This window comes from Nomascus leucogenys, chromosome 9 (genome assembly GCF_006542625.1).
Source record: "Nomascus leucogenys isolate Asia chromosome 9, Asia_NLE_v1, whole genome shotgun sequence".
In the NCBI taxonomy this organism is placed as follows: Eukaryota; Metazoa; Chordata; class Mammalia; order Primates; family Hylobatidae; genus Nomascus; species Nomascus leucogenys.
Genome location: NC_044389.1, coordinates 110,796,128 through 110,868,216, shown reverse-complemented (window position 1 = coordinate 110,868,216; position 72,089 = coordinate 110,796,128). Strand labels below are relative to the sequence as shown.

The following is a 72,089-nucleotide window of genomic DNA, read 5'->3' as shown; positions in this document are numbered from 1 at the left end:
ACTGACAAAAATAAGTGAAATGATCATCTTATTAATGCAGAAAAATAGGGGATAGAATTGAACACGTTAGAAATGTTTACAAATTGAGAATGGAAGAGAGCTTCTTTAATCCAATGAATACTGTTTACAAAACAAAATTTATAGCAACCTTCATGCTTGATGGTGAAAATGTAAATGTTTCCTTTAAATCAAGAACAAGACAAGGGTGTTTGCTTTTGCATGCAACATTTTCCTGGATATCTTAACTAGTATAAGATTATTATAAAAAATCAAAATTATAAGGTTTAAAGAGGAAAATACAAATAGATCATTACTTGTGGATAAAATGATAGTTTTAACCTAAAATGAAAACATAGAATTAGTAAATCACAGGAACAGTGTTTTAAGTCGTAGAAATTAACAATTAACATTGTTGACAACAAAAAATACAAAATAAAAATTTTAAGAATATATTTTTAGTAAAGTCTAAATATATTGATATTTAAAAGTAAATTATTTAAAAAGAAGTGTGAGGTATTTATGGAGGATACTATAAAATTATTTTAAATAAAAAATAATCCTTGAAAATGCCTAGTCTATGGATAAATTTTTCCTGGTCTTATATAAATTTAATTCTCTATAAATTTCAGTTATTTCCAAATTGTCCCATAAAGTCAATGTAATTTCAAGTAAAATTCTAGCTATTTAAAAATGAATTTTATAATCTGTTTATCAATTTGTGTGGGAAACAGAAGTCAAAGTAGCCTTTAAGAAGAATGGAGTATGGGGAGGGGGTACTTCATCAAATCAGGTATGGAGAATTTTAAGAAAGCTGTCAATATTAGAAAAATGAAAGGATGAAAGGATAGAAAAATACACCATGATAAATAACAGAGAGGCCAGAAATAGACCAATGTATAAAGGGAGGCCTGGGCCTGTTGGCCTTGCAGATCACCAGGCAAACATGAGCTACTCAACAATAGCTGGTGATTGCTTACCTGAACGTGGAGAGTATCAGACATCTATTTTACACCATGCCAAAAAAGTCAATTCTAGATATACTAAAGACATGACTACGAAGAACACGTTTTTACACTTTTAGAACACAAAAACAGAATAATCTAGTAGAAAAGGATGCAGAAGGCCAGAAGAGAAATTTTATAGAAAAACAAAAATGGGTTAAAAAACCAGTGGACCTCTTACTAAGAGTCTTGGGATAATTAATAGTCAATGAAATTCAAATATAATGCCCCCAAAATACAATACTATTACAAGCTCTAGCTTGGGACTTAAAAAAAATCAAGCAATACCAAGCTTCCTCACTGGTGGCTAATGTTGTTTAGTTTTTTATGGAGATGGGGTCTGTATTGCTCAAGCTGGTCTCAAACTCCTGGACTTAAGCAAATATCCCACCTTGGTCTCCCAAAGTGCTGGGATTACAGGCATGAGCCACCATGCCCAGCCTCTAATATATTTTGAGGATGAGAACTTAGGCCAATTTTAAGCGACAAAGACCAATTACGAAAACAGCCTGGACTTGTATAAATGGCAGAAGGCTGCATACCTAAAAAATGTGTATTGTGTGCATCTGTGCCCTAACTCAGAAACTCATCCTACGGTCTCCTGCTAAATCTTCTGCTCATTCAGATATCTCGTTAACAAGATGGGCATGTGTATTATTATACCATGGGCTCTGTGTCATCCAGACATCTTAAAGGGAGCTGCATGTGAACATCTTCAGCTCTTTGCCAGAAATACTTCAAATACAGATTTTAAACTCCATTCACCCACTGGGGCAAGGCTAGCTCTCCCTGCAGCTTTCAGAAGGCACCAGAGCTTTATGGATGATATTAATCCACAGAATTAGAGATGACATTAGAAACCATAATAAATTATGATGTAAGAAAATAAATCATTTTTTAAATAAAATTTAACGATTTGTGTGTGTGTGTGTGTGTGTTTTCAACCTCCTCCATGTAGCTCAAACCACCTTTATCTTATCCCTAATGAGAGTTACATTTTGAAGTCATAGGGAGAACAGATCTTTGAGGTTAAAGGTCTAAAATAGATGTCTGATACTCTCCACATTCAGGTAAGCAATCACCAGCTATTGTTTGAGGTTACACTGCCTGGGCTCTTCAGAACTACTGCAGTCTTTTGAAAATAAAACAAACTGAATGCAGTTTTAGCTATACAACGCAAAGCGGATAAAATTTTTAATAATTTGGGAACAAGATTATTCTAGAAACTTATTGAAAATATTTTATAAGTTCAATTTTTAAACATGGGCATGATAGGTTATTCAGATACAAGAAAGATTCACAAACTGTGAATAAAGAGAACACTATTTCATGTACTGCTATTTAATAACAGCATGAATATTTTTATATAACTCATGCTTTTTTAAAAAACAGACTTTATTTTTAGAGAAGTTTGAAGTTCATAGCAAAATTGAGCAGAAGTTAAAGAGAGTTTTCATATACCTCTTGACCCTGAATATATATATAACCTCTTCCACTATCAAAATCCTGAACCAGAATAGTACATTTGTTGCAATCAGTGACTTTACATTGACCTGCCATTGCCACCCAAGGACTATCGCTTACATGAGGGTACACTGTTGGTGTTATATATTCTATGGGTTTTAACAAATGTATAATGACTTCTTGCCATCATTGCAGTATCATACAGAGTATTTTTCACTGTCCTAAAACTCCTCTGTGGCTTCTCCTTTTCATGCTTTTCTTCCCCCAACCCTTTGAACCACTTAACGTTTTTACTGTCTTCAAGTTTTGCCTTCCCCAGAATATCATATAGTCAGAACTATAAAGTATGTAGCCTTTCCAGATGAGCTTTTTTTTTCACTCAGTAGTATGCATTTAAGTCTTCTCCATGTATTTTCATGGCTTGATAGCTCATTTATATTTAGGGCTAAATACTATTCCATTGTCTGGATGTAGCAAGGTTTATTCACCTACTGAAGAATAGCTGGGTTGTTTCCAAGTTCTAGCAATTACGAAAAAAAAAACTGCTATAAACATTCATGTTCAAGGTTTTGTATGAACTTAAGTTTTTAACTTATTTGGGTAAATACCAAGGAGTGCAATTGTTGGATCATATACTAAGGGTATGTTTAGTTTTGTAAGAAACTGCCAAGCTGTCTTCCACAGTGGCTGCAACATTTTGCATTCCCACCTGCAATGGATGAGAGTTCCTGTTGCTCCACATCCTTACCAGCATTTCGTGTTGTCAGTGTTCTGGACTTTGCCATTTTAATAGGTGTGTAGTGGTATCTCATAGTCGTTTTGATTGTAGTTTCCTAATTACATACAATGGTAGTATATTTTCATGTTTTTATCTGCCATCTGTATATTTTCATGAGGTAGCTGTTACTACTTTCTTAACCACTAATGATGCTGAAACTTTCATGTTTCCTTTCTACAAGCAATAATTCTTTACCACTTTACTGAAAGTCATGGATACAAGTTAAAAAAAAAACCTAGTCCTCCACTTTAATAAACCATGTGCTAAAATCACAAAATTGTGACTCTCAAAATGTTTATTTGATGCTCAAACTATCCCACCCAAAAGGTGTCTGCAAAGACAAGCATCTTCACACAATGACATCTTCTTTACTTGACATTTTAATACTCATGGCACTGATGGTGAAATGTAGGTTATAATTCAACATCAAGTTGACCATTCAAGAAAGAGATTAGTTACCATTCTCTAAAGCATGGTGCCCAATCAATTTCAAACTTTTCTTTGTTTTTCAATCTAAATATTTCTTAACTCCATCATCCTCCTTCATTTCTACTGCCTTTGTCTTAATTAGACTTGGCTATATATTTTTCTAGAATGCTTTGGGCCCTTCACTCCCTCCAAGGTTATACATTCTAATATGAAATATTCATCATAATTGGGCTTATGGTGTCCTACCCAGGCAGCCAACTTTTATTTCAAGAATACGTGATTTTTTCTGTATGTTTCAGATACAGCTTTGTCTTACTTAGCATCTATTCATGCTCTGATCAATCAATGGGCTTCTGTTTTATTCTAGATATTCATCCCCCATCTTGTATTCCATTTGACACTGTCTGGTTCCCTGAATGAAAGTCCTTATGTCAGAAACTTGGCTAAAACTGCAGGAACCATAGGACTATGGCTCTCTATCAATTTTGTCAGTTCTCCCTTTCAGAAAGAAGAGTCCTACGAATTATTGCCGATGTGCACTGATGGTAGAGCTCAGAGAAAGACATCTCAGACACTAAGTTCCATTCTCCTTGCTCCAGTTAGTCTGAAGCTTGCCCAGACCACCATTCATCATTTAGTCCACCCCCCAGAAAAATATTCCTCACGGAATGCTACATTCATCCTTTTGCCAGCGCTAACATGGAGCCTGTTGCTAGGATCCCGGTGCCCTTTCAGGGAGCAAGTGCACTTTCTGCTGCTGGTGGAGATTCACTCCTCAGGAGAACTGCAGTGATATCCCAAGATATTACAGTGCCGTTGACAGAAATGCAAATAATCCAAGGAAAAGCTCTTTTGGAACAGAAGGTGACTCATTCAGTACTAGGCATTTTGGGTTTGATGTATCATGAATATTCATCTTAACACCTATGAAAATATACCATTAGCCAAGTGTCCAAGAACTCAAAAATCTTTTTACACTATAACATCATATGCCTGGGAGAAACTGAAATAATTCTGTTTATTTTTCTTATGTCAGTTTCCTTGGAGGTTGCATTTGTGGGAACATACAGAATATGTTTTCCCCACCTTAAAATATTATTCTAAGTTTTGCAAATTTCAGAACTGTCTGAGTCAATTAGATAATCTATGCAGGAGAGTAATTGAGCAATAAATACTACAGTTTACTAGATTATGCTGTGGTTGTACTCATCATAAATGGTGCTGGTAATTAACTTTAAAGCATTCAGTGGTCTGAGACCTGGCTACCTTAAACAAAATATCTAGATGAAAGATTTAAATTTGCTTTTATTTCATATAAAAATATTGCATTTGATTGAGCTAATAAATATTAAACAATTGATTTTTTAAAAAATATATTATTTATAAAATAGCCAGGATACAAAACAATGGATTGCACTTCCAGTGTTTCCTCTTTCTGCCCTCTATCCGCTGCCAACAAAAGAGAAGTGGATAAGTGACTGGGTTAAAACAATTCAAAGAGTTTTCACAAAAAGCACAGTGAACAATAACTAGATGTAAAAGATTATTACCATCAAGAATCTTCTGGAATAGGGTAGTGGTTTTTTAATCCCCCAAGATGAGTGAAAAATTAGATCTAGCCTCTTCTCTGAGTCAAGTGAATACCAAAGGGAAGGCAGGCAACTGGAACTAATTCTGCAACACCCAGAGTTGGGAACAGAACCTGAGATCAAGTTCACTCAGTCATAACTCTGCAGAAGGGATGAAATAAAATACAACTCAAAGGTAGCCAGGTCCCAGACCACTGAAGGCTTTAAAGTTAATTACCAGCACCTTTTATGATGAGCAGAACCACAGCATAAGCTAGTAAACTGTAGTATTTATTGCTCAGTTACTCTCCTGCACAGATTATGTAATTGAATAAGACTGTTTTGAAATTTTCAAGCTAATAAAAATGTATATTTATATCTACAACTTTGCCCAGAAGAAAGATATGAAGAAATATATCCTTGCAGATTAGAGTCAATTTTTCTATATTTCTCTTTGTATTCTCTTTAATATGTAAGAGCTATTTAGCAAGAGAGAAAATGTGTTATATGTGAATAAAAACAAAACCACACAAAAGAAGCAAAAAGGAGAAATCTCTAAGCTAGCAAAAAATAAACATCAAAAGAAGGAAGTTAAAACATTAGCAATACAATGTTGCCTGCATAATATAAATGATATAAATATAATTTTAATATAGTATATTGAAGATGAATTTTAGTTGCTGGCAAGTTTTACATGAAGAAATACTTAAAATTTGCATGACAGAATACTAATTCTAGACTCAAATCATTAATGCTCCCACAGCACTAGAGTTAAAAAGAAAATAAAATGAACCAAAAAATAATTACAAATGTTTTTCTTGAAGGAGCTTATGTTACATTTTTATAACCTTATATACTTTATGATATGAATCATGAAATTCTAATTCGAGTACAGTTTTGTCATTATTTTGAAAATTGTTTGGTAAGTAAAGTTCCTCTCACCCCCAAATCATGGTAATTGTTTTGATAAAATCAGTTTTTTCACAGAATACACACGTTATTTTTAACACACACACACACGCACACACACACAAACTGTGGTATTAAATGCAACTTTAGAATTTCGTAATATGTTATCGTTTTATGCAGGTTTTGTGAACCTTTTCTAGGGGCTGTTCTTGTTTTTGCAGAAAATCAATCTTGTAGTGATTATAACTGCAGGTCAGAACTAGGATTTCATGGGGATAATGTAATGTTAACTGTACAGCATAAGATACACAATTCTACATTCAATATGTTGTTATTTTAGCTTGAATTATATGTTACTACCAAACTGACTAAAATTAAAAGGACACACAGTAACCAGTGTCAGTGAGCACAAGAAACAATTGGAGAGCCCATAAATTAGCAGCATCAACTAGAACCCAACATATGCATACTGTCATCTTGGGCAGTAATCTCACCTCCAGATATGTACCCTGTAGATGTGCATGCCTATGGCTGCCAAAATACATAACATTTAAAGCAGCGCTGTTCATAATAGTCCCACGGTAGAAATAATCTAAATATCCATGACCAGTAGAAGAATAAATAAACTGCTGTGGAATATACCACAGTGGGGGAGAAGAACAGACTGCTGTTACATGCAACTGAATGAGCCTCACTAACTTAATCTTGTGATAATACAGCCAAACACAAAAGCATACATTTCAGTTATTTGAAATTCCAAAACAGGAAGCTCTTCTAGTGTCTTGAGGTCAGAATAGCAGTCACCTGAGTTGAGGGTCTTCATTAGCTGGGAGGTGGTATGAGGAAGGCTGGAGGTGTCTTGTGTCATGATGTGGGTCATGGATGTAAATGTCCACAAAAGTTCATCAAGCGTGACATTATGATTCATGTCCTACATGTAGGTGCACCTCAATTAAATGCATACATATCTGAATAAAATCAATGCTTCAAGGAACTAAAACACAATAAAGGTAGAGGTTAGTTTTGTGTAATAGAACTGTGATTGCGTTTTATTTTCTTTTCTGCACTTTTTTCTTCTCTAAATTTAATTGAATGCACACTTTTATAAGAAAAAAATCAATATTTATATAACACATAAGTAACCATAATGACAGAAATAAAGGCAAGGATAACACTTACTTTTATATATGTTATAAAATTGATTGGTCCAGTTCAAAGTGTAGTGTGTTTTGCTCATTTTGTACTTACTGTTCTTGGGCTTTATTTTATAAGAAGTGTATTCAAAATGAGTGGCTTACTATTTAGTCTGTAGGATAAAATAGTTTTTTTTAGTGCAATATGTTATCCTTTTGTTAGGGGTGTTTTCTATTCAGAATGCATTCATAAAAACTGTCCAAAGATTTAACTCTTGTGGCTTAGGGGAGAGATGTAGTCACTGAAGATGAGAAGGACTGTTTTGTTGCTCTGTACGTCACTGTGGTCTGTTGAAATTGAAAACATCTGTGCAAAGGAAATGACCCTCTAATTAGAACAATGTGTACGGCATAGCAACTGAGGTTGGGAGGCTGATTGAATAGTGCTTGAATAAAGCTCTTAGCCTTTCAGGTTAGATTTTGTGTTTATAGGCTGATGTTGGGTACACATCTGTTTCCACCTCCTGTACATTTCTTGGGTTCAGAACAATTGAGTTCCCAGTGCAGAAATGCCTCCTGAAAAATACTTTTGACTTAGTCTGTCATGTTTTTGGCATTTTTTAATGGAAATTTTTTACTGAGATCATTATAGATTCACCTACAGTTGTAAGAAATACCTTCTCCATTGTTAACATTTTACAAAATGATGGTGCAATATTACAACTAGGATAATGACATCAATAGAATCCATCCATCTTATTCAGAGTATCCAAGCTTAACTTGAACTCATTTGCATGTGTGGTGTGTGTGTTTAGTTCTATACAATTTTATCACATTGTAGATTTTGTCATCCGCCACCACAGTCGAGATACTGAATGGTTCCATCAACACAACCATCCTCATATTGCCTTTTAGCCACACCCTCCTGTATCTTCCCACGGATTCCAACCCATTAGCAACCACTAGTCTCTTCTTCATTTCTAAAATTTTGTCATTTCGAAGATGTTACAATAATATAGTGTGTAACATTTCGGAACTGGCTTTTTCCACTTATTCCACATAATTTCCCAGAGACATACCCAGGTTGTTGCTTTGCACTGCTCAGCGGTATCCAATAGTATGTGTGTGGGAGTTTATTCATGTCTTGAACTACATCTGAGAGGTTTCCAGTTTATGGCTATTATAAATAAAGTTTCTGGGTACATATGTATGCTGTTTTATCTGTGAAAATAAGTTTTCATTTTTCTGGGATATCTACCCAAGAGTAAATTTACTGGGTCCTATGGTAATTGCTTGTTTAGTTTTATAAAAAAAAAAGTGCAAAACAATTTCAGAGTGTTTGGGCCACTTCACAGGGCTCACCATAATGTATGAGTGATTCAGTTTCTGCACTTCCTCATCAGCATTTGGTATTGTCATTATTTTTAATTTTAGCTAGTCTAATAGATGTGTAGTGACATCTTATGTGGTCTTAACTGGCATTTTTCTAATGGCTAGTGATGTTGAAAATCTTTCCATGTGTTTATTTGCCATATGTATGTCTTTGTTAGTGGAATTTCTCTTCCTGTCTTTGCCCATTTTCAAACTGGATTATTCATTACTGTTGAATTTTGAGAGTTCTTTACATATTCTAGTTACTAGCCTTTGCCCTTTGCTAGCTATGTGGTTTGAAAATACTTTCTCTAGGCTGTAGCTTGTCTTTTCATTCTCTTCACATGGACTTTCACAGACAAAAAAAAAAGTTTTTAATTGTGTTGAACTCCAAGTTATCAATTTTTTCTTTATGGTTCATGCTTTTGCTTTCAGTTAAAAGAACTCTTTGTCTAGCTTTTGCTCCTGAAAATTGTCCTCTATCTCTATGTATTTTTCTGAAAGTTTTATGGTTTTATACTAACGTATGCAATACATTTTGAGTTATTTTTTTTAAGATGTGAAGTTCGGGTTGAGGTTCATTACTTTTGGCTTATGGATGTCCAATTGTTCCAGCATCATCTATTGAAAATGCTACCATTCTACCATTGAATAGCTTTTGCACTTTTTCCAAAAATCATTTGATCACATTTGTGTGGGGATATTTGGGTTCTCTATTCTATTCCTTCCCAACTTATGGGAAGCAAAGATCCATAGGTCTTTGCTTTGCTTTGTCAAAACCACACTGTTTGGATTACTGTAGCTTTATAATAAACCTTAATATAAGATAGAGTGATTCTTCTTACATTATTCTTTTTTTTTGTAAGGTTGCTTTAGTTATTCTAGGACCTGTGCCTTTCCATACAAATTTTAGAATAAACTTGTTTATTTCTACCAAAAACCCTGGTGAGATTTGGTAGGAATTGCACTGAACCTGTAGATCAATTTAGGAAGAAATGGCATCTTTACTGTTGACTTTTCAAGCCCATGAACATGGTATTTCTTCCATTTATTTATGTCTCCTTTTATTTCTTTCATCAGCTTTTGGTAATGTTCAGTGTGTAGACTCAGTATATGTTTTGTTAAGTATTTTATTTCCTTTGGATGATTGTAAATGATACTCTGTTTTTAATTGTTATATTCTCATGTTTACTACTAATATAAAGAAATGTTAGTGATTTACTTGTGTTGACCTCGTATCTTGAAATTTACCAAACTCAATTAGTCTAGGATTTTTCTTTTGGTAGATATCTTGGGATTTTCCATACAGAAATCACAGCATCTGAAAATTGGAAGTGTTTGATATCTTCCTTTTCAATTTGTATTTTTTCTTTATCTTATGTTATTATTTACCTATTTTAGTGCCATACATCCCCATTACTGTGTCAGGTAAGAGTCATGAGAAGACATCCTTGCTTTGTACCCAGTTCTAGGGAGAAACATTCAGCCTTTCATCATTAGTATAACGTTATCTGTAAATCTGTTGTTGTTGTTTTTTGTTTTGTAAATGTGCATTATCAAGTTGAAGAAATCCCTCTGTATTCTCTAATATGCTGAGAGTTTGATCAAGAAAAGGTGTAGAATTATAGTAATTTTTACTGAATCCATTGATACCATCATCTGATTTTCTTCTTCTTCCTGTTGATATGATAAACTGCATTGTAGAATCTTGAATAAGCCTTGCATACCTGGAATAAATCCCATTTGATTATAATATATAATCTTTTCTACACATTGTTGGATTTAATTTCCCACTAATGGGTGAAAATGTTCAACTCAAAGTTCATAAAAATTGTTGGTCTGTAATTTTATTTTTTTTTACTACATGTTGTTTTGACATAAAAATTTATTAGCTTTATAAAGTAGGTTAGGAATTAATCTCTTTTTAATTTATTTAGAAAAATATGTAAAACTGGTATTAATCATTCTTCAAATATTAGATAGAATGCTCCACTGAAAGAATATGTGCTTGGAAATTTCTTTCTTGAGAGTATATACATTTTAAATTCAATTTCTTTGATAGTGCCAGGCCAATTCAGATTGTCTACATCAGTGTGATTGTTTTAGTAGCTTTGGTTTTAAAGAATTGGTACATTTCTTTTAAGCTGCTGAATTTCTGAGCAGAAACTTGTTTGTACTATTCACTTATTATCCTTTTAATGGCTGTTGGATCTGCCATGATAGCCCATATTGTATTCCTAATATTGGTGATTTGTGCTTTGTTTCTTTTTATTTCTTTAGTGTTTATGAAGGCTTTATTCAGCTCCTTATATTTTTATTTCCTTTGAGACTTCCTCCTTGACCTATGATTATTTATAAATGTGTTTTTAAAATTTTCATGCCTCTAGAGATTTTCCTGTTGTATTCCATTTAATGACTTCTGGTTTCATTCTGTTATGGTCAGAGTATATATTCTGTATGACTTCAATTATTTAAATAGGTGAAGATTTCTTTATGGCCTAGGTTATAGTCTATTTTGGCTAATGCTCCATAAGCCCTTAAAAAAGTGTATATTCTGCTGTTGTTTTGTGGATGTTCAATATACTTCAGTTAGACACTGTTGGTTGTTGGTGGTGTAGAGTTTGTCGGTATCAATGCTGATTTCTTCTCTAGAAGTTCTATCAGTTACTTACATAGAGGTTTTTACATCCCAGCTATGATTGTGGAATTGTCTATTTCTTGTTTCAGCTCTATCAGGCTTTGCTTCATACATTTTGTGGTTCTACTGTTTGGTGTGCGCACATTTGGAATTCCTATGTCTTCATTGTGGACTGATTCTTTTACAGTTATGTAACATCTCTCTATGCATCTAGTGATTTTCCTTGCTTTGAAGTCTAACTTTCAGATACTAATATAGTAAATTCTATTCTGTAATGATTAACATTTAGATGAGGTATCTACTCCTATTCTTTACTTTTAACCTCCTTATGTCATTAAATTTGAAGTGAGTTTCTTATGCACAGAAAAATGACTAGAAGGATTGTAATGTAAAGAGTTGGTCATTCACCTCATAAATGATTGAATTAATAAGAGGACTCCAAAGCATTGAAATAAATAGAAAGGAATGAATCCATGATAATAACAATGACTGAGAACTCAGTAAATCTCTGTGGGAGGAGGTTTCTCAGACCTAGTGAGGAAGGGGTGTTTTTTTTCCCTATCCACTTACTATTAGAAAGGCTCTCAATCAGTCCTTTTTGCCAGTTATGCCAGCTCCCCTGCTGTTGCAGGACAAGCTCCCTTTAGATCCTGCCAAGGAATGAACCCACCTGGGCTACCTTTCATTGCTAGGTTGGGGTCAACAACATCCAGGTTGGTTCCCCTTGTTCTACTGCGAGGAGGGGAGATGAAATATCTTCCCACTGTATTGGTCCATCAGTCCTGGGGTCCTACATCAATTTGCTTCCCTCTTGCCACCTCCCAAATGTCCCCTGTGGTTGCCTGTTGCATAATTTTCAGGAATTGTAACTGCACTTAGTTAGGAGGAATAGGGGGTGGAGGAAGACAGGGGAGTCTGTATTATCTGGTCCAGACTGGAATTCCTAGTTGTTTGTTTTTAAATGACAACTGATACTATTCATAGTTTGACACAAATATCCAGTTGACATAATTTCATTTGATACCAGAAAAATGTTGAAGGATTATGGTTTTAGCACTTAATGTGCATCACAAATGAACAATAATGTTTATTTTCAAAATCCCCAAATCTTGACGTTTAAAGCTTTTTTTCCTATTCTACACAGCAAAACTATACAATTGTTTTTCTCTTATTTGAGTTCTGTGTTTGATAACACATAACATGCGAAACAGATAGAAATGGGCTTACTTTGCCGCAGTGGATCTTTTTCCATGTCCTCTCTCATGTATCACATACACTACTAGCCCCATGGAAATAACAATGCCGGCAGCCGTGGTTCCCACATTCTTCCTGAATCAGCAACGCGAGTATCACCTGAGCATTTGTTAGAAATTCGCATTCTTAGGTCCTATTCCAGATTTTCTGAATAAGGAATTCTGAGATGCACGGCCCTGCCGTGATGCATGGCCTCATCCCCCGCCCCCCACCTTTTATTTTTGTTTAGACGGAGTCTCGCTCTGTCACCCCGGCTGGAGTGCAGTGGCGCGATCTTGGCTCACTGCAAGCTCCGCCTCCCGGGTTCCCGCCATTCTCCTGCCTCAGCCTCCGGAGCAGCTGGGACTACAGGCGCCCGCCACCACGCCCGGCTAACTTTTGTTGTATTTTTAGTAGAGACGGGGTTTCACTGTGTTAGCCAGGATGGTCTCGATCTCCTGACCTTGTGATCCGCCCACCTCGGCCTCCCAAAGTGCTGGGATTACAGGCGTGAGCCACCGCGCCCAGCCCATCCCCCTTTTTTTAAAGACTCAAATGACAGGGGCCAGATTACAGTAGATTCAACTTGACTGGAAAGAGGGGAAATAGAAATAATGAGAATAAACAACTAATAACACTCTTCTTCCTTAGTACCTGGTTTGTATTCACACAGAATGACTTTCACTGATGCACATCAACATACTCATCTATGTGATAAAACTTAAAGTGGTTTTATTTTTTCTACTTATACAGATCTTTACATATTATGAATAAGCATGTACTACATTTCACCAAGGCAAAGAAACAGGAAAAATACTCTCTTGAGTAACTAGTTTCTGAAAGTTAGATTGACTACATTATCTGTAAAGTAATTGACTGTAATATTCTAGCTATGTATTTTTTACCTTATGGTACTCATTCAACTCTAATTCAGGAGGGTAAGGTTCCAACAAGCTGCAACCTTCCCCTTATTGGTTACAAGAAACCATGGTTCCTATTTTAGAAAGGCTATTTTTTTTCTTTACTGACCTGAGATGTAATTTAATCAATCAGATCTCCCTTTTATGCCTGCTGCTGTGAAGCATTAAGCAGATTACAGGTGGTTGTTGAACAATATAGGTTTGAACTGTACAGGTCACTGATAGGATTTGCTTCCACCTCTGCCACACCTGAGGCAGCATGACCAGTCCCTCCTCTTCCTCCTCCTCCTCAGCCTGCTCAATGAGAGGGTGATGAGGATGAGCCCTTTGTGATGACCCACTTCCATTGAATGAATTGTAAATATAGTTTTTCCTCCTCATTACTGTCTTAATAACCTTTCTTCTCTCAAGCTTACTTTATTGTAAGAATGTAGTATATATACATAAATATCTGTTAATTGATTATTTATGTTATCAGTAAGGCTTCTGGCCAAGAGTAGGCTATTGTGTTTTTGAGGAATCACAACTTTCACGTGGATTTCTGACTGCGACGGTGCTCAGTGCTCCGGTCCCCACATTGTTCAAGGGTTAGCTCTGGTTAATATCCATAATATTATAAAGCACCATGTACCACAGTGGGTCAGAAAACTAATCCTGGGGCATAATTCTTAGGTATTACTCAAGAGAACAATTCTCTGAAGTGTAATAAGTTTGGGAAATTGCAGATCAAATGGAATTGAACGTCAACTTTGGTCTTTCTGTCATTTTATTTTTACTGCTGCAAGAGGTTTCGGCACATTTAAAGGCTTCTCTAAGCACACAAATTGAAATATTTCCCAGGTTTACTTGTCTCAGAGAGTGCACTCCTGTGTGAGTGGGACTGGGGTATAGTGTGGTGTGTGTGCATGCATGTGTGTGTGCATAGCGTGTGTATGAGATAGTCTTGCAGAAGCAGCACCTCATGGAACATACTCTGCAAACTGAGAAATGCTGCTTGATGGTGCCTTGGTTTATGCCTTTTCCTAAATGTTAAATTCCATTATTTCTTTTCATAAAATTAAAACAAAATTAAACATAATAGAGATGAGGTCTCACTATGTTGCCCCGTCTGGTCTTGAACTCCTAAGCTCAAGTGATCCTCCTGCCTCGGCCTCCCAAAGTGCTAGGATTACAGGCATGAGCCACCATGCCAGGCCTAAATTCTCTCTCAGATGTTCTAAATGTACATTATTGTCTTTCCTTTGCTGTAAGATGGAATTTTTTTTTTTAAATAAAGGAGAGTAAACAACTTGTTGGGTCATCATAGATTAGCACAAATATTTTCTTATTAATTGTAAAGATTATTGTAAGCATAAGGCCCCCCAAAATGACATTTTGTTTTAGATTATTTTAACCTGCATGCCAAAATTAAATTAAATTATAACGTCTTAATTACTAGGTATGTCAAAAAGCAAAATTTTCCAATTAACTAGAAAATACTGGTCCACCTGACTTCCCAGAGATGTGCAATTCAAAGATTTCCCTATCATTTTAAATTTATGACAATCTTAGTTATTTAAGGAAATAAATTAATAAGCATTAACATATTGTAAGTTTTAGTTCATGTTTTATCCATTTAAATTAAGTTTGTAATATTGGCTAATCAAATGATTGAATTAATAAGAGGACACCAAAGCATTAAAATAAATGGGAAGGAATAGATCCAGGATTGTAACAATGCCTGAAAACTAATAACACTATTCTTTCTTAACCATTTATTTTCTTTAGCCATTTATTTTCTATATATGTATATGTATTATATTATATATATATACATATATGTATATATACACACACACTCACATACATGCATGCATGATATCTAAGTGGAGCTCAACACTCTGTGTCTGAAAAATATTTCAAATACTTTCCGAACACTCTGGATTAGACAAAGAAAATAAGCGTCATCAAATATATTTTCCTTGAATTTGTCACCCCTCGTATTTAGAGGAAAACTTAGTCCATGTGTTTCTGCTTATTTAACATTTAACCCATAAAATCATTTGTTTTGAAAATAATACTTATGTCCAAAACTTTCTGAGTCTTTATAATGAATTCTCCTTTCAAGAATTTGGCATAAATTGAGGAGATTTTAAAAAAGTAGTTTAAGGTATAGTAGTTCTTTCAAACCAATAACTTTTAAATAATGAACTATTCTGGATAAATATTTCTCCAATATTTGTAATTCTAAATTATAATGTATGTTAAGATAAAATATATATGTGTTTTTGTTACCTGAAGATAATCTTTCTATTTTATGTATTGTATCTAAGAATATACTTTAAAAAATACTTACAGAACTTAATATCAGATAGAACTATAAGCAAAATTATACTTTAAAGGAAGAAAGAAATGCAGAATAGTGGAAATCATACGTAAAAATATATACAAGATATTTAGTGCAGAGATATATTATTAATAAATCCAAGATAGTTCTTAACAGAAGTGGTGTTTCTTAACACTTCTTATAATCAGATTGGTTTAACCTTTATTTACAACTAAAATTATAAGATAAAAATTGATTTTTAAGTGTTTTTAACGTAAAATAACCATACATTAATACTTTATATGCTAGAAGATATAGTTGCTTAATATTATCTAAGCAATGTTTCAGGCAAAAGAATTGTACTGGACTTAGGAAATTTAGAGATGTTAGTATGAGTGCAAAACCATTTATTACTAGGCACTAATTAATTCAAAGAAAATTAGGATTTGTTAAAATAGAGATCATTAATAGTTTGATATAATATATTATGCGTTTAATATATAATTATATCTTTATATGTAGTTCTATGTATTTTTAAATTGCCCTTTTTCTTTTACCTCATCATTTATCTATGTTTTATGGGAATTATCTCCATCTATGTTGATATCTATATCCACATCTATGAATCATTTATCAACATTTGTATAATCTAGATATATGATCACTTTAAATGGTTTCATAATATTCTATAATGTATGGATATATCAAAATTGTTCCACTATTTTTTCCTTTAAAAATATATCATGCTTTAATCCACTACCCTATAAAGAATGTTTAGAACTTTTGCGATGTACAGTATGAATGTTTTTGCGAATTCCATCTCTTTACACATACAGTGGTTCTAGGTGGGAAGACTGCACAAGACTCGCAGGTGATCTTAAATATGTTGTTCTGTATTTAAAAAAAATTTTTGTTGTTGTTGTTGTTGGTTTGTTTTTGAGATGAAGTCTTTCACTCTGTCACCCAGGCTGGAGTGCAATGGCGAGATCTCAGCTCACTGCAACCTCTACCTTCTGGTTCAAGCAGTTCTCATGTCTCAGCCTCCCGAGTAGCTGAGATTACAGGTGCTACCATGCCCAGCTTTTGTGTGTGTGTGTGTGTGTGTGTGTGTGTGTGTGTGTGTGTGTGTGTGTATTTTTCGTAGAGACGGGGTTTCACCATGTTGGTCAGGCTGGTCTTGAACTCCTGACCTCAGGTGATTCACCCACCTCAGCCTCTCAAAGTGCTGGGATTACAGGTGTGAGCCACCACACCCGGCCTATTGGTGTCTATTCCAAGTTCAATGGGACACCAATGGAGTCTTTGAAGCAAGCATTTGACATCAGATTTGTGTTGAGAAAAGACTACGATGATTGCAGAGTAGAGAATGGGTTGGAAAACGGTGCTGCTTGCAGAGAGACTCTGGAGAGACTGCTTAGAAAGATTTTTTTTTAAAAGAATTTAGCAAGAAATGTTTGCAGGCTGAACAATAATTTATTCATAGAGAGCAAGAGAAATAAATGCATTGGAGAAAAATTATACAATGAAATCATTGGCACTTGGTTTAGCAGAAGGTAAGTTTGACAAAAGAATGAGATTGAAATAGGAGGCTGCAACTAATTATGAAGAAACCTATTACTCTGAGTACTTAAAAGGAGAATTTGAACAGAAATTTCTTTATTAAATCATTATTTTTCTTATTATGAGACTGATGATTAATGAAAATATTTGGTGCTTAAGACACAGGCACTGGGTTAAGGATGTCTTAGTTTGAGTCATAGATTCGCCTACACATCTTGTGATAAGTGATGTAACCTCTCTAAAAACTTGTAGAATTTTTGCTTATTTGTTTTGTTTTTGTTTGTAAAATGGGGCTACCAACCCCATGTGATTGCTGAGAATTAAATAATGAAAAATAGTGCTTAATATGACATGTGACACAAGTCAAAGAACTAAATAAATATTCATTATTACTGATGGGTTTTATCATTATCGTTATTAATTGGGGACAATATTCTGAGAAGAGTTCATTTTAAAACTACAAATAGAGGCAAGAATCACAGTTTCTATTGATTCAACTGCTATTACTGGGGTGGGGAATTCCCTCTCTGTAAACATGAACTTTCAACGTAAAAGGAGATCAGTGCTAATGTTTGGGAAGATCTGTTTATTTTTGACATTCCCCAGGGAGCATTGGGAACCCTGGGCATCTCAGCCATGCATTTGTTTACCTTTGGTTTACCGAGGGAACAAAAAATCATGAAGAAATGGTGGACCAATTGTCATGGATTAATAGTTCATTAGTTACATAATTATTCGAGAAATAATCATAACATAGTAGATTTATTTCTAGAATAAATAAAAGAACATGCATTTTATATTAATTGATAGACAATATCATAGATAACACACATTAATACTCACTTCAGGTTTTATCCTGTTATTTCATTAATCTAGAAAACAAACTTTTTTTTTGCTGGCTTAAAGTATCAGCTCAGTTGTTCTACTAATTTAAAATTGTACAATATCAGTACACGTATTATAATTGGTTGCCACAGGGTACAGATCAGTATTTCTATGTGCAAAGTGGAAACTATAGCAAATACTAAATGCTAATATATGTGCTAAGTCTTAATTCATCATTTTATTTTGGAACAAAGGAAATCAAGGGAAATGAATTTGCCAATAAACTTTAATATATGTCTCCCTAGAGCAATGATTATAAGATTAAATTGCAGAGAAATACAATAGTATGTACACTAAGCGATTCAAAATATGTCATTCCCTACTAATTTGGTCAAAGCCAGGAATTTAAAAAAAGGAAAGATTAGTTTCTGTTGAATTTCATTTTATGCCTTATGTTAGAAATTTGTAAAACTGTCTCTTGCTGGCTCTCAGATTGTGAAATAACAATGAATGCAGCTCCAGGCAAGCTGCCTTTCAGGCAGACCTGTCAGGAGAGAGACAGACAGTTCAGGGTAATTCATTCTTGCTACCGAGTCTCAAGTGACTTGTGAAGGAATCTGGCATTTCTAAAATATAAATAGCATTAACTCACAGCAAGAAAGAGAAAGTGTTCTTCATGCTTACTGAGAGGCAAAAGATCAGCAGTGAGCAACGGAAAGTCATCATGGGGTTTAATGACAGGATTTTTAGAAAAGGGGAATTTCATAGTAACTAACTGTAAAGGACACACCTCACCAAGTCGACGGATTTCCTGAGGGTAATTGATTCCCAGTGTTTTACAAGTCCATGTTCTTCAGGATGATCTTAGTGTGCACAAAAATCACATGCAAATGAATTTTGGATCAAGATACAAAAATAAAATAAACCACTGAAAATAAAATGAAGGGAACTAGGAAAGCGCAGAACAGGCTCAAAGCCCTAATGCTTTTGCTCATTAATTCAGCAAGTAACTCACATTCCAATGGAAGCAGAAGAGGTTGAGCCCACAATCAAACTGTCACTGAATTCTAAACCAAAACTGAAGTATGGACTTCTTCTCATTAGGGTCACGTTGCCAGAACTATACAATGAAATGCCTGGCCGTGAGAGTCCAGCAATTTTCTTTCCTCTCAGAGTTCCTGTGTGGAAAAGAAATCTGAGAACTTCATGGTGGTAAGTGTTATTACTTCAAGAATTCACCCCATGGAATTCATAAATCATTGTATTTCTACTGCTACTCTATTGAAGTACTAAGGGAAAATATGAGGAAAAATGAATGAAAGGAGGTGTTAAGGAGGGTTTATTTCTTTTCTTTCCTTCCTTTTTGCTGCTGTTAATTTACATAGGATCATATGCTAGAACTGTTTCCCATTTGGGTTTTATTTTGCAGAGCCTATTGAGGAAAACATTAAAACATCCTTTAAACAGGTATTTGTCAACAGGAAAGACCAACAAGATAGGAAAGGAATTATGGCCACTTAGCACCTATTTGTCACTGTGTTAGGGTAGGAATTGTCTTGGTCTTGTCCCTGGATATCTGTGGGTTGGTCATTTTATTCAAATCTTTTTCCTACTGATTTTGCACTGTTTTTGGGTGTCATCACATTTTTAGTATCACCAGGGTCCATGGCTTGGGAAGCTTGACCACCATCAAAAGCTCAATATATATGCATGAAGCCAGTCTTGTTAGACTGTAGCCTGCCAGGCTATGAGACTCATGATTTCCCATCTCCTAGAGGTTAGGAGCTTTGGTGATCTTAGCATGGGCATAAACCTAGCCACTTAGAATCTGTCCCCTGTTCATTTTTTAGGACTCTTCATTTAAATGAAGAGCATATATTTATTCTATGATAATATGTTCTGTTAGACCAATATGCTTTATTATATCTCTTTGATGTCAAGACAGCCTATAATCATATAGAGGCAAAGAAACTCTGCTAGATGATGTTCTATTCAGATGTAATGTGGATCAGATGGTGACATTTTAATTCTTACTACATTTGCTACCAACATGACACATGGTAGAAGTACATCCCCCATCTTCCTTGGATCTTATCACCTGCCTTCCTACCTAACTGTGACTCTCTTACCTTCCTCACCTGCCTTCCTCTAGAGATGAGTGAGATGGCCAAATGGCCAGCAGCCCTGTTCCCATGGCAACACCTTTCCCAGTGCAAAAGAAGTTTGTGATTTGTGGTTCTCCCTGCTGTTGATGAGGCCTGAAACTGAATGAGATTTCATTTCTTAGACTTGAATAAATTGTATTTGAGGCGTCTTTTCTATCACAGTCAATCTACCTGTTATATTGGTCTCAGTGTCCTCGACCCTGTAAACACCCAGGGTATAGCCCTGGCAGGCATGACGTGGAAACTCTTGACTGATATTCTTCATTCTTGCTGAAACACGCAAAGGCATGAGCTACAGGCTCAGAAGGGAGGTTTACTGCCATGTCTTTTTACAAAGCTCCTTTTCCTCCTCTGTATAAGGGGAGTTGATGTGTGTGTCCTCTCATTTAAGCAGCCGTGCACTGAGTACATGCATCACGCTGCACACTGCTCCAGCTTACAGAGGAAAAAAAGAGAACAAAGCTGCTGTTTATGAAACATACATTCTGGTTGGGGAAGCAATAAACACACAGACAACTATTTGGGGGGATGACAGGAAACACCATCAAGTAAAGTAAAGTGTTAGAGCTTGGGGGGTGCACAGCTTTCAACAGAGAAGATGAAGACAAGAACACCTGCCGCCCACACTGTCAACTAACATGAGAAGCCCCTGCAGAGGTGAAGGGCTGGGAAAAAGGTAACTATTATCACGCTGTTGTGCCGGTTAATGTGGATTTGTGCTCAAAGTAAAAGCAAACATCACCATCAGATATAGTAACAGAGGTAGTATGAAAACCAAATGATCACATCATGAGTAAAACCCATTCATTCTAATCATTTCTTTAATTTATTGGGCAGCTACCATGTACACCACACCGTAATAGATCCTTCATATATAGTATTTTATTTTATGGTACCTCCAATCCTCTTTTACATGGTCCCTCCACTTTATGGTTGAGTGGGCTAAGGTAAGAGAGATTAAATGACTTCCCTGGTGGACTGTGGTGTGTGAACTCTGGGATTGGGAATCCACCCAGGCCTCCAATCTCCTAGCTCTGTGCTAGGGAACTAGTATTTCTTCTTCATTAAATATTTCATGGAATTCACCAGTGAAACCTTTTAGGACTGATTGTTTTAATGTTATTAACCATTAATTCCACCTCTTTAACACATATAGCACTATTCAAGTTATATAGGTCTCCTTTTGTGGGTTTTGGTAGTTTGTGCCTTTTAAGGAATAGATCCATTTCATCTATATTATCAAATGTATGACATAGAGTTGTACATAGTATTCCTTTAATATCATTTTAATCTCCATAGAATCAGTAGTAAGTCTTACTTGATTTCTGGTATTTGTAAATTTTGCCTTCTCACTCTCTCTCCTTTTTAAAAAACTTCTTCTCATTTAACCTGGCTTGAGGTGTTGCAATTTTACTGATCTTTTCAAAGAACCAGGCAGCTTTTTGTGTTGCCAATTTTTTTCCATCATTTGTTTTCAGCTTCATTGACTTGTGCTCTAGTGTGTGTTATGTGTTTTCTATGGCTGGCTATAGGCTTACATTGTTCTTTCTTCATTTCTTAGGTGGAAGCTTATGTTACAGATTGTAGATTTTTTTTCTAAGTATGCATCCAATCCTATAAAATCCCTCTAAGAACCACTTCTACCATACTCCATCCATTATATAAGATGCATTTTCCTTTAGTTAAAAATATTTTTTAACTTTTCTTGAGACTTCTTCTTTGACTTGTAAATTATTTAGAAATATATTGTTTAACTGTCATATATTTGGAGGGTTTTCCAGCTATATTTTGGCTATTGATTTCTAGTTTAATTCTGCTGTGTTCTAAACACATACCTTGTTTGATTTCTATTGTTTTAAATTTGTTAAGGAGTGCGTTTTAGACTAGAACGTGGTCTATATTGGTGAATGTTTCCTGTGAACTTGAAAAGACTGTGTATTCCACTGTTACAAATGTATTCTATATATGTCAATTTGTACGTGTTGATTGATAGTGCTCTTCAGTTCAACCATATCTTTACTGATTTTCTGTCTGCTTAATCTATCAGTTAAAAAAAGTGGGGTGTTGAAGTCTCCAACTGTAGCAGTACATTTGTGTGTTTCTTTCTTCAGTTCCATCAGGTTTTGTCACATGTATTTTTACCCTCAATGGATGCACCTTGAGGATTGTTATGCCACATGGAAAATTCAACCCTTCATCTCTCAGATAGAGCCTGTGCCTTGCAGTGCATCTGTCCGTAATTCACTGTTATTATATTACGGGCGTGGTGGGGAGGTGAGGAGGAGGGGAGTGTTGTACCATCTTCCCTTTACAAATCAATGTTTCAGGAGACAGTGTCTTGGAAATGTAGTTTTCACAAGTGTCTCTCCAGTGGTGTAGCTTTTTTCTCTCCACTATCCTTTCTTCCTTCTATGGCCTCAATATTCTCCATCTATTTCCTTGAAGTCCTCACTGCTATTGCTTGTGGGTTTTGGAGGAATACCCTTCCCTCATGGGGATATGGCTTTGGCAGCATCTTTTTCCCTAGTGTGTAGGTCTTTTTTATGGAAAAAGTTATGTGTTTTACAATGATTACTTTTATCTCCCCGCTGAAATGACCAAGAGGGGATGTTTCTCTGATTTTCACTGTGAGAAGTGTGGGTTCCTGGAGGTAAAGCCCAGGAAAGTGTGAGCTCCCCTAAGACTGCAGCACCACGCTGGACACTAGCCTCCCGCAGGTCATCCGATGACCGTGCCAGTTTTCCTACCCCTCAGGGCTCCGGCAGCTTCTGTTCCAGGTGAGCACCTCTGGGCTGTGTCTCTCCAGATGAACCTGTCTCTCCAGATATTGGTACTGTAGTTTTCTTTGCAACCTCAGTTCTCTGATGGGTCTTATGAAGTTGTTTGTTTTCAGTTTTTCCAGATTTTTCTTATTGTAAGGACAGAGTGACAGCTTCCAAGTTCTTTCGTGTTAAAACTGAAAATCTAAGCCCATACATATGGTATTTTAACAATTGTAGACATATGATTAAACTTGGACATTTTAAGATTATATGTTCCCTTAACTAGAGAGCTTACTTGCCAAGATGATGGAATTATTAAGTGGTATAGAAAATATCTTTAAAATTACACCCAAGCTCATACCTATAGCTGATAGTGAGTCAAAACTCCAGAGATTTTCCAAGTCAAGTCAGTAGGTTAGCTAGAGGCTGGGAAGAACACAACATCAAATCCTGTCATCAAATTAAAAAGAACATGACATAAGTATTGAAGAGCCGGGGCTGGAATCTGAAGAATATTAAAATACCCTGGTGTTAATATGAGTAGGATATAGTGAAAAAGTTAAATAGACAAAAGGTGAGTCCAGGAAATCACAAGATACCAGGGATCCTGTCTTCATCCAGAGTTTATGAGCTCCTCCTTTTATGACATACAGGACAAGTGAGTCTGTGGGGGCAGAGCTGATACACATGTTCAGTAGGGGAAGAACTCGCCTCATTTAAGGACACAGCTCTCAACTAATGACGCCATGCAGTATGTTGAGTAATGCATTGAACATTATCAACTATTCCAATTAGATAAATTTTAGCCAAGAGGATTTAAATACATGTGGAAATGCTTGCATAGACAAGCATTCTCATAGATAAAAATTCTACAATTTACTAAAAAGGGGAACTTTTTGAAGCCAAGTTTTAGCCATGCAATGGTAAAAACAAACCAAGAAATTAAAAACTCATAATGGTTTACTGGTGTAGTGGGGGAAGTTGTCTTTCTAATCAAACTCACTTGGATTCAAATCCAGTTTTGATTTTTACTCATCATACTCCTTAAGTTGCTTAATCAATCTGCTTTCTACCTTCAGCTATGAAATAACGTCTCCTGTGTATACAGCATAAGAGTGCTATGAATTATCCTACATCCATTGAAAATTATTAAAAAGTTACTGTGATTCCCCCATGATGCTGTAGTATGTTTGACATCTGGAGTCATAGTTTAACCACCTCTGCATCACCAATGCACAGCCTAGTCCACGGCCCTGGACAGCGTCCAATGAATATTTGATGAACTAAATGTCCTCCCTCCTCTGACCATTTTAAACATTGCAAATTAATGTTCTTACACCCATTCTTCTTTAATCACTATAAAATAACTTGTTCACTACTCTGTACTCTACAAAGCATCATAACAGTTACCAAAAATAAATAAATAAATAAAAAGGTAGAAGGTAGTATCATCCTCTCAAGGAACTTACAGTCTATCTGCAGAGATAAAAACACCTACACAGGTGTTTATTAACAGCCCTGGGTGAGAGCTAATAAAGCACCCAATGAGTAGAGCAGATGTTGTACTGGTATCTATGTCTTACTGCATGTGACCCAGAAACAAAAACATGACTCAACCTGCATTCAGTAAAAAAGGAAAATGATTGACTCACAAAACTAAAAAGTTAAAAGAAAAACCTGGCACCAGGCAAAGGTGCTGCAGGGCCTGTCTTTGTCTCGGGCTCCATATCACCTGACTGGCTCCATCCCCTGCTCTATATGGTGGAGTCTGGCATCTTTAGTCTCATGTCACGGTGGCATCCAGTCTAGAGTAACAGGAAAACTCTCTCCTCCAAAAACACGCACAAAAAATCATGCCCCTCAAGTTTCACTCACCTTATTGCCTTGCTTTGCATTATGTTATTACCAGGCACCAGTTCCTGTGGCTAGAGGGATTGATTATTGCTGATCAAATTCCCCCAGATCAACTCATTTCTGCATCCTGCAGATGGACTTGTCCCTGGAATAATGTTAAGAAGACTGTGGTAGGGCAGTGCATTTGCTTCTCTTGAGGATCTTGTTAAATGAGATTCAGATTCAGCAGCTCCAAGGTAGAGCCTGAAGTTCTGCCTTTCTAACACCTCTGGGGGGCACTGCCGCTGCTGGGCTGATGCCACACTTCATTTTAGTTAGCAAGGGATTAGAGGAAGTGTTCCCCAGGGACTGCTGGAAAGTTCTTGCTGCAAGAATGAAGGTGGATGATGAATGGTAGAAATAACAAATGCATATTCAAAGTGAGGGTTGAGAAGGGTAGCCTAGAGTGAGCTGAGGGCTGGTCATGAGTGGTCTTATTAGTATCCTGTGTGAGCGGGTGGCTCGGGAGCCGGGCTTCCCAACATGGGACTCACATCTTCCACCAGCTACTCTGTGCTTGTTTCCTCCATTGCAAGATTGAAATGATATAGCTATTATGTCATAGGGCTGTTAGAAGATTAAATTAGTTACTATTTCTAAAATACTTAGAATAATACTGTACATATACAATGTACTCTAAGTTTGCTCAGATGAAAATAACTAAAATCAGCTACATATAAAATAAGTAATTATTGGGGGTAGTGTTTATTTTTTAATTTCTTTTTTTGTGAGATGGTCTTGCTCTGTTGCCCAGGCTCAAGCCACTGCAGTGGCTCAAACACAGCTCATTGCAGGCTCGACCTCCCAGGCTCAAGCAATCCTCCTACCTCAGTCTCCCGAGGAGCTGGTACCCGCCCACCATGCCTGGCTATTTCTCTGTTTTTTGTATTTTGTTAGTAGAAACAGGGTTTCACCCATTGCCCAGGCTGATCTCAAACTCCTGGGGTCAAGTGATTCGCCCACCTTGGCTCCCAAAGTGCTGGGATTACAGGCGTAGGCCACCGCACCTGGCTGGGGATAGTATTTAAAAAGGCAGTATCAATAGGCTAGAGTTAGTGGTTCTCACACTTTAACATGTATCAAAATTACCTGGAAGGCCTTGTTAAAAAAAAGACTGTTGGGCTTCATTCCCAGTGTTTCTGATTCCACAGTTCTCAGGAAGTACCTTAAGCATGACACTTCTAACAAGTTCTGCATGGATGTTGATGCGGCTGGTGTGGGGACCTAAGTTTGTGAGCCATCAGGCTCGACTGCATGTCTCAAACAGGAGGGCACATCGAACGGGAACTAGGAACCCAATCTGACGCAGGGTGAAAAGGATCTTAAATGCTGCATGATGAGATAAAGTCTGCAGCTGAGAAAATGATGCTACATGATCATTTATATTCTCCTAACAATTTTTATTCCTACGGCTTGCCGCTGCGTAGCAGTGGCATAGGGACATGCAACGAAGCAGTGGAAGTGCCTCATTGGTGTTCTCCATGCTTGAATTACCTTCTCAGATTATAAGTTCAAGACATAGCATTCTTCCCTGTTTCCTTGAAGACCTGGTGATTTAATATCCATTCAATCTTCCAGTCTTCGTAATCTAACTTCCACCATTCATCTCCAGGTAAATTAAACACAGTAAAGAAGTGGGAATTAGGAGACCTCTCTTTTAGCTAAAGTGAAGCCTCCAGCAAAGTCTTGGGCACAGCCCTCAACTCTCCACAGGCTCAGGATCCTTGTCAGGTGAAGACAAAAATAAACCACCTCTACGTTCTCTTTCTCCACGCAAGGTTCCCTATGCAGAACTGTGGAATTTGAGTAGCCCATTCTGTTCGCCTGCCTACCTGCCTGCCTGCCTGTTTATAAAACAAGAAAGACGTTTCTAGTTATAGAACCTTTATTCCAATGTGAGCCATTCATGTTCCATCCAGAAATGTGGAATTTGACATTGAAAATTAACAAGTATAGGTTCCTTTGGCAGCAGAACCATGTCAGTGGCGACGCTCTGAAGTGCAGATTTATGAGGTGGCCCAGCGCCCCTATGTCTTAGGGACTGGCCTTTTAAATTTCACAAATCCTATCAGAAACACTTCCCACACCCTTAATATTTTTTGGTTTATGTTAATTTTGTTTAGGGTCTGTGAAATGCAATGACAAAAGGCAGCAAATTGTATTTCTGCAACTTCATTTTTCCCTGATATATTTTTGTATCCTTAAATACAAATGATTCACTGAAGCTGACATCTGTAAATACACTGAATAAAGGGAGTTATAAGTATACCGGACAAGTACCGTAGCCTTCACTACAGCAATCTCATTAGACTCCACCCCAATTTTCCAGAGAATTCTTGTAAATGTGGGAGAATGTTTTATTTTCCACTAAATATTGGATTAAGATTTAAGCAATTTTATAAAAACCTTCAAGGGCAGACTGTCTTGTCAGATAAAGGATTTGAGGGTGATCTAGTGAAGGGATATCTTGATAATGTAATAAACTAGACAATCTCCTGAATACACCTGAATTTTAAAAATACGCTGCCTTGAGTGATAGTGCTTCTAACCCCAGTAACTTGTGGTAATCATTTTTTTCCACTCCTCATGACTTTGGCTATATTTTTTTTCCTAGGAGAGATCAGCCTAGTCATCCTTGTTGCCTTTGCTTATTTTTAAGTATGAATGTCCCTTTAGAAATGAAAATACATCCTTCAGATATATTGTTTTAAATGGATTGTTCAGGGCCAGGTGTGGTGGCTCATGCCTGTAATCCTAGCAATTTGGGAGGCCGAGGTGGGCGGCTCACTTGAGGCCAAGAGTTCTAGGCCAGCCTGGCCAACATGGTGAAACCCTGTCTCTACTAAAAATACAAAAATTAGTCAAGAAGTCCGGGCGTGGCGGCTCACGCTTGTAATCCCAGCACTTTGGGAGGCCGAGGCAGGTGGATCACGAGGTCAGGAGATCGAGACCACGGTGAAACCCCATCTCTACTAAAAATACAAAAAATTAGCCGGGCGCGGTGGCAGGCGCCTGTAGTCCCAGCTACTCGGGAGGCTGAGACAGGAGAATGGCGTGAACCCAGGAGGCGGAGCTTGCAGTGAGCCGAGATCGCGCCACTGCACTCCAGCCTGGGTGACAGAGCGAGACTCCGTCTCAAAAAAAAAAAAAAAAAAAAATTAGTCAAGCATGGTGGCGCATGCCTGTGATCCCAGCTACTTGGGAGGCTGAGGCATGAGAATCGATTGAACTTGGGAAGTGGAGGTTACTGTGAGCCAAGATCAAGCTACTGCACTACAGCCTGGGCGACAGAGCAAGACTCTGTCTCAGTAAATAAATAAATAAATAAAATGGACTGTTCAGGAAAATATCTGATATTATTGGTATGTTGGTTTAATTTTAAATAGTCAGCAAGAGAACACGTTTGTCTAAAGACCTAGATAAACATCATCTGATGTGTTAGAAACTTCTTTAGAAAATTTAAAATTCTAACAAGAAATGGGGAAAGGATTCCCTATTTAATAAATGGTGCTGGGAAAACTGGCTAGCCATATGTAGAAAGCTGAAACTGGATCCCTTCCTTACACCTTATACAAAAATTAATTCAAGATGGATTAAAGACTTAAATGTTAGACCTAAAACCATTAAAATCCTACAAGAAAACCTAGGCAATACCATTCAGGACATAGGCACGGGCAAGGACTTCATGTCTAAAACACCAAAAGCAATGGCAACAAAAGCCAAAATTGACAAATGGGATCTAATTAAACTAAAGAGCTTTTGCACAGCAAAAGAAACTACCATCAGAGTGAACAGACAACCTACAGGATGGGAGAAAATTTTTGCAACCTACTCATCTGACAAAGGGCTAATATCCAGAATCTACAAAGAACTTAAACAAATTTACAAGAAAAAAACAAACAACCCTATCAAAAAGTGGGCAAAGGACATGAATAGACACTTCTCAAAAGAAGACATCTGTGCAGCCAAAAAACATATGAAAAACTGCTCATCATCACTGGCCATCAGAGAAATGCAAATCAAAACCACAATGAGATACCATCTCACACCAGTTAGAATGGCCATCATTAAAAAGTCAGGAAACAACAGGTGCTGGAAAGGATGTGGAGAAATAGGAACACTTTTACACTGTTGGTGGGACTGTAAACTAGTTCAACCATTGTGGAAGTCAGTGTGGCGATTCCTCAGGGATCTAGAACTAGAAATACCATTTGACCCAGCCATCCCATTACTGGGTATATACCCAAAGGACTATAAATCATGCTGCTATAAAGACACAAGCACACGTATGTTTATTGTGGCACTATTCACAATAGCAAAGAGTTGGAACCAACCCAAATGTCCAACAATGATTGACTGGATTAAGAAAATGTGGCACATATACACCATGGAATACTATGCAGCCATAAAAAATGATGAGTTCATGTCCTTTGTAGGGACATGGATGAAGCTGGAAACCATCATTCTCAGTAAACTATCACAAGGACAAAAAACCAAACACTGCATGTTCTCACTCATAGGTGGGAACTGAACAATGAGAACTCATGGACACAGGAAGGGGAACATCACACACCGGGGGCTGTTGTGGGTTGGGGGGAGGGGGGAGGGACAGCATTAGGAGATACACCTAATGCTAAATGATGAGTTAATGGGTGCAGCACACCAACATGGCACATGGATACATATGTAACAAACCTGCACATTGTGCACATGTACCCTAAAACCTAAAGTATAATTTAAAAAAATTTAAAAAAAAGAATCTAATAGACTTGTCACTTTCTCTGTTTTTCTAATTATTTCTTTTTAACTGTTGACAGAAAATTGAATGGAATGCAAATAGGACTTACCCCTCCAGTACGTAAATAGGCAACTACCCACATAACATGGTTTGCAGAGGGCTCAGAATTTCCCTCATGCCCTTCCTCTGGGTAGGAAATATTTAGGATTCAGCCCTTAGAGATGGAGGCATTGGTATCTGTGAGAGGCTAAGACACTGGTAGGACATATTTTATCTGATTAAACTTTACGGTCAAGTAGGACAAATATGGCTGGAGGAGGCGGAGGTGTGTTGCACTGCTCTGTGTACCGCCATGTACTGCATAACAACATTCTGTTCAATGACTGAATGTATATACAATGGTGGTCCCATAAGATTGTAATACCATATTTTTACCCATAGCCTTTTCTGTGTTTAGATACACAAATGTGTACTGTTATGTTATAATTGCCTATGGTATTTAGTCACATGCTGTACAAAATGCCACCTAGGTGTGTAATAGGCTGTACTGTCTACGTTTGTGTAAGTTCATTCTCTGATGTTTGCACAAGAGGGAAATTGCCTAATGACACATTTCTCAGAACGTTTTCCCATCATTAAGTGATGCCTGACTGTACTCGTGTTTGTATTAGCCAGGCACATCTACCTCCTATGGCAAATGACCCCTAAAGCACAGAAGCTTCACCCAATAGAAGCTCACATCCTACTCACATAGCACTTCATGCACCTGCTCCCAGAAAGCCTTCTGCGTAATGTTTCAGGGACCCAGGACCCTTCTACTATGTAGCTTTATTTTCCTTTATGACCTCTTCCGTGGGCTCTGAGGTCTTCCTTCAGCCTCCCAATAGGGGAAGAGGGAGAATGTGGTGAAAAAGGCTTTAGTGGCCGGACCAGAAAGGGATGGCATATTCCACTGGCAGGAGCTTGCCTACATGAGCACCTCTAACTGTCAGGGAGACTGGAAAACGCATCTTGCTGTGTCCAAAAAGAAAAGGAAATCACATCAGCATCTGCCACAGGGCCCTGAGTACGCGGTGAGTGTTTTCAAGCCATAGGTTTTAGTGCCAAAAAAGCCACATATTTATTCTGGCAATGCTACTAGCCATGTGACCCTAGGTGAGTTGTTTAATTAGTTAAATGTGCACTTGTAGGCTCTTGAGCCAGTTTTCCTCTCTTCTCTCCTCTTCTTTGTCCCATCTCTCTCTCTCTCCTCACTCCCACTGCCCCATTTGTTTCCTACTTTCATTAAAATAAATATGTCTAAGCCTTTTTTTCTTCTTGGGACTTACCTTGTAGAGTAGCAGTGAGAAGATTAACATGTAAAGCACAAAAAGTTACCTCTGTACCTGGGACCAAGTGTGAGCTCAAAGATGTATTAGTTTCCATAATTTTAATATACCCTGAAAAGAGTTGGGGCAGTGGTGCCCGAAGTGGATTTCAGACACATGAGTTTCCTTCTTTGTCATTTGGCCAGCATGGATTAAAACATTATTCAGTCTTTGAACCATTAAATAACAAGGGTATTTCCTATCTCCCCTGACCCTATACTTAAGTTCTTGGAGACAAAATACGAAGAAAATTTGGGGCCATGAAATTCAACTATAGTTACAGCATACCTCAGAGATGTAGTTTCCTTCCCATATGATTTGAAGAAAATGTATCAGTACAAAGGAACAAGATATTTTTTAAAAATAATACATTGCACAAGATCTTAGTATCTTTGGGAGTTGAGCCCTTGGTACTCTTCAGCCCACCTATCCTGACTAATTGAATCTGTTTAACTGAGCTACAAATCTATGAGGATGAGTTCTTAAGGAATTTTGCAAGCCTCCTGCTTATAGATAAATCAAAATGATTACAAAATAGTTCTTCTCAGTGTGCTTGGCTTCAGATTTCTATGAAATGAGAAATAAAAGGAGGGAAAATGTGTGCTTTCTAAACTACGAAGAAGAGTTCGTTGAGCCTCAGGATTAGTTGAGTCAGATGTTGCTGTTGGCTCCTGTTTAAAGAAAGTGTTCTCACTTCAAATCTGAACGATGAACATCCCCTGGAAATGGGCCTTCGATTGAGATATTTTTCTGAAAATTGCCCTACTTGCTCTACTGCTATAATGTTCAAAGTGATATGGACAAATAGTAATTAATGAAGCAGTTCTTTTTGAAAAGCAGGTAAATCATAGGACCCTGAAGTTAATGTAATTTTTCAGAACACTTGAATCAGTATTCTGGGATCTACCCCAGTTAAAATTCAAGGAATGAAGCTTTATGGAATTCAAAATGCTTAATAAAAAAAAAGAAAGAAAGAGAAAGAGAGAAAGAAAGAAAGAGAAAGAAAGAAAAGAAAGAAAGAAAAAGGGAAAGAGAAAGAAAGAGAGAGAGAAAGAAGAAAGAAAGAGAAAAGAGAGAGAGAAAGAAAGAAAGGGAAAGATGTGGTTAAAAAACAGGTATTTGAAGCCAGCTGAGACTGAAGCTTAGTTGTTCTTTGGCATTTTAAAAAATAAGAATAATGCAAATTCTGCTTTCTGGAAATACTTCACGGAAAAGAATTGGTGGTTTAATAAAATATTTTCCAGCTGCAACCTTTTTCACTTCCGGCCATTATTTACAGATACAAGAAATGGAAGTCGTGTATTTAAAATGATAATTTGTGAAGCTAAAACATAAAATGAATATAATTGATCACATGGTTAGGTTAATTTATACACCCAAACAAATGACTTTTTAAAATTCTCTCCAGCTTTAATATTCTGAGTTTTAGACTTTCTTATATTTTACCTTGCAATATAAAGGTAAAAGAGATTGGATGTTTTGTAAAATATCACTGTTGGTATATTTGAATATTTTATTTCTCAGTGTTAGAATATTTGATTTGAGAATTAAACTTCAGTATCAAAATAGGCAACATTAAGTAATGGGGTTATGAAAATGGGATCCGCTCTCTTCTCAAACACGTGTTACCAATGAGAAAATCGAAAGATTTTTTTAAACCAGCTTTCCAGATAATCATTGTTTTGCAGCTTATTTTTTAAGTTGTATTTTAAACCAGGTTTGGAAACCGATGCCTAGCTCAAAGGTAATACCCGTAAGACCTAATGTGCTCCATTGAAAAAAAAAGCTCATGGCATGATCAAATTGAATTTCATGAAGTTCATCTACTAGCTTCTTGGCCTTTACTTCCAAATCTGTTTTATCATATGCACTATAAATTGAAAAGCAACAGGAAAAGTTATGCTGAACAGCTGTCCTGCTATTACAAAAAAATTCTGGGAATGAAGTTAACGATGGCGTGTGATTCCATTTCTGTGCTGCTGAGAAAGGAGCTACATGACAAGGCGATTTCCTGTTACAATATTTATGAGGACAGATACAGTTACGGTGTGAACCATGTCCTCCACACGTGTGTGCAGGCAATAAGGCAACAGAGTCTAAACACCAACTTAGAGGGGGTACCAAAAGCCCAGTGCTCTAAAAAACAAACATTTAAAAAACCCTCTTTTTTCACCAATATACATAATTCCTTCCAGTGCCCCTATCATTTATGCTTTTGGCTTGCATCATCTTAGGCCCTAAAAGATCTTTAGTTGGAAAAACATAATAGCTTGTCTTTGTGGGGCAAACTGCATACAGAGGAGCTGTTTCACACGTATTATCTCACATGATCCCCACACTGTGGTTTTATAAAAGAAAAAAAGTAAATTTCTTGGAGACGACAAGACTGTCAAAAGCATAGGACTCAATTGCAGGATTTTAATCCTGGGCACTGTCTCTTTAGATGAGGACAGTAGTACCTTGACTTACCCTTGTGTTGTATGTATTAATTTGTCTTATCTGGAAATGCTAGAGAAAGAAGTTTACCTTGATGAAGAATTAAAGGAAGTTATCTGAAGCATTGATCCACGTCTAAAAGGGAAGGCCAATGTGGACATGAAGCTCTGGGGGAAAAACAAACAAAAAAAAATAGTATTAGTTAAAACATACACGTATATATAAACCACAGGTTTCAGATATCCCAAACAAAACCATTCCACTAAAAACAACTTACAGTTCTGAAAGGAAATTTACACACACACACACACACACACCACACACACACACACACACAGAGCATTCATTCCTCAGGTGTCATGAAAATGTGGCATTCTGAGAAACTGAAAGAGCAAGTGTAAACATTGGATCTGAATTTCACTCTTAGATATACTCTAAAACTTGGTAAAAATGAGTTTTTATTTTAAAAACTGAAAATGAAGAAAGGCTGTGACCAGTTTGTGTCATCTAATAGGACACCTGAGTATAATGATGTGCCCGGGAACATAATGCATGCGGGGGGTCAACGTGCTCCACAGAACAGAACTGCAAAGGGCTTTGGCCCAGGTTGGAGGGAAGCATAAACTTTCCTCCTAAGATTTATTTAAAAAGCTAATCCACATATGAAATTAAGTACTGGATTCACACTACCTCTATAGAAAAGTAAACACCTTAGGAAGAGAATTAATTGTGGTCCCAGGTTTATAGTGCAAGTTGAAACAATGCAAACCCTGGGGGAGGAATGACACTCCCACCCATGCTGCAGAGTTCTTCCACTGATACCCTCTAAGAAAGGTGAGCTTACAGTTAAAAAGAGTATCTATCACAAGATACGCAGTAAAGCACAGTACTGAGACAAGAGCAAAAAGGAAAAACAGACCAGAGCAAAAGATCTTTGGAGACTATATATTGAAATTTTTAGACACATTAGAAAGATGTTAAATATGTTTAAAGAAACAAAAGATGTCATTACAAATAAGAGTAAAGAGCATGAGCATATAAAAATGATTAAACATTTTAAAAATAATGAAATCGAAATCCAAACACAAAAAGCAAAACAACTGAAAAAATCAATAGGTGTAACAACAGCAGCTTAGACTAGATGAATAAAGAATGAAAGAAATACGGTGCATATCTGAAAAGTTTTTTTCAAGATAGCAGAAAAGACAAAAAAAAGGTGGGAAATATGAAAGAAAAGAGAAACAGATAACAGAGAGAGAGGCCTAGCATTCTAATTGGATGATGTGAAGGAGAAGAGATAATGACTGCAAGAGGGGAACTGTTTGGAAGGAGAACGGCTGAACTATTCTGGAAGTCTAATGAATGTGAATATTTAAGTTCGAGATCTTAGTGAAACAAAAAACATAAACGTCTTTTCAGATTTAATGGAAACATTAAATCTCCAAAACAAAGAGAAATTAAGGCATTAAGATTAATCAGAGCCAGGCATGGTGGCTCACACCTGTAATCCTAGCACTTTGGAAGGCTGAGGCAGGCCGATCACTTGAGGCCTGGAGTTCGAAATCAGCCCGGCCAACATGTTGAAACCCCGTCTCTACTAAAAGTACAAAAAAAGGCCAGGCGCGGTGGCTCATGCCTGTAATCCCAGCACTTCGGGAGGCCGAGGCGGGTGGATCACGAGGTCAGGAGATCGAGACCATCCTGGCTAACACAGTGAAACCCTGTCTCTACTAAAAATACAAAAAATTAGCCGGGCTTGGTGGCGGGCGCCTGTAGTCCCAGCTACTCAGGAGGCTGAGGCAGGAGAATGGCGTGAACCCCGGGGGCGGAGCCTGCAGTGAGCCGAGATCGCGCCACTGCACTCCAGCCTGGGAGACAGTGAGACTCCGTCTAAAAAAAAAAAGTACAAAAAAAAATTAGCCTGGCGTGATAGCGGGTGCCTGTAATCCCAGCTATTTGGGAGGCTAAGGCAGAAGAGTTGCTTGAACCCAGGAGGTGGAGGTTGCAGTGAGCCGAAATCACGCCACTGCACTCCAGCCTGGGAGACAAAGTGAGACTTCATCTCAAAAAACAAACAAACAAAAGAAACAACAACAAAACCCACAAAGGATATTTTGAAAAAAAGATGGCAACAATGGAAACTATCAGCCTAAAATCGTATTTTCAACAAAACTCTCTCTTAAGAAGAGAAAAAGTCATTTTCATAAAACAAATAGTATATACTTTAGTCATTGAGAATGTAGCCCAGATGACAAGTCTTACATGTCAGATAGAATTCTGAGCAATAAAGCTTGTAGATAAGTGTGTAGACTTAAATACCATTAATTTAATACTAATAATTTATATAATAAAATCCAAATTTTAAGATAAAATAGTAACATATTATTAGGCCATAATATCATGAATCAGGATTGTGGTAAATAAAGACTCTAAAAAACTTATATCATTTTGAAGGATTTTAATGACATTTATATTGAACCTTGTACATATAAAATTTCAAGTATAAGAATCAACTCTAAAATAATATAAATAGAATGTATAATTTCCAAGGCCAAAAAAAAAATAAAATGCGAAAAAAGACAATATAAAAGAAAGCAGAAATAAGAATAATAACAGAAAAGAATGGGACAAATATAAAGTAGATAATATGACAGCAATGAAACTCAATATATTCATAATCACAATACATATCAATGCACTTAGCTTTGCAATAAAAAGACAAGGATTTTGAGAATGGATAAGTAAACAAGCAGATCAACCCATATGTCACTTACAATAGACAAACCTAAAACTTTAAGGACAAAGAAAAGATTGAGAGAAAAAGAATGAAAAAATGATCTATCACTCAACTATGAGGCAAATACTAAGCAAAAGAAAGTTGGTCTAGCTATATTAGCATCATATAAAATGAACGTTAGTCCAAAACTTTAAATTGAATTACTCATAAAGACTTAATTACTAATTAAGTAATAATTTTACAAAACCTAAATTTAATTCACCAGCAAACTGTAACAATCCTGTACTTTCATGTGCTAAATAATGTAGCTTCAATTATGTAAATCAAATAATGACAGAAATAGAAGGAGTAATTGAAAAATCCATTGTCATAATTGGAGATTCCATGGAGATCGTTTGGTAATTAATAAATCAAGCAAACAAAGAAAAATTTAGTAAATTAATAGTTAAAACATGATTGACCTAATATATGTTAATCAAATACTACAACCAAATATTAAAGATTATTCATTCTTATAAGAATGTACACATACTTACCTAATATCTACGTATTTTTAGTTGTGGCAATATGTTAAAAAAATTTATCTTGGTGAAAGTGTCATGTGAACTTAGAAAATTGTGTGATGTGTTGTAGATGAAATCCAGTTGACTGATGGTGCTTTTTCACTATTATATCTTTACTGATTTTCTGCTGACTTTATCAATTACTGATAGAGGTGTGGTGAAGTCTCCGACTCTATTAGTGGGTTTGTCTATTTCTCCTTGTAGGTTTACCAGTTTTTTTTTTTCATATACTTTGATGCATTGTTGATAGATGTATGTGCACTATGGACAGTTATGTCTTCTTGAAGATTTGATCCCTTTATAGTTATACAATACTCTTCTTTATCCCGGATAATTTCCCTTGTTCTGACTTACACTTCGTCTGAAACTACTATAGCTCCTCCAACATTCTTTTGATTAGTGTTGGCGTGGCATATCATTTTTCTTCATTTTACTTTCAATCTATCTATGCCTTCATATTTAAAGTAGGTTTATTGTAGAGGAGATATAGTTGGGTCTCATTTCATCCACGCTATCACTCTCTGTCTTTTAATTGGTGTATTTAGAGCATTCATATTAGTTGTAATTATTGGTATAGTTGGCTCAGCATCTGTCATGATTGTTACTGCTTTTCGTTTGTTATACCTGCTTTTGTTTCTTTTTAAAATATTACCTTTTATTGTGTCTTCTTTGGTTTTCATCAAGCATTTATGTGACTTTATGGTCTCTTCTTAGCATACTAATTATACTTCTTATTTACATTTGTTTACTGGTAACCCCAGAATTTGCAAAACACATAAACATTTGCCCCTAATCTCCCCCAAGCCTGGGTCCCCAGGAGTTTTAACTCTCAGCTACTCTATACTCGTTCTTCAGCATTTAGCTTTGATCAGGGGTTACATTTTTCTACCTGCTTATGGCTCTAGTGGCTTCTGTTTCTGGTAAGCTGTGATTTTCTGTATTTCCTTGTCTCTGAAGTTTTCAGGGCATTGGTTTTCCCTGTGACCTCACTATCTGTTGGATCTAGCAAGAGTCATTCTTTTTAGTTTATTTTTTGTTGATTTCCTGTGAGGACAGGAGTGACAAATTTTAAAATCTTTACATGATGGAACAGAAACCTAAAATTGGGACATTTCACTTTTAAGAACCGATTGGTGTTACTGAACAAGTTTAAGGAATATTTATGTGAATGCTCTAGACATTCCACTTCTAGAGAGTCTTTTGCATATGTCAATCAGGAGACATGTAACAGAGCATTCACAAAATTTTACTTATAATTACCTCAAATTGAAACTCACCCACATGTTTATTTTCAGTAGAATGAACACTATTTACTTTAAGACAGGGAAAAGCATAAACTAAAATTGCACATATCAAAATGGATGTACCTTATGAACATGAAATTTATTGAAAATAGCAAGTAAGATATAAAGCATGTACTGTGTATCCACTTATATAAATAATTTAAAATTAAAATATAAAAGGTATATAAAGATATTAAAAATGTGGCTAAAACCAGCCAGAAGACTTGTGGATTTAGTAGCCTAGAATTCAATTTTGGGCTCACCACCAGGTGAAAGGACAAAGAGGCTGTTTCATTGTTGCTGTAATTTGCTCTAGGTCATAAATATTCTGTTGAATCTTTCAATATTGTGTAATATTTAAAAAATAAATAATAGAAAAACTTTTTTATTACATTCGACAAAATATTTTAATAATTTTCTGTAACATTTTTGCATCTTTTAATCCTTTTGCTAACATTAACAAGTATCCAGATTAATGCCAACCCTTCTCATTTACTTGTAACATCTCTCTCAATTAGCAGGCCATTATAAATTTCCAGAATCTTTAATGTGTACATGATAGAACTCTTGCTAACAGCATAAGTGAACATACTTATTTATAGATTATGTAACAAATTTATAAAAACACTGTAAAATAAAGTGCTGTTAGAGTAAGTCTTAGCTGAGTGTTTCATACTTACACATCTGCCTTGTGACATAGAGTAGAAATACTTACAATAAAATTATTTGAAATATATACATGTATTGGCTCCCTGAAATGTGATCCTTTATTTATGCATAATGCATTAAAATAAATCCACATTGTGAAATTTGCTCAGAGTTTTCCCTTTTCAAACATTTGACTTTTAGGGTTTTGTTTGACATACAACATTCCAAATACAAAAGAAAATTGTAATTCTGTATACACAATTAGCAATATGTATAGTAAGGTATTGTTTCTCACAATTATTCAACCATAGACTCTTAAAATAACATATTGATATGGTTTGGCTGTGTCCCCCACACAAATCTCACCTTGAATTTAGCTCCCATAATCTCCACATGTTGTGGGAGGGGCCCAGTGCAAAGTAATTGAATCATGGGGCCAAAGTTTCCCCATGCTGTTCTCCTGATAGTGAATAAGTCTCATGAGATTTGATGGTTTTATAAAGGGCAGTTCCCCTGTACACACTCTCTTGCCTGCAGTCATGTAAGACGTGCCTTTGTTCCTTCTTCACCTTCCACCATGATTGCGAAGCCTCCCCAGCCATTTGGAACTGGAGTCCATTAAACCTTTTTCTTTATAAATTACCCAGTCTTGTGTATGTCTTTATCAGCAGTGTGAGAACAGACTAGTACACATATTTATGTATTTTATTCGTTTTGGAATTAGAGTAAGGAAAATTGTCGTATAATTTAGTTCTCCTTTTCACCCAGGTGTTAAAAACAGCACCAAATAAACATTGACTTCTTTGTTTTGCCAGATATATAAGAAATTTCCCCTTCCATCTCATGCCCCTCTGTACCTCATGAGTTCCCATCTGTACTAAATTAATCAGGGTTCTCTAGAAGCAGGTCCAGGAATTGACTCACATTATTTTTGAGGCTGGGGAGTCCCAAGAGCTGCAGTCAGTAAGTTGGAGACCTAGGGGAGCTGATGGTGTCAGCCCCAGTCCAAGTCCAAAGGCCTGAGAACATGGAAAATTGATGATGGAGTTCCCCACTCAAGGCCCAACAAGCTCAAGACCCAGGAAGAGCCAGTGTTTCCATTTGAGTCTGAAGGAAGGAAAAAGACCAATGTCCCAGCTCAAAGACAGACAGAAATAATTCTCCTTACTCACAAGAGAGCCAGCCTTTTTGTTCTATTCAGGCCTTCAACTAACAGGATGAGGCCCACTCACTTTAGGGAGAACAATCCACTATACTGAAAGTTCACTAATTTAAATGTTAATCTTATCCCAAAACACACTCACAGAAATACTGTTTGAACAAGTATCTGGACACCTCATGGTCCAGTCAAATTGACATACAAAATTAAACATAATGGCATACTTTTTCTGAACTAAATTGAGAAGAAGAGTACAAATACAAGGGAAAAAAGGAAAATGTATATGAGGTTCAATGCAAAATAGGTTTTCAGCAAATGACAACTTATTTATTTATTTATTTATTTATTTATTTTTTTTTTTTGAGATGGAGTCTCACTCTGTGGCCCAGGGTAGAGTGCAGTGACATGATCTTGGCTCACTGCAACCTCTGCCTCCCGGGTTCAAGCGATTCTCCTGCTTCAGCCTCCTGAGTAGCTGGGATTACAGGCACGTACAACCATGCCCAGCTAATTTTTGTATTTTTAGTAGAGACTAGGTGTCGTCATGTTGGTCAGGCTGGTCTCGAACTCCTGACCTCGTGATCTGCCCACCTTGGCCTCCCAAAGTGCTGGGATTACAGGAGTGAGCCACTGCGCGAGGCCACATTATTTAACCATAATTGATTGGTTTTACTTTTCCATCCCACTTGCAATGCTATTCTGTCATCAATGACAATGTGCATGTATCAACAAATTTTAAATATGAAAATTGGTGAAATATTGCTTTGAATTGAATTTTTAAAATATAAGATTATTAATGTAATATTCAGTAGATAGAATGGACACAAATAAACTATCCATTTAATGCTATCAAAGCACCATCTGTGTTTGGGGGCCAAGCTATATCACCTTTGTTATACTGTCAATCTATGAGACTCTTTCTTCTAGCAGGGCAATTAACATCATTAATCACACTCAGAAAAACACTGCAGTTAGGGGATAGAGGGATGAGTAACACAGGAAGTGTAAAATTAAACACAGGTGATTTAAGAGTCTGCATTGCAGGTACATAGTAAATATTATAAAAAATTATTTTACAAGGCTAAGCTTTTTCTCAAAATATAATACATTCTTAGTTTACATTTTATTTGAGAAATCAAGTGTTTTTTGTTTACTCTTTGTATCACATCTACCATTATTTTATTTTTTAATTTTTTATAATTAATTCTTTTTCTCAATTGTTAATTTTTACCCTTTTCCTTTTATCTCTTGTTTTGTATACAGAAGATGCCTAAAATGGTCATGAAAGAGACGTGAAAGACTCTAGATTATTTTTATGATTTTATATAATTTTATTTCTTTCATGAAACAGAGAAAGAACATGTATAGATTGCTTGCTAAATTTGTAAATGGTCAGAACTTCATTCATAAAGGGAGAAAAGTAAAGATCATTCTATTTTAATTCATAAAACAGAAACTACTTCAAGCATACTTAATGTGTAAAGTCTAAATGGCAAAGAGGAGAGGACTCTAATTATATGCTTGGCTTCAGACACTTAATTGAGTTGCCTGAGATTAGCTAATTTGCTCAAAACATTTTTGTTGATGTCATTTTAACTGTCCAACATAAGTTCAGAACTTTAAAGATTGATTAATTGGTAACAACTTAATTTTTGGGTCTTGTATGTACTGTGAAGACATCTAAATTAATTCTAAGCATAAATAAAATTTAGAAATTGATTTTGTATCTAGCATTATTTAAGATTTTGTTCTATGTTGTTAACTATGCTGAGCTATAATTACATAACCATATTGAAATTCAAAAGTCAAAATGAATCTCATAGTGTTTTCACTGGCAAGAAGTTCTGATCAATAACTCATACCACATGCAAAAATCAATTCTGTTTAATTGTGGTTCTAAATGAGAAAGTTAAAACACTGACACTTCTAGAAGAAAATGCAGAAAGAAATCTTGATAATATACATTAGGTAAATGCAGCATAATAAGTACTAATCAGAAAGTAAGAAATTGGTACCTTATATACAAACTAATAAATTCCGTTCCTCAAATGATGCCCTACGAGTGAAAACATGAGCTACCACATGGATAAATGTTTGCTTCTATGTATGACAAATTAAATCCCTACCAGACCTTCCTGCAGAAAGGAATAGCAAACCCTGGACACAGCACAGAAAGCAAGTGCCTGCAGGCACCGGAATAGGCTGGCCAAGAGCAGATAGACTGGATGGAGGGCGTGCACATTTTCCGAGACCATTGAAGACCAGAAGGTATAAAAATTCATTGCTCGTGGCCCGGGGCGAAGTAGCCCGTGTAGCATGACCAGTGCTGGGGGGACAGAGACAGAAGATCCCTCCAGTATTTTGATCAGGGGCACAAGAAAGTGAGGTTGGGAGAACGAGACAAGGAGATTACGATATCCCATAAAAAAAGGAGCAGAAAGAGGGATTATCTAAATCTCTCTACCCACATCTCCTGCTGATTCCTAAATCATGCACGTGTAGGATAGCTCAAAAATATCTCAGCTAAAATGAAGTGATCTGGACGAAGACCAGAGCTGCCTCCCAAGGAGTAGAGTTTGCAGATCAAACTAGCCAAGAAAATGGCCTGCTGAGACATAGGAAACCATGCCCATCGGAGAAACCTAACGAGGCCAGAATCTCCTCACATTCATATTCACGAGACCGCAGACATAATCCGAGGTTACCCGGAAATGATCTGCTGAGACATAGGAAACCATGCCCATCGGAGAAACCTAATGAGGCCAGAATCTCCTCACATTCATATTCACAACACCCAGACATAATCCGAGGTTATCCGGAAATGATCTGCTGAGACATAGGAAATCATGCCCATCGGAGAAAACTAACGAGGCCAGAATCTCCTCACATTCATATTCACAACACCCAGACATAACCCGAAGTTACCCGGAAATGATCTGCTGAGACATAGGAAACCATGCCCATCGGAGAAAACTAAGGAAGCCTGAGTCTCCTCACATTCATATTCACGAGACCGCAGATATAATCCGAGGTTACCCGGAAATGATCTGCTGAGACATAGGAAACCATGCCCATCGGAGAAACCTAAGGAAGCCTGAGTCTCCTCACATTCATATTCACGACACTGCAGATATAATCCGAGGTTACCCGGAAATGATCTGCTGAGACATAGGAAACCATGCCCATCGGAGAAACCTAACAAGGCCAGAATCTCCTCACATTCATATTCACGAGACCGCAGATATAATCCGAGGTTACCCGGAAATGATCTGCTGAGACATAGGAAACCATGCCCATCGGAGAAAACTAAGGAAGCCTGAGTCTCCTCACATTCATATTCACGAGACCGCAGATATAATCCGAGGTTACCCGGAAATGATCTGCTGAGACATAGGAAACCATGCCCATCGGAGAAAACTAAGGAAGCCTGAGTCTCCTCACATTCATATTCACGAGACCGCAGATATAATCCGAGGTTACCCGGAAATGATCTGCTGAGACATAGGAAACCATGCCCATCGGAGAAACCTAAGGAAGCCTGAGTCTCCTCACATTCATATTCACGACACTGCAGATATAATCCGAGGTTACCCGGAAATGATCTGCTGAGACATAGGAAACCATGCCCATCGGAGAAACCTAACAAGGCCAGAATCTCCTCACATTCATATTCACGAGACCGCAGATATAATCCGAGGTTACCCGGAAATGATCTGCTGAGACATAGGAAATCATGCCCATCGGAGAAACCTAACGAGGCCAGAATCTCCTTATTCATATTCACGACACGACAGATATAATCCGAAGTTACCAGGCACACACAGAATCAGGAAAATGGAATACATTCTCAGGAGAAAAGAAAAACAATTGATTCTGAGCCTGAGATGAACCAGACATTTCAATTAATGGTAACAGTTTTCAAGCAGCCATTATATTTATTTTTAATAACTAAATCAAAACATTGTTTCCAATGAATGAGGAACAAGAGGTATAAAGAGTAGAAACAGAAAAGTAGGATCACATGGAAATTCTACAACTAAAAAATAGAATTTCTGAAATAAAATATTCGAACAGCATAGAATTACTAAAAAGTTCTATGAAGATGTGGAGCTGAAAATCTCACACATTGCTTGTGGGAATGAAAGATGATCTGGAAGTTTCTCACACAGATAAACATATAGTTAGTACATTACTCAACAATTCTACCTCTTGGCATTTACTGAAAAAAAAAAAAGGAAAATTCAGTCAATAAAGGCTTGTACATAAAAGCTGTGTATGTAATAGTTTTATCTTTACTAGAAGATTAAGATTAATACTTAATGTTAATAGATAACAATGGAAACTGAAATCTACCTACATGCCCAGTTACTATTATAGAAGAATAGATAAACCAATCGTGGTCTCTTCACATAATAGAATAGTATTCAGTAATAAAAGCTATTGTCTTGTTTTTATCAATGACAAGTATCTCAAAAATATTTTCCTCAGTGAAGGAATATGGGCACAAAAGAGGATGCCCTGTAATTCCATTAGTATTACATTCTAAAAACGGCAATAGTATTCTATATGCACGGAGGGCAGAGCAAGGAAGGACTCTGTAGGCTTGGGAAAGGAGAAAAGCGTGATTGCAGAGAGCACAGAGTAGTCTTTGTGGGACGAAGGAAATATTCTCTATCTTTACTGTGGCAATGGTAAAACAGTAACAGATAATCAAATAAGTTTAGGGTTTACATCAGAATTTATCCAACTTTCGAAGAGTCAGAGGATACGAATTTTAAAAAACTTTTTAATTTTTGTTAGCTCAGTTTTCCTGTGCTTATATGAACCAAGGCTCTTTATTACTCTTGTTAACATAAAGGAACATACTGTTTGAAAAGCTGCTTCAGGAGGGATAGAAAGAAAATGAATCAAAAACACTAACTGTAGGCCCCTATACCCTTGTAGAGGAAATGATAGGGACATAAACATATTTATTACTGGCATGTAGTGCTAAGTGCTATAAAAAGATCCGAAAAATGTGCTAGAAATTTTTACAATGTATTTTACATATTGCTTCCTAAATGTAGTTTAAAGTCATGAGATAGAGACCTTTTGAGCTCAGAATTTCCCCCTGGAGTCTCTATTTTTAATATAACCCCCAGTTGCTGGAAATACTAACATTTTCTTAATACATTTAGATTTAGAGAGAATTCCCTTAAGAAACAAGGAGAATTGTTTTGACGTGTATAATTGTAGGAATTTGAGAGGAACATGAAAATGTTGCTAAGTAAAAATTTCTATGGGTATTTAGAGGTACTGACACATGTACCCAATATATATAGTTCTGTATAATGTCTGGGGAACGCTTAAGTTCTACTTCACTAATAAAACACACGCTGAAATGGGGAAAAGGGGAAACATTTTCACATAGTTTTATGTCAGCAATCTAAAATACAACCTAAAGGAAAGATTGATCTGGGCTTTATGTTTTTCCCAGCCTTTGTGAAGGTTTCTAACAAAATTGATTTATTTGAGCATCTAGTTTTAAAGTGAACAGTTCCTAGCAACGTGAATGCCTATAGTGACCTTCACAACTTGTCTTGTAAGCGGCATGGTGACCCTTGCCAGTAGCTTTTATAACTGTGGATTATTCTCTGAGCTTTACACACACTGAGCCCAATTTGCTGAGTAGGTGTGTTTTTCCCTGCCCAAAATTTTAAGAGATTTGAAAGGTGCTTTAATTCTTACCATGCAGTAAATGCTACACTGGTGATGTTGAAATAGTAGATTCCCCACACAACTATATTCCTTTCAGCACGTAGTTTCTGCAGCCTTATTTCATGTCCTGGTTTCCACCCTGGTTCACCATTCCATCAGGAGTCAGGGCTCCTGAATCTAGCTGGTGGCTGAACCAACCTTGGACAGGATGTCTCTCTTCCTCTCCCCAGTGGAAGAGCAGACCCTGGGAGCTCCCTGGTTCATTCCACATCTTGACAGAAACTAAAGTAAAGGGTGCTTTCATCACATTGTGATGTCAAAGAACTTTCATGCACCCCTAAAATTCTGAACTCCTTGAAAAAACCCAATGAGGATTGAAAAATTGACACACCCAAAAGCTAGTGCTTGGGAAGAAAACAACCCAGAGCTGTTCTGTTTCTGACTCAAGATATTGGAGCAAGCTATGCCTCTCCATGGAGTAATCCCTCCTCAACTCCTAGTGTTGAGTCCAGGAGTCAGAGGGCCTGTATCATTGTAGACACACACTGGCATTTAAGCAAGACTTACCACACTAGGGTCTTCCATCCATTCTACCACTTACTGTCATCTTCTATAACATACACAGAAGAAAGTAGGAGGAGTGTATCTGTGTCCACATTTTCTGCCTGGCACAAAAAATGATGAATCCACAAAGTGCAGTTTCACCTAGCATTTATCAGCCACCAAAGCTGTACAGTAATGTGACTTTCTATTTAATTCCTCACCATACCATATTGTTTAAAAAAGATTCCATCAGGCCTGGGTACAGTGGCTCACACCTGTAATCCTAGCACTTTGGGAGGCCAAGGTGGGTGGACCACTTGAGCCCAGGAGATCAAGACTAGCCAGGGCAACATGGAAAAATCCCTTTTCTACAAAAAGTACAAAAAGAAAATTAGCTGGATGTGACGGTGTGTGCCTATAGTCCCAGGTACTCATGAGGCTGAGGTGGGAGGATCAGCTGATCCTGGGAGGTCGAGGCTGCAGTGAGCCCTGATTGCACTACTGCATTCCAGCCTGGGTGACAGAGTGAGACCCTCCCCCCTCACCCCCATAAAAAAGGATTCTGTCATCTGATTTATAGATGATCTTTTAAATCACTAAACTCAGAACAAATTAAAATATCCAAAACATATATTTATAATTGTACATACAAGATTCAGCTGGCTACCAGAATTTTAAACAGGTAAATGGGTATTTTAGCCCTCTGTGAATATCAATTAGGTGCAAATATAGCCTTTGCCATCAGAGTGAAATATCATATTATGACTAGGTCTCTGAACAAATTTGTTGAATTTATTTTATTTTGTATTTTGAAGTTGCTTTTAATATGAGTGTTGGAGCATAAGGGTCTTAGTAATTGGATTACCAGAGTATCTGAGTACCAAAAAAGATATGAGAAAATTACTTCCATTAGGTTCGAAAGGATTTATTGAGATCCTAAAATATCACACTTGCCAAAGGGGAGAATTGTCTTCCAAAATCATTTTTCTTTTTTAAATTTGGGTCTCCAAAGCCACTGCACTTACTGCAATTAATAAAATTCTCTGGCAAGGCACGAGTGTTCTTGCTTCAAGCTGCAAACACTTTCCCCTGAAGACTTGGAATGACGCGAAATTAATATGAGGGAGGAAAGAAAGAATTAATTAGTATTTGATAGTGGAGCATTAGATGTTGATTTATTAGTCACAACCAACATTAGCTGAGCTTACTTTATAAACCTCAAACCATATCCTTCCCAGGTTTGTTCTCATCACCACCATAAATTGTACATATACTAACTGATGGTAATTTGTCACAAACAAACATAGAGGCTCTTAGTCAAATGGTGACATATATGTGAGTGTATAAACTTCCTCATATTAACATGACTCAAGGAATATACCAACTATGGGGAAAATTGCATCAGTAAAGAAAAAGGAAGAAGGATGTACCTCCAAGCAAATGCAAATGGAAACAAAAACCAGGATCATAATCTCTGCAGAGAAAATAGTGTTCAAGCCAACACATTACATAAACAATGAAGACTGTGTTTTTTGACAAATGTTAAAATTTGCATGATCTTGCATTTTATTTCTTATGTTGCTGATTTTATAATTCTGATTAAAGCTGACCTGAATGTATTCAGTTTCTGTGTAATATCCTAGTACTTTCATGCATTTTTTGCAGGAATGAGTAATATTATTTTTCATAGATGAAGAAGGAACTGGTAGTGAGTCAAGACATACTGAAGCAAAATAATAATAAAAGTTATTATTACCAAAAAAAGTAAAATAAAACTTCTAGTCATTAAATATTGTAAAACGTTCAGTTAATGGTTGGATAAATGGGAAATCAAAACTGTAAAAAATATAAGCAATCAGAACTCTGTAACTGAGTGCAGCAAACCAACCACAACAACAACAAACTCATGGCTCTAAAACTTTCTATTATTGAGGAAGAATGAAGGAAACAAAATCAAGTAAGCGTTTAGTTGAAGGGATTAGAAAAACACAGAAAAAATTGTTATAAAGATAAATTACAACGTTAGTGAAATTATAATATAAAAGCTACGATACATAAACACAGCCAAGAATTAGTGTTTTAAATAGTAACATGATATGCATATATTCCAGACTGGAGAGAAAGACACCAAAATTGTCACGTGTGACTTTCTCTTGGCACAGAGATCAATGGCAATTTCAAATTTTGTTTTATTTTCCAATTTCTTTTTTCATTGGGTATGAATTTATCTTATTAATCAGAATAATGTTAATTGTTAAAACATGAAAAAGTGAAATGTTGGGATCATTTACTCTGAATCTTTAAGAAACTTTAAAAATTGATTTTTTGAAAATTATTTGAAATTACAGAGTTTGCAATGATTAACATTCTCTTTCCTATTCCTTACTATAAGTACTAATATAAGGAGATCACCTTCTGGTTTTATTATATTGGACCCTGTGGTTGCTTCTTCAATATCCATTTCTTTTCTGATAACTATTCTAATTTATGCTAGAGTTTCCATATTCTTTAACCCCGGTTCTGAGTAGTCCATTTGCTTCAGAGAATCTGGTTAAAACATTGCTTTTAGGCATGAGGTATCGAGTTTAAGTTTAAACTGTTTATCAACATAATACATGGCTAGGAGCGGTAGCTCGAGCCTGTAATACCAGCACTTTGGGAGGCCAAGGCGGGTGGATCACTTGAGGTCAGGATTTGGAGACCAGTCTGGCCAATATGGCAGAACTCCGTCTCTACTAAAAATAAAAAAGTTATCTGGATTTGGTGTCACATGCCTGTGATGTCAGCTACTTGGGAGGCTGAGGCAGGAGAATCACTTGAACCTGGGAGGCAGAGGTTGCAGTGAGCCGAGATCGCACCACTTGCGCTCCAGCCCGGGTGACAAAGCAAGACTAAAAAAAAAAAATGCACACATCTTCCATTAATGGCCCAAATGGACACAGGGGATTTGGATCAATGAAATGGAACAAAGATCTTCCTAGGCATTTGGTGGGGAAAAAATAAACGATTTCTTAGAGTGTCTGAAAAGAAATAAAGAAAGAAAGAAAGCCTCCTTCCCTCCTTCTCTCTCTGCCTCTCTGTCTCCATCTCCTTCTTCTCCATAGATGAGGAAGCCTGCAGCCCCTGAAGGTTACGGGTGCTGTCGGAGCCATGAGGAAGAGCCATCAGCCCAGGGAGATGCTGAGGGTTGGGGCATCTCCATGGATGAGCTCCATGTACTGCTGGACTCATCCAACCCTTCGTGGACATCACTTTGTAGTGAAAATCCCTTTTGTTGTTGAAGAAAGCCTGAGCTGGCTGGGTGATTGATTACTCATAAAGTATGTTAATACCTTGATGTTAATATTCTCATGAGAGAATTATACTATAGTCTTATGATAGCACTAAAAGTAATTTAAAGACCCCACCCTTTTCCAAATAAAACCAACACTTGTGAAACCCTTGCTTTGCCCTTTACTATCTATGTTCCTGGACAAACTATTAAATGTGCCGAGTCTACACCTCCACCTCAGTTTAGGATCAATAATCTATATCTTTTCTTTTTCAGTTTCAATACATAAAAATAAGTGCCATGAGTAGTTCTTGTAACCGAATAGGCACTCAAAAGTGAAATTAGGCTCTTCATTTCTCCTGCTTTCTTATCATACATCTTTATGATACTTTAATTTGAGCTACAACCCCTGAGATCCTCTTGAGAGTTAATCACTGCTGAGAGACAATACACAGACAGGACAACAGACAGATTGTATGTGACAACAGAGCTCTTACCCACAACCTCTGCAGCAATTGCGCCCTGACAATGGGGACTTAGTGAATAACTGCTACCTGCCCTATTTGTGCCCCCAACTCAGGAACGGCAGATAAATCCAATATGCTTCTCTAATAATCACATAGTTCTCATTCTTTTATTTTTAATGTTTATTTTGATCTTCTACAATTAAAAAATCAGCTAACAATCATAGGTATGAATCCATCAATGCTTCCAACTTATAATCATTCTTGTATTAAGAATTTTACTCTTTCATTTTCCTGTGGTTGCTTTTTTCCCCTCAGGTTCTGCAAACACATTTGTTGCCTAAAATTGCACCTCTGAGAAATTCCAGCACACTGGCATAGTGTTCTGGACTCTCGCTGTGGTATTACTGCCAGCAGTATGCTTCCTTATTAAAAAATGTAGAGGCTCACTTGCAGCAAGTTTGATAGCAGGATGATAAAATGGCAGGGTATTTTTAAACACAGACTTTATGAGATGTATTACATAGAATTAAATTTAGACCATATATCAAGGAAATCACCATAGAGCTTTGAGCGTGATTCAGATTATCCTGGCATTAGTTGGACCACTCTGTTGGCTACACAATGTCATTGCCTGAGTGGGAAATAAATGCCCCAGTCTATGGGGGCACTATCCGGTTGGCTTGCTGGTCACAGCAACCTCCCCCCACAAGATGTCTTATCTGGAAGGGTCTGTAGGGCAGCAATTGGTGGAAATACACAGCAGAAGAAGATTATGACTCTTTCTCCAACACATCCCCTCCTCAGTACACATCCTCTGCTCCCAATGATGGTACAAACATCAGGGATTTGACAGGACACACTCAAGAAACTGTTTTTTGTTTGTTTTTTTGTTTTTCTTTCTTTTTTTTTTTTTTAGTTTGTTTTTGGTAGGATCAATCTAAATGTAAGGTTATTTTGATGGTTAATATTGAATGTCAACTTTATTGAAGGATACAAAGTATTGTTCCTGGATGTGTCTGTGAGGGTGTTACTGAAGGAGATTAACATTTGTGTCAGTGAAATGGGAGAGGCAGACCCACCCTCAATCTGGGTGGGCGCCATCTAATCAGCTGCTAGGGCCACTAGAATAAAAGCAGGCAGAAGAACATGAAGGACTTGACCAGTTGAGTCTTCCAGCCTCCATCTTTCTCCCATGCTGGTTACTTCCTGCCCTTGAGTATCAAACTCCAAGTTCTTCAGCTTTGGGACTCTTGGACCTTTGACCACAGACTGAAGGCCGCACCGTCAGCTTCCCTACTTTTGAGGTTTTGGGACTTGGACTGGCTTTCTTGCTTCTTAGCTTGCAGACAGCCTATTGTAAGACTTCACCTTGTGATCGTGTGAGTCAAAACTCCTTAATGAACTCTTCCTCATATATACATCTATCCTATTAGTTCTGTCCCTCCAGAGAACCCTGACTAATACAGTTACACTCCTGGTCCACATTTGGGATTCTGTATGTAAACCTCAGAAGAAATTCAACAAAATTTGTTGAATTTTCCCTTTGGTGACTTCACATCTTTGCAAAGAGGGGGTTTTGTTGGTTGCTGTGATAAAACTATGTATAACAAAATCAATATGCATCAAGAAATAAGGATCAAGAAGTCATGCAATGCCCACAGGTGAACATCTCCCATTATTGAATAATTATAACTACTTAACAATAAAACTGAATATTAGTTTTCTTTCAACTTATGTTATGTGTATTATTTTTTCAATGATGCCTTAAGTGGTTAGGATAGAAATACTTACATTTTTTTTGGACTTAGTGACTTAATAAATGTAAGCCGTCATGTATTTATTTTGGAACACTGTGGGAATATTGCTGCAATAGTAAAGCCACCGTGGGAACTAAAAAAGCTTGTGAATCTGTCCCTATTTAATTAGACCAGGAATTTGGGCTTAAGCCAGTGGTGACTCTTCTGACCAGCATCTACAGAGGGTCAGCTATGAGATCCCAGTCCACCGGGGAAGCAGGCTGGTAAAACCAATCCACCCCTCCCAATGGGATAGTCAGTGTGACACACAGAAGACCCAGTAGTAGAATGGCTCTGGGTAGACAGGAGTTAAAAATCATGGTGGAGAAACCAGGAGGCTGTGTATGTTTGCACTGAGACCCTGCATACCTGACACCTTCAGGTCTGAGTGCCACCAAGAGGGAGCCGCTCACTCCACCCTGGAACAGGCCAGTCAGAAGAGGCGCAGACACTGAGGAAGGCTGACGCCTTGAAGCAGCCCACCCAGCCTGCTTCGTTAGAACTGTCTTTTAGTCTGAGTGCAAATGAGCAATGCCCCAGTTCCAGCCCTTGGAAATGTTTTCTTATGTTTCTTTATAAATCTTAGCATCCTCATTCTACCTTTCCCAACACGCACATCTGCTGTAGTCTGTGTGATTTTTACCTTTGCATTCGAAAGAGAATAATCGGCTTATTAGCATCGGTTATGTGCTGTTTGTTTCATTGGTTGTTTTATGTGTACTTTTAATTTCCCAAATATTACTTTATGTTGGCCGGGAGTGCTATTTTATAGAAAATCCACAATAGAAGGCACATACAAGGTTTCCTTTATTGCATAAGATGACAACATATGGCAGGTTGTATATTTTTTGAACCATGCAAATTCTGTCTTCTTATTTTAAACATAAGAAAGAAATGAATTCTATTAAAAGTAAAATGAGAAAGCCAAGATCATATATAGCGAGCCACATCATCATAATTTAGGCTTACTCTTTTGATGGCGAACACTGATGTTCCATTCTACCGTGAGGGTAAAAATGCTGACTGAATTATCCCAGTTGGAGCCTGCATAATTTTCAGCAACTCCAGTCCTTGACAAAATGTAACTCATCATGTATGTTAGTTTAGTATTTATTCCATGTGTCTTAACAGCCCAATAAGACTTCATGCTATAAATTAACTTTTTAATTGTAAAACAAATCAAGATATTCATCATAAGAGATATTTTCTCAGCATGGCTCCTGAAGGGTTAACTGCTAAACTATGTCTTCAGACCCAAGGAGATGTACCAAAGAAAATATCGGCTAAGTAGCCTGTATTTTATACATTTATCAATTTTTAATGATTCTCTGTCATTTAAAAAATATGTATTTTAGAAAATATCAGTTTCAAGGATAGTGAAATGACCATTGATGTCGTCATCCAGATCTTTTTGCCAGGTTACTTATCATCGGCTTCATTTTGTCTTTATGGAGTCTCTGTACCCTTAAGGGAGGTTATTTTTCTTTAGAAAATTCATTGTCTGCTTGTAGAATGCATGATCTGTTGTATTGTTGAAGCTAGGTATTCACTGACCCGACATCATTAGTGATTAATGATAGTCAGCTCTGAGAACGCTGGTTTTACCCATTTGGTTCTTATGCTGTTTGTGTAATTCCAATTGTGTGTCCTGAGGGAGTGGGATGTGAAGTCTGTCTGGACACTTATGAAGACATAAATAGATACATATGTTCCTGCAGAATGGTGTTCATTTATATTGGCTTAGGTATATATATATATATATATATATATATATATATATATTAGACATCCATCTACTATCTCGTCTATTCACAGGAATATTCTGTAATATATCTTTCTCACATAGGCAGCTGCACTTACGTGTTTTCATTCTGTGAATATATTGCTTAATTCTTTAAAATGTCACCGGTTTTTGCATTGTCAGAATACTACAAGACTCATGCAATTTACATCACATCTAAGAAACGCATTTTCCAACGTGCACTCGAGATGAACTTGTAGCTCAGCTTATGGCAGCGTACACACTAATCATGCCCCTCCTCTTCAGGTCAGTTCCGCATGGTGCAGAGGGTCACTACTTATAGTATGCTACCATAGGTTGGTCACATTTTCTCCTTTATTGATTTATTTATTTTATTTCTGAAAAGACTAGCCTAAAATGAAAACTTGCTGATAATTTAAATGTAGTACATGCTGGGTGGTCACTTAGGAGGATAGTAGCTTTTCAAGCAAAACATTTATATTAATTTACAGTTTCAAAGACATGATTTATTAGAAAAGCATCTGTAGAATGCCTTCTTTGTGCAAAGCAGCATGGAAGTGTGGCTTAGAAAAGGAACAAAACCTAAAACTTGCTCTCAAGAGTTATTATAATTCATTGGGAAAATTTACAGATTTTAAGTATTATATGTATATATATATATACACCCCCTCCCACACATACATATAGTATATATACTGCACTAGTATAGTCTTTTTTTTTTTATACTTTAAGTTTTAGGGTACATGTGCACAACATTCAGGTTTGTTACATATGTATACATGTGCCATGTTGGTGTGCTGCACCCATTAACTCGTCATTTAGCATTAGGTATATCTCCTAATGCTATCCCTCCCCACTCCCCCCACCCCACAACAGTCCCCGGAGTGTGATGTTCCCCTTCCTGTGTCCATGTGTTCTCATTGTTCAATTCCCACCTATGAGTGAGAACATGTGGTGTTTGTTTTTTTGTCCTTGTGATAGTTTGCTGAGAACGATGGTTTCCAGCTTCATCCATGTCCCTACAAAGGACATGAACTCATCCTTTTTTATGGCTGCATAGTATTCCATGGTGTATATGTGCCACATTTTCTTAATCCAGTCTATCATTGTTGGACATTTGGGTTGGTTCCAAGTCTTTGCTATTGTGTATAGTGCCACAATAAACATACATGTGCACGTGTCTTTAGAGCCGCATGATTTATAATCCTTTGGGTATATATCCAGTAATGGGATGGCTGGGTCAAGTGGTATTTCTAGTTCTAGATCCCTGAGGAATTGCCACACCGACTTCCACAATGGTTGAACTAGTTTACAGTCCCACCAACAGTGGAAAAGTGTTCCCATTTCTCCACATCCTCTCCAGCACCTGTTGTTTCCTGACTTTTTAATGATGGCCATCCTAACTGGTGTGAGATGGTATCTCATTGTGGTTTTGATTTGCATTTCTCTGATGGCCAGTGATGATGAGCATTTTTTCATGTGTCTGTTGGCTGCATAAATGTCTTCTTTTGAGAAGTGTCTGTTCATATCCTTTGCCCACTTTTTGATGGGGTTGTTTGTTTTTTTCTTGTAAATTTGTTTGAGTTCATTGTAGATTCTGGATATTAGCCCTTTGTCAGATGAGTAGGTTGCAAAAATTTTCTCCCATTCTGTAGGTTGCCTCTTCACTCTGATGGTGGTTTCTTTTGCTGTGCAGAAGCTCTTTAGTTTAATTAGATCCCATTTGTCAATTTTGGCTTTTGTTGCCATTGCTTTTGGTGTTTTAGACATGAAGTCCTTGCCCATGCCTATGTCCTGAATGGTATCACCTAGGTTTTCTTCTAGGGTTTTTATGGTTTTAGGTCTAACACATAAGTCTTTAATCCATCTTGAATTTTTGTATAAGGTGTAAGGAAGGGATCCAGTTTCAGCTTTCTACATATGGCTAGCCAGTTTTCCCAGAACCTTATGCTATGATAAGGATGGTGTTTTTAAAAGTGGATAGTATTTTTTATAGTTTTTTAAGACTATATACTGCACTAGTATAGTCTTAAAAAACTATAAAAAATACTATCCACTTTTAAAAACACCATCCTTATCATAGCATAAGTATTTGAACATTTCTTCATAATCATTATCTTGAATAAGAGCATAAATTTTTTTTCCAGAGGGTCTTTTACAATTTCTTTTTCTTACTCTTATTTATGTTGATAATTTATATCATTTCATGCTTTTACATAGCTTGTTTTCAAAAACATAGTCTTGCGTATAGTTTTCTCTCTCTCTTCCCTTCCTTCCTTCCCTCCCTCCCTCCCTCTCTCTTTTTTTCTTTCTTTCTTTCTTTCTTTCTTTCTTTCTTTCTTTCTTTCTTTCTTTCTTTCTTTCTTTCTCTCTCTCTCTCTCTTTCTTTTCTTTCTTTCTTCCTTTCTTTCTCTCTCTCTTTCTTTCTTCCTTTTTTTTTTTTAAATGGTCTCTTTCTGTTACCCAGGCTGGAGTGCAGCAGCAGGATCATAGCTGACTGTATTCTTGACCTCCCCAGGCTCAGTTGATCCTCCCGTCTCAGCCTCACAAATAGTTGGAACTACAGTCATGTGTCACCACTTCTGGCTAATTCTTCTTTTTTTTTTTGTAGAGACGAGGTCTCACCATGTTGCCCCAAGCTGTTCTTGAACTCCTAGGCTCAAGCAGTCCTCCTGCCTCGGCCTCTCAAAGTGTTTAGGTTACAGGTGCGAGCCACCACGCCTAGCTGCATATAGTTTTCTACCCCAATATTTTAAAAAGTGTTTCCTTAGAAGATATTTCAAAAAGTTATGAATATTATCAATGAAGTGTGAATTCTAAGCTCCAGTGCTGTAGCATCAGCATTGTCTCTTGTCTGAGGAAACAAAAGAAGTGTATTAGGTAGAGAGAGGCTTTCAAACCATGTCCCAGCACCTTGAGACAATCAATATTGTGATAAGGATACTGTTAAATCAGTGAACATTTCTCTTACAGACCATTGAGAAAATATTTTCAAGACTGACTGAGCATTTACTGACAAATCACATTATAGTTGAAAAGAATATGCAACAAGATAAAGTTAAAATAACTTTTCTTTGGAAAGAAATAGATGTTTGGGAGTGGAAAAATCATATATGTGTTATATTTAGTTTGTTGGTTTCTGCCCCAAATTTAAGTCTAACATCTTTTGAGCTTCATTTTTGTGTCATATTAACTCATAAGCATTCTTGCTCCACATCACTGTTGTCACAGATTTTATGGACATCATCTAGTTCTTTTCGTTATACTTCTTGACAACCAGAGAGTTCCAAAGAAAAGATGTGTATTATATCACAAGAGACTTTCATTCATATAAGTATTGATATGCTATCAAGTCAAATGCCAAGATTTTCACTCAATCCACAGATTTCCCATGCTTTCAAAAAAGATATGATGAAAGACTCAATTAAAACATTCACCAACATCTAAATAAACTGTATCTGAGCAATTAATATCTTTTGTCTAAATCCTTCATCATTTCCTGTCAGCAATGAAGTCTTATTAAACGCAAGTTTAATCACAGTACTATTCAACTAAAAGCAAAAACAAAACAAAACCAACCTGGAAATGCAGAAATTGCAAAGAAGCAAAAATGCATAACTTCAGCTGCCCTGTACCAGAATATGGTTTCCTCAACACTACACCTGGAAGCCAACCCCGGGTCAGCATTCAAAAACACAACAGAAAATGTGGCTTTTCCTTCTGCCTGCTAAATGTCATTTGAATATCACTCATTGGAAGGATGCAGCCAATGATGGTGACAAGAAAATCTGGAAAATAAGGTTCAAAGCAGAACTTAGAAGAGTAGGGTTCATATAGAGTCTCAACAATGACACCATTCTGACCCAGTGCTTTATGAGCTGTTGTGTGTTGATTTATCTTTTTCAGCCTCATTTTCTTCCACCTTATGATATGATATGCATCCTGCTCCATAAACACCCACAACTATCCCCAAATTTCCCAGGTATGCCTTTTCCAATCATTGTCCTCAGAGCCACACCCATGATGCTATGGGAAAACTAGACTTATAAGGACCTCATATCTGCTTATCCTACACCACCTTCACCCATCTTTTGACTCCACTACTCTGACTTCTGTATCTCAGTGGCATCACCACCCATACAGTTTGTGAAATCACAAGCTTGGGCTTTATTGTTGACTCTTACTTTGCCTCCCACTCCATCTAATCCGTCTTGAAGTCCTGAGTGTTCTGACTCTTCCTTCTGGCTTCTCCACCTTATTTTAGGCTAAGATCATGTATGTCCAGGATCATTCCAGAGCCTAAATTCCACACCCTGAACATTAAAAACATGTATCCAATGCTCAAATCCCTTTTGCATATGTATACGGGCTTAGAGAAACTAGAGAAGTTAGTTCTGATACCCTACTTCACTTGACACATGCCAGTCAGATTTAAATCCAGTTTGTTATTTTCTAGCATTACCTTCCTTAATCAATAGAAAAATTGTTGTTTATCCATTGATTCCGACTGCAGAAAAAGAACTCTTTATTTTCAGAGTTCTAAGGAAACAGGGGATATGCACTCATTCATGTTAGAGACATCAAATGGATGAACAAAAGCTTAACTAGGCCAGCAAGCATGAATATTCTCTACTTTGGTCCTTACATCTCATCCAGAGTCTGGTTCAGACCAGACACAGCAGTGAGGTTAGTAAGATTTGTATCAGGGGCTACTGCTAATCTAAATACCAACTGCAACCTAATAACCCTCCAACACATATTGGTTGGAACGTGATTATTTTATCACTTTGATTTTTGTAGTGATATTAATTGGCTAATATGTTATCAATTCCTGCTAAAATATTTTAATGTTTTTAAGTAATTCTGAAAGACTGGAAATTGTACAGAAAGACAAAAATCTTCTCTACATCCTGAAGTGTTTATCGAAGATATGATATTATGACCAGGGTTTGGGAAGAACAGATTGACAGAATATTGGTAATTCTTGAAGCTAAGCATTCAGCCACATTATGCTGTCCTTTGCATGTTTGTATATTTTGGAACATTTTCATAGTAGATAAATTTTTACCAAATTCTACCAAAGCCAAACATGGTGGAATTTCGGAGCCATGGTGCAGGGTACAGACACTTTTACAATGACAATATTTTACTCCCTAAAGAGGCAATTGTAAGAGAGCACTACAATTTTATGAATAGATTCATCTCATCATGCAATTTTTATTATCCTTTTAATATGCATAATGTTATTTTTTTCTTTGGATGTTAGCCTTATTACATCAATTTAAAAGTTTTGTGCTTTGAATGTTTAGAATGAACATTTTAGTTCATGTATTAATCTTGTTTTTAATAAAGAGCTTCTCTAAGCCTTTCTATAGCTGAACATAATTAAATCCTCTCACAAAAATGAAGTGCACAAATTCCTTGGTAATACAAATAATGATTCTGCACATGACAATTTGTAGGATCCTGTCTTTCTAAATTCCAGGTGTTTCTGAGGTGAGCTTTACACGAATCAGGTCAAAATCTTTATAATTAAAGTCATGTTTGCATAAGTAAATAAAGTGGTCCAGGATTGAAAAACAGGTACATAGTAACCCCCTATTTCAAGTTTATATAAAGCATCTGGCTACTAGATGACCTTCTGGGTCTTTTATATTATATTAACATCAAGGAATTCCATTCTGTCTACTTTTCTCTCCTGCACTGTGCTAGAAGAGGACCCCCTCATCACCAGCAGCTTCCTGCAGAGAGTTGAACAAAGGTCTCTTCCTAGTATCCTTCAAGAAACGAGCTTAAGTATCTTAAAGATAAAGTGGGCTATTTTTTAATAAATAGTGACAGGGTGGTGGAAGAGTATGATTTATTTTGCCCATAAAATGTATTATTTTATGAACATTTTAATTATTTTTCAACATTTCACTTTAATCATGAAATGTAAATTCAAAGCAAATTTTTCTTTTAAATATTTGTTTACATCTGATAATTTGACAATGTTTTCCTTCAGTTTCAAATATTTGCCCTTAACATTAGTAAACTAAAAATGATCAGCATTTTCTTTAGAAAGGAACTATTCACACAACCAATTTAGACTAATTTTACTTATGTAAAGTATATATTTTACCAAATCAATTACATATTCATTAGGAATAATTCAGAAGTTTCCAAATTTTTATAAATAATATGCCAATGGCAAATGTAAATTTGAAATGGATGCAAATTTAGATTTGTATCCTTTTCAATTAAAAAATAAAACCAGTGCTGACAATGGTTCCCAGGCTGCTTTATTGATTCTAAAGTGGCTTCCAATTTTTAAAAATACTTTTTGCATACATAATACACACATAGTATCAATGACCAAAACAATTTGAGAAATATTATTTTTACTCGACTTTTTTTGTGGAAAAATAAAATGAATCAGGATATGGAAGATATATAATAGTGTGAGTTACACTTTTTCTCATGCTTCTTTTCTTTCTTACAGGAATATACCCAAAGTTTGGAGGTAAATCTGCTGTCAGCATTTTATTTTATCCCTTTACAGGTATGGGGACAGAGAGGCACTTGAGTGTCTATAATAGTACCGTAAAAGGTTTCTGCTTAAGGTATGCGATTGAAGACATGTAATCATAACTTCTGATTTTACCAATCTACCTATTTGTCACTCTAAATACTTTATATCCAGTTCTTTTTTGTTTTAGTTCCTGCCGCCCTACCTGGTGGAGTCAATTGTCCTGTCTAGGAGCCTTGACAACGGTCTCTGTGCAGAGGTTAGAGCTATTTCAATAAACGTGTGTATGAACTAATTTAAAAAAAAATGAATCAATGTTTAGACAAAGCAGATTTCACAGCAAACAAAATTACCAGGGATAAAAAGGAACACTATTTAACAATAAAGGGTTCAACTCTCCAAAACTACACAACAATTCTTAATGTGCATTTGTTTAAACAAGAAAACTTAAAAATACGTGAGGCAAAAACCGACAGCACTGCAAAGATAAACAGATGAATCTACTGTCATAGTAGAAGACTGCAGCTTCCTCAGTCAGAAACAGATTTAGCAGCCAGAAAATCAGTAAGGACATAGCTTAACTCAACAGCACCAAGTATTAACCGGATATAATTGACATCTATAGACTACTTCATTCAACAACAGCAGAATACACATTCTTCTTAAGATCCCATGCAGCACTCACCAAGGTAGTCCAGTTTCTGGGCTATAAAACAGGCCTTAAAAAGTTAAAAGAATGTAATTCATACAAAGAATGCTTTCAAACTACAATGAAATTGAACTAGACATGAATTAACAGAAAGACAGCTAGAAAATTCCAAAATACCTAGAGATTAAAAAACATACTTCTAAGTAACACATGGGTCAAAGAAAGATTCCCAAGAGAAAGCTAAAATATTCTGAATTAAATGAAAATACAGTATATAGCAAAAGTAGTGCTTAGAGAGAAATTATAGTGTAGAATGCAGATGTGAGGAAAAAAAGACAAAGATCCAAAAAGCAATAATCTAAACTTTTCTGAGAAAAATAGAAATACGAGAGGCAATTAAATACAAAACAATAGAGGAAAAATAAACAATAAAATTTAGGGCCAAAAGTAATAAAATTTTATAAAGAAAATTAATAGAGAAAATCAACAAAACTAGAAAATGGTTCTTTGGCAGGATAATAAAATTCACTCCTTGTAGCTTCTTTACCCCTAGTGAGGCTAGCCAAAAAAAAAAAAAAAAAAAGAGAGAGGGAGCGAGAAGGCAAAAAGAGCTAATATCTGAAATGTAAAAGGGACCATCACCACTGATCTCAAAGACATTAAAATGATAATAAACAATTTTATGAAAACTATGTCGAAAACTTTGATAACTTAGCTGAAATGGACAAATTACTAGAAACACAAGCCACAGAAACACACAAAGAGAAATAGACAATCTGAATGGGAAAATATTGAATAACGAAATTCTATCAATAATAATAACCTTCCAAAACAGAAAGTACCAGCCATATGGCGAATTCTACCAAACATTTTTTTTATGGAGGAAATTTTGCTAGTTCTCCACAATCTCTTCCAGAAAACAGAAACAGAGAAGATTTTTATTTTTTTAATGAACTTCTATCTGTACCAGAGAGAGAATAGTTCTTAACTTGTTCTATGAGGACCACATCATCGAACACAAAAACCAGAGAAAAACATTATAAAAAATTAAAATAATAAGCCAACATTTTTAATAAATATAGATGCACAAACCATCACAAATAAGTTCAAAAACTGAATTTAATAACGTATAAAAAGAATTATACACCACACTGAAGTGGGATTTATTCCAGGTGTGCCAGACTATTTCCACATTTGAAAATCAATTAGTATAATGCATCATTTCACAGACTACAGAAGCAATATCATATTATCACATCAATTGATGAAAGAATAGATTTGACAAAATCCAACACTTATTTATGATTAAAATGCTCAACAAACTAAAAATAGAGAGGAACTTTTCCAATAAAATGAACATCTCCAAAAAACTTACATTACATATCATGCTTAATGGTGAGAAAGTTGATGCCATCTGCCTAAGATTGAGACAAAGACAGGAATTTCCCCTCTGAACACTCTAATTAAACATCATACTGGTAGTCTTGGATAATGTAATAAGGCAATAGAAGGAAATAAAAATTATACAGAGAAAGAAAGAAGAAATTAAACTATCCTTATGCAGAGATGGTATTATGTGATATGATTGTCTATAAGAAAATAACCCTAAATCCATCAAAACACTATAGGAACATGAAAGAAATTATAACAAGATTGTTGAAGGATACAGGATAATATATAAAAGTCAATTGCTTTCCCGTATACTAGCACTGAAAAATTGGAAATTTGAATTCCATGACAATAACATTTATATCAGCAGACAAAAATTAAATATGTAAGAATTAATCTAACACATATGTGCAAGATTTATATGAGAAAATGACAACTCTAGTAAGAGAAATCCAAGATCTAAATAACTGGAGAGATATTCCACAATATGGATAGGAAGTCTCAGTATTATTAAGATGTTGATCTTCCCCAACTTGATGTATTGATTCACCACAATCTCTATCAAAATCACAGGAAATTATTTTTTAACGTAGAAAAATTGATTCTAAAGTTCATATGGAAAGGCAAAGGACCCAGCATAACCCACGCAGTGCTGAGCAGCGACCCTGGAGGACAGAAACCACATGACCCAGAACTTACTACAAAGCTGCAGTGATCCAGAAGGTGTCATATTCACAAAATAATGGGCAAATAGATCAATGGAACATGATAGAGATCCCTGAAATAGACTCAAACAAATATACTCAACTAGTCTTTCATAAAAGACCGAAGGCAATTCAGTAGAGAAAAGAGTTTTTTCTATAAATGTGGCTGGAACAACAATAAAATGAATCCAGACACAGACTTTAAACTTTTCACATAAAATAACTGAAAAGAGCTACAGGACTAAATGTGAAACAGACAAAAATAATCACACAACTTTGATAAGATAGCAGAGGTGAAAATATAGGCGACCTTGGATCTGGTGATGACTTTTTAGATACAAATTCATGGTCCATTACAGAAGACAATTGATACAAGCTAGACTTTGGTGCGTGTGGGGGGGTGGGATTATATGGAAATTCATTTTACTTCCTGTATAATTATTCCATAAACCTAAAACTGCTCTAGCAAATAAAGTCTATTTAAGAAGAAACAATACTCATTAACTACTTTTTTTTTTTTTTTTGAGATACAGTCTCTCTCTGTCGCCAGGCTGGAGTGCAGTGGTGTGATCTCTGCTCACTGCAACCTCCACTTCCCTGGTTCAAGTGATTCTCCTGCCTCAGCCTCCCACGTAGCTAGGACTACTACTTGGCGTGCGCCACCACGCCCAGCTAATTTTTGTTTTTTTAGTAGAGACGGGGTTTCACCATGTTGGTCAGGATGGTCTCGATCTCCTGACCTTGTGATCTGCACACCTGTGCCTCCAAAAATGCTGGGATTACAAGCATGAGACACCACCTCTGGCCTCATTCACTACATTTTTAAAATGGGAGCCTTTTATTTTTCTTAAAATTATATGCCAAAAAAGTTGATTAAAAATTGGAAAAATGTGGATAAATGGAATATACTTTAATCAGCTCTGTGATTACTTCTCTCAGCAATGTATTGGCATTATTTCTTATTAACCTCAGGCTTTTTTATGGAGAGGAGGGCAAGGATATGGAAACCTAAAATAGTTTTCAGAAAACTAGAGCTGGCCAGGCACCGTGGCTCACACCTATAATTCCAGCACTTCGGAAGGCCGAGGGGGGCAGATCACCTGAGGTCAGGAGTTGGAGACCAGTCTGGCCAACATGGTGAAACCCCATCTCTACAAAAAATACAAAAATTAGCCGGGCGTGGCAGTGGGCACTTGTAATCCCAGCTACTCGGGAGGCTGAGGCAGGAGAATTGCTTGAACCCGGGAAGTGGAGGTTGTAGTGAGCTGAGATCACACCACCGCACTCCAGCCTGGGTGACAGAGTGAGAAAAAAAAAAAAAAAGAAAGAAAAACACCAAAAAACTAGAACAAGGATGTATAAGAGCCATACAAGCTTCATAACTCAAAATAAGCTATAATTAAATGAAAGACTTTCAGCTTCAGAAAGAATTCTGAATTTTAAATGAATTGTGATATTTTGAAATAAAATTTCCATGTGGAAATTTAAAAAAGTAATACTAATATTTTAAGAAACAGCTGAATCAGAAGATGCAGTTGAACATTTAGAAAATGGAAGTATATCTGATTTGAGAGCGCGTCAGGGTAGATCTCTCTCACTGAAAGCACTTACTGCAGCAAGCATGGGTGGTAGAATGGAAGTTTCTGCATTCCTTCCCTATGCCACAGTCTTCTACGTGTCTGGTCCTTGAAAGTTCTTCATCTCTAAGACCTAGCTTCTCTTTCATAAAATAAAGGTAATTGTAGTGCCAATCCTTAGGAGATTTGAAAATTAAATAAGACAATACATATAAAACATTTAGTATATTCTGCAGTAAAAAGTCAATACAATTTGTTAATATTATTAATGGCATAGTATCATGAGTATTTATTTTTAATTATTCCCTCTGCCCCCACAAAAACTTCACAGAGAGAAAGAAATATAGGAGAAATAACTAGCGAGGCTTTAAGAAATGATGATCTGTGATTGCAACCATTTTGGTATATTAGGTTTATAAAATTACTTTTTTTAAGTCAAATGTTCTATTTGAACTTTACCTGCATGATTTTTAAAAACAATGACGTTTTATCAAGTTGCAGGCATTCTTTTTTTTTTTAATTAAACGGCACTGTAAACACTACAGTCATCTGATGGTATTCACAGGTGATTGGTTTCAGAACCCTCTCAAATACCAAATCCAGGATGGTAAGTCCCTTATATCAAAAGGTGTAGTAGTTGCATACAACGTACATACACTTCCTGCCTCGTAATTTAGACCATTTCTAGATTACTTATACTACCTAATGCAAAACAAATGCTATGTAAACAGTTGTTACACTGTATTGCCTTCTATTTGTATTATTTTAATTTTTTTCCGATTATTTTTGATCCAAGGTTGGTTGAATTTGTAAATTAACTGGTGAAAACAGAGGGCTGACTATAGAATATACACTTCTCTCTTTTTTTTAGTTTTGTATAATTTCAGACTTTTAGAAAAGTTTTAAGAATAGCACAAAAAATTCCCTAACACTTTCCGCTCAGAATCCCCAAATGTTAACACATACTACATTTGCTTTCTCTAGTCCCCCTTCTCTCTGCACATATGTACACATTTTCTTTTTCTGAAATGTGTAAGAGGAAGTTGTATATATTACACCTCTTCTTCCCTAAATAATTCACTGTATACTATCTGAAAATAAGGCACTTTCTTACGATATCAAAGTATAATAATCCAACTCAGGAAACCGACACTGAGGTCATACTCCTCTTTCATATACAGACCTGATGGATTTTACCAACTTTCCCTATAGTGTTACTCATAGACAAAGTAAATCCAAGCTGATGGGTTTTATTCAGTTCCCACATCTCTTTGGCCTCACTTAATTTAGAACAGTTGCTGATTCTTTTTATATTTCAATATACAGTAAGTCCTCACTTAACAATATACAGTAAGTCCTCACTTACAATATACAGTTAGTCCTCACTTGGTTCTTGGAAATTGCAACTTTAAGCAAAATGATGTACAGAAGATCCTCAAATAAAATTCCTTCCTGCAACGTCATGTTTTCCTAATATTGACGAGCAAAAATGATTTTAAGTCATTTTGCTTTAAGTCTTAGTTTCCAGGAACCTATCAATTTCATTAAGTGAGTACTTAATGTATTGATATTTCAGAAGAGCATTAGACACATTCTGTATATTATCCCTCAGTTTGGGATTTGTCTGATGTTTTCTCATGACTGGATTTGGGTTTTATATTTTTGATAGGAATACCACAGAAATGACACAAAGTTTTTCTCAGTGACCATGTTCGGAAGCACACGCGGTCAATGAGTTTCATTACTGAAGGGTTCACTTTGATCATTATGTTAAATGATGTGGACTCGGTTTCTCCACTGCCTCGTCACTATTTTACTCTTTGTGTTTAAGAGAATTCTGTTCTGAGATACTTTGTGACTATACAAATCTTGCTGTTTAAACTATCACACACTCATTTTGACATTCATTGATGATTTTTGCCTAAATCAGTTATTATTTTATTATAATATTGTCTTATAATATTATTGTAGTGAATTTTATTAATCACCAACTGATAGCAATCTGTCATCTATTGGCATCTCTGGAAAGGTCATCATTTTGCAATTAAACAACAGTGGATTAGTACAAGTTTTCACGTTGGTCAAAGCCATGTGCTGTTTCATTGACAAGAAAGCTCAGGATATTCCTTGAGAGTCCATCTCACTTGGGTTTAAACTGTGACATTATCATGTTTTAGCCATTTTATCTTATGCCAAATAACCAATTCTCAATGTTTTTTCTACTTAAAAGGAATTAAAAAATCATCATATAGGTTTTTTCTTTTAAGGTTTACATGAGATAATTTAGGTAAGGCACCTATAGGGCATTATTTACATATAAACATAATAGATTCTACCTTTTTTATCCTAGATTTTGATTCACACTGATACAGAAATTTCACTGTATATGTATATGTATGCATATGCATATCAACCACAAGCACATGCTTTATCATTGTATATGTCATGAGAAATTTGTTACTTTCACATTTTATTTCAACTCTAATAACAGGATGTCATTATAAAGAATGAAAAAAAACTGTGTTTCAATCCAGTTATTCTCTTGCATTCTCCATTTCTCAGTACACATTTCTTTACTTACATGGCTTCTATGTTTGTCCCTTTCAAATCTCACGTTGAAATGCCATCCCCAGTGTGAGGCCTGGTGGGAGGTGTTTAGGTCATGGGGTCAGATCCCTCATGAATGGCTCGGTGCTGTCCTGGAGGTAATGAGTGAGTTCTCTCTCTCTCTCTCTCTCTGAGTTCACCAGACATCTAGTTGTTCAAAGGAGACTGGCACCTCCTCCCTCTCCTGCTGCCACTCTCATCATGTGATATGCCATCTCCCCCTACACCTTTCACCATGATTAAAAGCTCCCTGAGCCTCCCCAGAAGCAGATGCCAGCATCAGGCTTCCTGTACAGTCTGCAGAATCGTGAGCCAAAATAAACCTCTTTTCTTCATAAATTACCCAGCCTGAGGTATCTCTATATAGCCACACAAAAATGGACTAATACATCTACTTAATTGAAGTTATGGGTTTTGAATGGAATCCAAAAGGCGACTACTGAAGTAGTTATATCAGTGTTTAGAACTCTTGCTGTTCTTGTCTTTTCTCTTGTTGGTTAAGTTGTTTCAATAATGTATTTCCAGAATGAAATATAGTTATAAGGCATTTACCCTCTGGGCTTTATGTTAATTTTGCAGTCAGAAAGATATATGAGTATTTATTAAACAGGAACTGTGCACATGACACCAAAGTTGCAATTTGAATGTTAATCTTTAAGATAGGTTGAATTCCTTCCTAATATGGATAATCACAAAAACATTTAAATGCACATTGCAACAAAATTTATATAGCAACTAGGTTTTTAAAAACATATATGGTAACAATATGAAAAATTGGAAAAATTACCATTTTTACAGTAGCAGCCCAATTAAGACGTTTGGATTCAATAAGGGAAACTAGAATAGCACAATGCACATTTTTGCAGCTCAATATTTATTTCTAAAATGAATTAACAAATGAGATGAACAAATGGATTGCATTGTGGTGAACCATGTTTAATTATAATTAAGCAATAATTTTACATGAACCATAACCAATAAAATATTTCATGAGAAGAGACGTTGCAAACAGCATGTACTGTGCTGACATTAGCCAACTCACTAGGTACAGCTATGTTAATTTTTTTAGCTTTTAATCTTGATATTTTTATATTAGTCTACCTATTCTTTTAAGACAAGGAGGTCTTTTACTTCTACATTTACAGAAACTAATGTAGAAAGTATAATTTCCCAGTTGTTAAAGAAGATTATTATCAAAACAAACTAATAAGCAGAAATTTTACACAAACATACTAGTTTTAGGTATTTAAACTATGATGATTGTTTATGTTTTTATATTAAGTTTTCATCATCTTTTAAAGTGAGCTTCCAGTATGAAGACAATGCTAATAGTTTGAGTAAAGCATATCTATGTTTCTACTTTATTTACATATCAATATTTAAAATGAATTTAAAAGTTGATGTTATTACTTCTAGAAAACATATATTACAGTCAAAGTAGGCCTTGTTTGGAGAGTAAGAATGACATGTCCGATGAACTTCTCAATTTTCTCAGTGTAAGCTAAAAATATCTCATTTGTCGGAAAACAAATTTTAAATGTCTAAATTTTGCCTTTAAGGAAACATTCTTCTCTGTCTGGTCTTTTTGGCTTTCCTGTAATAGCCTGGTGGTTCTGGCCATGAAATAAAGCCATGTGACTTCTGTTAGGATTCATCCACTAAATCATGAGATTGTGGAAAGAGTTCCAGCTCTTGCTCCTGTTTCCAGTGGCAAATCCTGCCTCTAATTGCTCTGACCTTTTCTTGACTGTCAACTATTTAAATCATACACTAAACTTTGTACAAATTTATGTAAGTTTAATGTAGTCACTGCATTGTGTGATATCTTTATAATACGTTTTAAAATTCTGTGTGGTGTAGAGAAAGTCATTATCATATTTTGACATGAAACTAATGAAATAATTTAGATTTTTAAAGCATAGTTGATTCACAGAGAAAATGAAGACATCATCAGGCTTTCTATAGCCAATAAAATGCCACAACACATAAACTTATGTGAAGTTTGGACATAATGTTTCATAACGTTTTAGTACATATCATCTCCAATCCCATACCTCTCCTCGTATTTGTTAAGAATTGACACGGTGTGCAGATACCTTTAAATAGGCTTCATTTCATTAGCTCTGTAGGAAATATGAATCACCAATGATAATTTTTCTTGTCAGAGAATCTAAGAAGTTGGTCATAAATATCCTCAGCCTCCAGCCCGCATATTGGACCAGTCATGTGACAAGAAGTCTATAAGAAAGAATATTTATCAATCTTCTTTCAAACAGATGCAGAATCTAATTAACACAGAAAGAGGGTTATCTATTTTTTACGTTTACTCGCAAAAAAATTGTTAGAATGCTTTGAACTAAAAAGCTTGATAGTTCTGATGAATTATTACACTGATCATTGTATTTTCTTGAAAATGAAACAGTGTCCTTGTGTGGTTTCCAATAAATATCAAAAGACAACTTTTTGTATTATCTGGATATTTCTTTTTCATAGTAGAATCCTCTACCAGCTGCTTCAAATGGAGGCATCCTTTTCTTCCATGTCCTTGTTGGTCTAAATGGCCCTTTTTCCCTCTGGCCTCTATTGAAAGTTCCTCTATATCACTAGCATTCCCCAAACCAAATAGTGTTTCTAAAGCATCTTCATTTCAATAAGTGTCTCCATCCACTCACTGACACATTGTTTTACATTGTATAACCTCAACCTTGGAAGTCAAATGCAAGCATCATCACTCCTCTTAGTTTTGTTTATGAGACTTAGAACAGTATATAGAGGAAAAAAATATGTTGGGCTTACAGAACTTATTTTTCACAAAACTGTGGTACACATATTTGCTGCAGATAGGAGAGCAAAATCCATGCAGACTAGTTCTTGAGTTTCATTCAATATGGAGTTCACATATATTCAAGTAAAAACACGAGTATTACTAAAAAATATCAATTTACATATGCCAGAAAACTGGGAAACACTGTTTAACAAAGGAAGCACAATTATACTTTTTATATCGGGCTCAAAACTATTTACTTCAGATTAATTTTTGAATGTATACTGTTTCTTGGACTTGAATAAAATAAGCACGCCATCTTGGATGCAGTGTTCGTAGTATCCTAATATCAGGGAATGAGGACAAATGAAGAAGTTGAGGAAACCGTGAACATTTCCACCCATGAATAAAATCACTGATTTGACTGGCCATAGATCTTTTATTTACGTTTGCTTTTTTCACAGTATTTTGATTTTTCATGGTCAGGTTGGCCTCAATGCCCTCCCGCTAATTAAGGCTGATTTGAAGGAATGAACCATTCCCAGTTGACCTGTGGCCTCGAGACATATTCAATAAATACATGCTGGTTCCATGAACAAAACAGAATCTTAATTCTTTTAAAATGAGTTTTTCTAAAACAATGGTTAGGGTCTCCATATTACAAGAAAATTTTTATCTTTTTTATTGTAAAGCATATCTTATAACATGTACATGTGATGTGTGAACACTGTTCATTTATTTATAAGCATCAGAGTTTTGAAAAGCCTGCTTTTAGAGTTTCGAAACATCTTCAGCTAGACTTCCTTTGGCACACAACCTTGGTTTCTGCATTTGGATGGGGTCCTTCAATTTCTCCACACACCCTCAAAACAGCAGAGCCCTCAGCTCATTGCTGCTTCAGTCAGCTGCCTGTGTCACAAAAGCTGAGCCGGCACACACGGTGGACGCTTGCAGATAAATACGAAATTGCTAAAAGAGCCATGACAGATGGGAGAAATACCTCTAAACCCAAATCATGAGGGTTACCAGAGCATGACACACCAACAGGAACCAAGCACCAAGAATGCAGTAGCTATAAAATCTCAGTCCGCTCATTGCATGCCAGGTAGACACATATTTCAGTACATGAGTACAACTGTTAAATTAATATGAAGCAAAGATGAGACACAGCAGAATTATCTTGAATTTATTAAACTTACGTTTAAGGAAGGGATGAATGAATTCAAAAAGGCATGAGATATCAGAAAAAAATTGAGTCCTCTTATATAAGCATTTAATATATCATTTAATACATACCCAGCATGCAGAATGTAATACTATCTATGCAAAGTGTTATTATATGATCACTTTTAATCTTTTCTGTAACTAAAAAGTCTGTAACCTTGCATGAAAATGATACAGACAATATTAGAATAATACATTTCCTGCTGACAGAGAGAGACACTTGAAGCTCACGACCACCCCTAAACCATCACTCAAAATCTTATTGTTATCCTAAAGGTAGAGTGGCTTCAAGGTCCAATTATCCACATGTAAAATTATCTTATTCCCTCTCCAGTTCAAACTTTGATGTGCAAAAGAATTCTCCACAGAGTGCAATACTCGAAATGTGGTATATTGATGATGCTGTAGGGGCTACTTATGGTTTTGTAAAGGGTTATTTTTACTTTCAACCATCTTTTACCCATGTGCTGACCTTAAAATGTAACCTTTTTTAAAAGATAGACAATAACTGTGTTTTTAAAATGGCCCAATCATGCCATCAACAGTGAAAGTCACAAGAATCAAAGTCAACTATTTTTGATTGCTTGATTGACTTTTTATTTCTTTCATTTAATTAATTTTATTAGAAATGTGTCCAACTATAATTTGTACATGGTCATAAAATGGGTAATTGATAATACTCTTATAATTTAATTTTGACAAACATACATTGGAGTTGGTAAGCTTATCTCCTCTGGAATTGTAGAATTATATCTCTTAATATAATTTTGATATAGTGTTTATACATAGCATATAAAGCATTCTACATAAGTTGCATAGTTTTTAGTTGTTTCATGTGTAAATAAGAGTAAAAATACTTATATCACAGAAAGTTGTGATACTCAAATAAGAAAAAAATTACAACTAGATGCATATGTTGAAAAAGTTTGATATCCCACTCCCTTGCTTTTTTTAGTTGAGGGATGTGTATTGAGAGTCTGTGCAGACTAACTCATTCTAGAATAGCATAATGTGAAAAGACAACAAAAAAGTAGCTTTCCTAGTAACAACTAGTATCAACAGAATGCTTAAATTTTTAATCCGTCACTGTTCCAAATGTTTTACATTAAATTGCCTTTTTAACCCTGAAAGTATCTCCATGAAATAGGTGTTAATCCTGTCCTCATTTCGCAGAGCAGGCAAAGGAGGTACCAAGAAGAGAAAAGGTGAGCCCACAGTTACAGAGCTGGTGAGCTGCAGAAGGTGG

General features: G+C 36.2%; 1 long non-coding RNA gene across 1 annotated transcript; it reads left to right on the top strand.

The window, feature by feature from the left end:
* Positions 1 to 19,114: 19,114 nt before the first annotated feature.
* On the top strand, positions 19,115 to 51,394 carry LOC105738228. Its single transcript, XR_001113987.2, has 3 exons — positions 19,115 to 19,346; positions 25,049 to 25,151; positions 49,230 to 51,394. It is a non-coding gene; the product is annotated as an uncharacterized LOC105738228 (long non-coding RNA).
* The last annotated feature ends 20,695 nt before the right edge of the window (positions 51,395 to 72,089 follow it).